Source organism: Xiphophorus maculatus, chromosome 16 (assembly GCF_002775205.1).
Source record: "Xiphophorus maculatus strain JP 163 A chromosome 16, X_maculatus-5.0-male, whole genome shotgun sequence".
Taxonomy (NCBI): domain Eukaryota; kingdom Metazoa; phylum Chordata; class Actinopteri; order Cyprinodontiformes; family Poeciliidae; genus Xiphophorus; species Xiphophorus maculatus.
In genome coordinates this window covers 5,200,156-5,261,103 of record NC_036458.1, presented here as the reverse complement: position 1 = coordinate 5,261,103, position 60,948 = coordinate 5,200,156, and the positions used below count along the sequence as shown (strand labels likewise).

Here is a 60,948-nt window from a genome sequence, read left to right as displayed (position 1 = left end):
ATATAGACAATAACAGAGCTTATCTGTAATCAGCCTTGAGACTCACGCTGAAAGTCTTTGTATTTTCATAAAACACTGGCTCCAAACAGAAGACGTTTAAATGTACAAACACCTTCCAACAAAGAGCATATACTGCAGACTAGACACATTTTGTCATCCACTTCCTCTCCCTCTTAAACATTAAATAGGACACTTAAGCTGCTTCTCCTTCCTTGGAACAACAAAGCAGCTGAGGATTAACCTGAATCTGCTACAGTGAGCCAGATGTAGTGCAGGACTCAGAGCGTGAGGAGGAAATCCCTCCACAAGAGCATGTTAGTCACAGTGAGGCTCCACCCTGATGCAGACAGAACTGGGTAAATGCCTCTCCATCAACGAACCCCTGGAAGGGACAGTCAGGGGACACATCGCTGCGTTACATGAGAAGAAAGAAAATACAAGAAATACCAGCAGGCAGGCAACAAAACGCCTTTAATGCTGCACAATTACCAGAACAATCTTCTGTCTGTCATATAAGCAAAGATGATGTAGTGAAATTTCTTGAAGTGAAGTCAAAAATCAGTGATACATAAGTCTATCCTGGAATGTTAACTAAATTAAATACAGGCGTTATTGTCTTACTAAAAAGAAAAAACGTAAACATAAAATATACATATTTAGTTTCAAGTTCTTTGAAAAGTGATTTTTAGGATTGCGATGTCAGAAAAACAGGAAAGTCGATGTCAAAAGCTGTAGGCGTCCTCCTGTATCTCTCCCAGCAGTTCGTCCAGGTCGTCATCTGCAAACAAACAGCAGACACAGCACTGCAACAATGTTTCCAGGAATTAAATAATTAGAGGAAAGGGGGAAAAAAAGTTTTTCATGTCTCCTCATATAGCGCAGCAACTGCTGTTAAAGATGAGCACTGATATTTTGGCTTGAAGGTTGTGACATTCAAAGGTTAGTGAATGTACAGTACCTTCTCACACAAATGCTGTTTTACAGGCAGCAACATATGAAGTGGTTGTGATGAAACGGCCACATGTGTGAGCCTGCAGGCATGAGCTGGAGGGCAGAAAAATACCTGACAACAGAACAAATTCTGTACACCTGAATCCACATCGAGACATCTATGAAACCTGCAGGCTGTGCATAGATGAGGAGAAGCAACCGGCCAATGGGAACATCCAGGTTTAGCTTAATTATTGGAGCAATGCAGGTAAATTAATCACCTTATACCTGGAAATCCAGCAAATTACTTAGGGCTGCACAATACATTTCCCATATATGATCAATATTGGATTAATGTTGCAAAGGTTTGAAGTATAAAAGCTGTTGCCCATTTATACCAAGCATCAATGTCTTTGCATACAGATGTAACACTCAGCATGATGGATGTTACATCTGTAACATCATGAAGTGTTGGTACCTTTTAGGAGCAGCACAAATATATTTCTTAGGGCTGGAACTGTAATGTGTTAATTTTGATGAATAGCATAGATTTTAACGTTTACAAAATGTTTAATGGAATTAATCACATTTTATGTTTTTCCTCAACAAAAATCCAGAGGAAGAAACTTTGTATTGTGTTTCTCACTAGCTGAGGTTATAACAGGAAATAAGATTAGCTAGCATAACTGCGTGGACGATACACAGCTCTACATTACGATGAATCCGTTCAATCACTGGACAGATGCTTAGAGCAGATAAATGTGTGGATGTAACTTTCTCCAACTGAACAGAAACAAAAGTGATGTTATTGTCTTTGGACCTAAAGAGGAATGACCTAGAGCAGGGGTCTCAAACTCCAGTCCTCGAGGGCCGCAGTCCTACAGTTTATAGATGTGCCACAGGTACAAAACACTGGAATGAAATGGCTTAATCACCTCCTCCTTGTGTAGATCAGTTCTCCCAGCCTTGCTAATGACTAGGCCTGTCACAATAGCAAATTTTGCTGAGCGATTAATTGTCTCAAAAATTATTGCGATAAACGATAATATTGTTTGAAGACCTTTTTACACTGATTTAATGGAAATGACATAATAATGCATGCAATTTCCTGCTGAAGACAGATACACCTTATTTTCAAAAGAACACTAAACACTGGAACTGATAAACAAAATAAACAAAACAACCAAAAACGAAAATAAAATGGTCTCCATTAACAAAAAACGCACTTGAAAAAAAAACCTAAACAACATAAAGTAAAAGTGGAAATAAATACTGCATTCAACCAAAAGACTGCAGATTATGAAGTCTGTATATTATGTTGCCCTTCAGTAATAATTAGATTTAAATAGAGAAGATGGGCACATCGACTACCTGATGCAATAATTCACACTACACGATTTTTTGCTCCTATTTTTCCCCTTATGACAATCTTAAAACGTTGGTCTTTCTAAGATTGTGTGGTGTGTTACGGTAGATCGTTGTTGCCGCTCCGATCTAAATCAGGGTTTTTCCCCGACTGGTATAGTTAACGCAGCCTGTTGAATGTGACAGGTAGCCAATCAGAAAGCGCGGATTCTCACCCGCGCTTTCTGAGGGGAAATTACTTCGGGGAATCCCAAACAGCTGACACGGAGCAACCCGAAGTCCAGCGGACATTGGAGATGATACGTGGAAACAATATTAATGTTTATTCAACATGCAAAGAATATAGAAATGACAAGGGGAGGAGTTGGAGCGAAATTGCTACTGCAGTTGATAAACCCGGTAACTTTTCAGCTGTTCTTCATTAACGTGACGTAAATAGATTATAATGATTTTCATTCAGTCAGGACTGACACTAGCCACATGCATTGCAGGTAGATTGTAGTAAAGCATTGATTAATGCCTGGTTTTAAAATTAGTTCACTGGACTTGTAGCCATTATTTTGTGCCCATTGTTGGACACCACACGGCAGGACCGAACTGATCGAACCGTTATACCTCTGATTTCTGTGGGGTAATGTGTGATCTGTCAGGTTTTGAAAATGGGCCGACAATCGGCTGACAGCTCTAAGATCGTGTCATGTGCGCTGGGCTTTACACTAAGGAAATGAGGAAGGGAGGGTCAGTGGAGAGCACCGGAGTTGAGCCATTTTTCATTCAGTGTCATTAACAGAAAGAGAAAAAGGACGGAAGAGACGATAATGCCGATAATTAAAATGACGTTGATAGTTTTAATTTATCGTACGATTAATCGATTTATCGTTTATCGCGACAGGCCTACTAATGACCTAATTATTCTATTCAGGTGTGGTGCAGCAGAGGCACATCTAAAAGTTGCAGGACTGCGGCCCTCGAGGACTGGAGTTTGAGACCCCTGACCTAGAGTCAAAGCACAGCTTCAGTTATTACAGCTGGAAACCAGCGATCAGGCCCGAAATCTGGATCTAAACACTCAGAGTCACATAAAGACAGTTACAAAGTTGGCCTTCTGACACCTGAAGAACATTTTCAGGATTGGAGGACAAAATCTCAGCAAGATCTCATCCGTCCGTTTATCTTTAGTTGCATTGATTACTGCAACAGTGTCTTTACAGGTCTGATTTTAAAAAATCAATCAGATCCAGAATGCTGCTGCTGGTTTTCTGACTAAAACCAGGAAGATAGAGCACATCACCCAGTACTGAAGTTCCTACACTGGCTTCCTGCAGCTCAGAGAAAAAACTTTAAAGTAGCACACCAAAGTAACTTTTTGTCTTTAGTTGTTGGTGACCTAGAGAATCATGTTTAGGCAGAAATTTCTGTTTTTCACCCATAACTCAGAGTTTTATAATCCGTGCCCAACCTTCGTCCCAGACTTGTTCCTGTTGTGCTGGATTCCTGCTGCCGTTAACCGATGTGTTCCCCTGACTGAGCCTTTGCACTTGAGGGGCCTCGCCTCCCTCTGCGCGTCCTTTGTCCTTTTTCCCTTCGTCATCCTCTTCGTCAAACTCCAGCTGCATCCGAGACACCGGGTCCCGAGAGACGCCTGGAGCCGGGGTCGGTGACGACACCGTTGGCTCCTGCAGGAGGCGGACAAACGGGGTTTGTGAGGAAGGTTTTAAAACAACATTTTATGGGTTTGCTGTGGTTCCCAACTCCAGCTTATGCTCACCAAGACAAACGGAGGGAGCTGAGTGGACAGACAGACCCCAGCAGGAGAGTAGATCCGCAGCAGGTTGTTGGGCGTCACATTCAGGTAGTGGTTGCGATGGGATGGAGAAAAAACACCCACCTGTTCACCAAAAGAAAGCCAAACTGATTATTAATAGCTGCGATCAGTTTCAGGTCAGGCATATGAAGCGTTTTCTAACGAGTCTCACCTGCTTGAGGAGCAGCACAGCTCCGGCTTTTAACTCCTCACATCTTTCTTCTAAGAGACGCCGATGCACCGTTCCCTGAATCTCCCCTTTAACCACAAATCATAAAAGATCAAAAGAAGTTTATGATCAAAAAAAAGAGGAAAATGTGCTGCCGTTGCTTTGATAGAGGCAGCAGCTTTAAATCAAACAAAGAAATTATTAAATAAATGGAGGAATTTCAAATGCAATCATCTCCAATTTGTAAAGCAAAGCTTACACTCAGATTTTTTCTTCAAACAAAATGCTGTTAGTTGAAGTGTTTACATTCACAACTAGTGACAATTTTGTCATAACTATCAAATTGGAGGGTGGAATCAGATTTGAACTAAATATATCAAAGATCAGAGCTGATCAAGAGAAAATTAGCTAAATCTGAACACTGAGGTCTTTTTTTAAATTCACCAATTAGTGCGTATGCAACAAACAAACATTACAAACTGGCAAAAAGCAAGAAGGGGTATTGATCTACAAAATAATTAACCAGATAACAGAATGAGTAGCAGCAATAAAACAAAAAAAAAACCCAGGAGGTATATTAAAATAAATACATTGAAAACAAAAACAAAACACAGATCATCATCAATTAGTGTCACAACAAAAATTTAATTGACAAACATGTGGATTAGAATACGCTTTTCTCTTTTAATCTTTTAACAATAATTTTCATTATTTTTCTGTTCTCTGATTTAAATAGCGTCAGAGATATATTTGGGAAGAAGTGGACAACAAATGGAGGAAAAGAAAGCAAACAAGTAGAAATAAAAGTATATGCCAGAATAAAGAATAAATAAAGTATAACTAAAAAAAAACACACACTAGTGGCATTAAAAGAGACAATTGAAATGCTTTTTATGTGTCCTTAAAGACCTATTCTATTAATTTAAAATGTACTTGTTGTTTAGCCAGACCTCAGCTTTTCTCTTTCCTGTGGTATTTGTTAAATGCCACAGTGATGAGAAACTTCTGGTTTCAACTGTAAAGATGAGATGAGACGTAAATCAGATGTAAAAAGATAAGAGAGCTGCAAGAAGAAAAAATAATATGCAAAATAAATCTATTCTACTGTTCTGATACTTATTCAGCCACATAAGCACAACACAAATATTAAACTTTAGAAATAGGGATGAATTTAGGGGGGATAAAAAGAAAATTTCATGCATTAAGACAAAAAAGTTCAGAAAAACAGTCTGACAAATTGTTTCTGGCCTTTACAATAAGTGCTGCTGACTGCTTTTCACAGCGGGGCATTTTCAATTGAACATTTGCTCTAAAATTAGGATTTTCTTAGAAAACAGACTTGTGGAAATACCTTTCTGAAACACTTCAGCTCCTCAATGACTGAGAATTACAGCCTAGATGCATAGATACAACATATCCAGCAGACTGAGGTGAGAGACGGGATCACAGTGTGGAGAACAGAAATAAGAAGGAGCAGCTGCTCTCCTGCTGGGAAAGCTCAGGAAGATTTGCTTTTTCACCAGCTGATCTCTCTCAGACTTTACTTTTCTTGGCTGCTGGGTGGAAAATCTCAGCAAAGATCCAGAGCAAGTGGGGTGGACATTTGGATTTCCTCTAGCCACCCTGAAGAAAGTGTTTTACAGCACTTCAGGAATGACAAAACTATACTTTAAATATCACCTTCTCTTATTTTAAAAGAAATTCATATGTTTATTCGCATTTTTAAATGTATTTCTAACATTGTTTAAAAGTGGCTTAGGTAGTTAAATAAAAGAATCTACAGAATGTGCCAATTTCTATCAGATTAATCGTCATTTGCAGCCCTACTCTAAATTTCTTTTAGCCTACTTCATGTCGTCATGCCGGTACTACCTGAGGATTTCTTGCTTTTATGGGTCTGGATGTAATCGGGCCTCAGTTAATCCATGAAGTAATAATTTCAAAATTGCATTTTGTTTTTACCTGGGTTAATTTGTCTGATATTAAAATATAAAAACAAAATGTAAGCGTGTCAAAACAAAGCAAAGATCTGAAAAAAAAAATACTTTCTCAACATTCCTTTTCTCATATTTTAACTTCATTGACCTACACAAGCTGTTACTTTCCACTTCCACAATGATACTTTGTGCAGCTGAAGGCGCCGAGATGTTATTTAGTTAAAAACTGAGAATTACAATCCTACTATTAGAAATCAGATTATAGGAGTGAGAAAATGTTGCGGCTCTTCTGGAAACAAGCTGCAGAGCTTCCAGTGGGCGGGAGGCTCATTACGGAGAGGAACAGTCACTCTTGGTGTCAGAAGCACCTAATACCCACCCACCACCGACGCCGGTCCACTATAACTGAATCACTAATAGGCACTTAAGTCTAGGGCTGAAAAACATCCACTCCTGCTGATAATCAGCTCCACCGTATGCGGCAGCGCTCAGGAGCCCATGGCAACAGACTCTGCGTTGGATCAGAGGAAGGAGTTGGACGGAGCAGGAGAGGGGACAAGTTCAGGACATTAGGAAGCTTCCTGCTCCAGACGTGGGACACATGTGGACTGGCCTGCATGTGCCCTGCATGCATGAGTGTGTGTGCAGCCAAGCTTGTTATAGCAGCTGAACTTTTGCTGCCAATGCCACGTGGAGCGAGGCCAATGCTCCAAGAGAAAATGTCAAAAGTGGGGGGAAAAAAGAAGAAAAAACATCTCGCTGCTCTCTCTGTGGGTTGAAATCTCTTCTCTCTTTCTTTTAAACCGGAATGAGTGTTTTTCAGTGTTTCTCCAGATTCAACAACACCCAAAATAACATGTTTCACATTTCATATAAACTCCTGATACGATTTATAATGTGTTTGGTAACACTTTATTTGAAGTAATGTTATAAGACTAACATTACAGACTTATACCTTACATAACGGTCATAAACATGAAGGAGTCTTCATGAATGCTTACGACTTTGTCATGAAGTGTCATTTGGAACATAATGACACATTTAATGTAACTTTGTATAAACATGTAATTATTTACAAAATAATGATAAGTTGACACTTAATAAACTTGTAATGAAATGTTTAATGCAAATTTTCATTAAAAGGCTCATTATTTACTAAATGACAGTCAGACACATTCATGAAAACTCCTTCATGTTTGTAACAGGTGTTCTATCATGTTTATGATATGATATATATTTCCGTGCGTTTTACCTGTTGGGTCTTTAAAAACAGCCTTAGCGTCGGCGTTCGTGTGGATGATGCTCTTCAGCAGGACGGCCATGTTGGGCACTTTGTTTCTGGGTAGCTGTTTTAGAGCAGCCTGATTGGACAAGAAGAAGATAAGTGTAGCATATCTGTAAAGGTTGCATAAGATTAAATGCAGTTTATAAAAAAATAAATAAAAGAAATCGCATTTCTTTGTGACTTGTGTCCAAAAGAAGCTTGTCAGAAACAAGAATGTTTTTACAGAGCAGTATTAGTGTTGGTGGGGCTATAATTGCTGTAAAACAGAGCCGCAGTCATGTAATTTCCATAATAAACAGTTAAAGCTTTCAACAACTGATTATGTAGGATTGGGGATTTATTGCATAGTTTATTATTTATTGTGGAAAATGTATAAGAATTTTAATTTATTGCAATCATGATAGATTTCAGTTACTGACAATAAATAAAAAATGATCAGAAATTTTATTTTTGCTGTTTTTCTCACAGTTTGCTCCAGGAGAGAATCAATAAATATCAATAAATTTGAAAATATGACAGTGTGCAGTTTAGAATAAAATAAATCACACTTTTTTCAGTAAACAGTGCAAATGGGAATATTTTTTGAGAGAAATATTTATGTTTTTGCGCTACGAATGCTGCGTCATGCAGTCACACACTAAAAAATAATGAATAGAGTTTTTTAGTACCACAAAATATTTCAACAGTCTACATTGCCCATAACTAACATTATATTTCTCATTATGCAACTATAATATCTTAATATCTGTTAGATTAAATGGCATCAAAGTTCATGCTATTTGTTAAGATATAAAAAGCGAGAGCAGATTTCTCACCATCTCATCTGCCGATTAATTAAAGTAGCTGAAATTATTTTGAGTCTGCGTTCTCGTAATTCCTTTCCTTGATCAGAGCTAAGACACATTTGTAAGTTCAGAAGCGTGTGATTGATTTGACTCAACATTTCCTCACGCTGCAGCTTTCAGGTGCTGCTGCGGCTTTATTTACTTCATATTTACGCTGAGAGGTTTTGTCAGTGTGACAAATTGTTTGCAAGGAAAACCGTCCCTTTAATTCCTCCTGCTTTCATCTCCTCAAGAGTGAGCATCTTAATCACCTCGGCCTTAAATATCACTGCTTTCACTGTTGATTCATTAACACAAACAGCAGCTATAAGGATGTCCTGATATAAATTCGCAGATCTGAGCAGGATTTACCGCTGGGATGATCCTCTCTTTCCACTTCATTAGATGAAACAAGCTCAAGCTGCGCGCTAATTTGCTCAGTGATGCAAACACAGATTTTGGGAAGCTGATATTATTGTGAGGAGCTTAACCTCATCAAGCTCAGCCGGCGTCCTCCCAGTGACTCTGTATTCGCATGCGAACGGCGCACGAAGGCTGCTGCAGAGGCCAACGTGTGCGCTCAGATTCACAGACGCAGCCTCCAGTGGTTTCTACCCACAGAGGGAACAGAGCCGCAGCAGAGTCCCTATTAGTGTGACTGATTAGTGATCATACTTTTTATAATCATAAAACACCTCAAGAGCCGCGCCGCCGTTTGTCTTGATTATGCCAATAGACCCCCAGCAGTCACACAGGCTGTTATTATAGATGATGAATCATTGTTAAAAAGCGCTTGACCTAAATACTCAGCAGCGCTGACAGGAAGCACAGGAGTCCGCTACCTTTCGGAGCACCATGACGACGCTGTAGGTGTGCAGGAAGCACGACGGATTCCTCTCATCCAGTCCCATCTCAGCCTTCATCGCCGCCCAGGCGCAGCCGCTGAACTCCTCTTCCTCAGACTGTGAGCTGGAACACTGAAACGACAGATGGGACGGCGTCCTTAATGCTCCTACACATTCAGTGCCTTTCAGAAGTATTTGTAAATCTGAAGGTTTTCCAACTTTCAGATGGTGTAGACCAACACAAAGAGGTGCAAAACTGTTAAAGGTGACCTATTATGCTATCATGAACAGGTTAGGATGGGTCTATGGGCAGCTTGGAACATGTTCATTACAGTTTCTTTTGCACAAAATCACTCTTAGATAATAACAGAATGAGCTACTTTAGGGCCTCCTGTCACTTTAAATCCAAATTAGCTGCTGCTGGCCACGCCCTCCAAGTATACAACAGTACATCCTTGAAAAGCAGAAGTGGAGCCTCCTGAACAACCACCAAGATTGCAGCAAGTGGTTTCTGGATGGTATGTTCCAGCAGACATTGTAAAGCACATGGAGCACAGCTCCAGCTGATCAAACCAGCTGATCAAATGTGCTTGGAGCTCAGTCTGGGTTGCTAGGTAACGGGTTATGCTTTGCTGGGGTTGCCAGGTGACGAGCAGTGCCTGCAGATTTGTGACTTTACATACCAAAGGATTTTGAAATGGCTCATTTTTCAGACACCAAACAACATTAACTTCTTGCCAAAAATCATTTTATTTTATTATTTTAAGTGCTTGGGCTGTTTCTTTAAGCAGTAAAAACACAAATTGAAGTATAAAAATGTGCAAAAGGTGAATTTTGCACAATATGTTCCCTTCAAAGTGTGGTATGGATTTGTATTTAGCCCAAAATATCAAATATCTCAGTGTGCAAAGGATGGTTAGAAGTTCCACTGTCACCAATTCATTTTATTTGCTAATAATATATTAATTCTTGTTGGCTGAATCTCACTACAGTAAACCCCCAACTGAGGCAGATATTTGTCGCAGATGCTAAAAGAGTTGGAAGCATCAAAATGATAGAAAGAGAGAGAGAAATAAATTGGATTTATCACAACTGATACAGTCAGAAAAAATTCACCAATCAGAATAACTAAAACTGCGATAAAGTTAATCAGTCAGAATCTTAAAACAGTTTCTGTTCAGAACCACTGGCCTGTGGGACTAAAAATAAATTAAGCAAGATTCTTTTTTTGTCTTATTATTATTCTCATTAAACCCTGAAAGCAATATAACTGAAAAATGTATCCCCTTGGTTTGAGTAAACACAGGACAGCCTTGAAGATAGAGAAAAATTTATATTATAAAAATGCGTAATGACTCAGCAGTGAAACACAAAGCAGCACTCTTAACTTCATTACAGCTAGAGGCCAAAACTGTACATGGAAATGAAATCTGACTAACCAAACAGCCCTGTTCTGCAAACCAGAACCAGGAACTGGACAAATAATCGGTTAGAAAAAAATAAATAAATAAATTTTAAAAATCAGTTTTGTTTACATCCTCTGTGTTGTAAAGAGGAAGAAAATGTTCTTAATCAGTCAGAGGGGAAGGCCGCCGTCGTGTCGTGCAGAGCGCGGACACAGGCTACCACTAATGATGGGGAAAAACAACAGACCAGCAGCTGTGACAGAGGAGAAAAACAACTTAAAAGCAGCAATTTCCCAGAATGCAATGAAAGCGTGCAGCAGTCATTCAGCGGTTGGCAATAAAGAAAGTTTGACAAACACCCTAAAGGAAAAAATATATATCCAAAGAGACACAGACTCTCTGAAGCAGATTTTAAATAATTTTGATGCTGAATGCATTTTTGTTGTGGTTATTAATCTATGAGGGAAAACAATAAATGATGCAGATCAAACCCAAGCATGGCAACCCTAAAAACCAAATTTAGAAACAAGTCTGCATTAGTCACCAGAACTCATTTGCTGATTTTGATCCAGGTTATAGCCTGACAGGTTTCCATAGTAAACATGAAACATGAGTTTTCATCCTTAACCACTTTTCCCATTTCTACAAACTCCAATCTTTTATGGTCAAAATTTGTAGCATTTAATATAAAACCAAGTCAAAACATAGAAGTTTATATTTGTAAGGATTCAAAATCTGTAAAAGCCTTATTAGTGCAGCTCTACTCTACAGATTTAAGCAATAAATTACAGCAAAGATTGAAAATCTGGTCATGCCCCATTGTAAACACTGACCAAATTATATCTGCTGAAATTACTTCTTTTATTTATAAGGCGCTAAAAAGAACATTAATCCAAAATCAACTTAATTAAATTTCTAAATGGTGTGAGATTTGGGTTTCCTCTAGTGGGAATATTTGCAAGCTGGAGAAAAATGTTTAATTCTGTTAGCTTGAGGGAATAGTTTTCATTTTCTGCAACACGAGTTATTTAAAAGTTGTTTGCTTTTTGTATTGATGTGTCCGGTGGGTTGCCTGTGGGGTTTTCTTTACCTGACTCGGCAGTCGAGCCACAGCCCCATGAGAAGGAGTGTTGGGAACGGAAACCACGATCTCGTCCAGATTCCGCCCCTGAGGCTGAGAGGAGTGACAAAATAAGTCTTTAAAAATACAAGTTATGAAAAACAAAAACAAAAAAATCAGAAAAGGATCCAACCTGCTGAGGCAGCAGTCCTGCAGGACCAGGGAAGCGTCTCGTTTGGGGCTGGTGCGCCTCGGAGCGCTGCCTCTTCCTGGGAAGCTTGCTGGACGCAGACACCAGCTGGACCAGGCGGTTGGTGAGGACCGGTGTGTGCAGAGGATGTGGACTCAAGGCAGAGGAGTTCACAGAGGCGGGAGGTCCCGGGGAGACCGTATTAAAGAGACTCCGAGCCTGAGAGGCGGCTTGTGGAGTCATCCACGGCTTCTGTAGCTGCTGAGGATGGCTGGGAGTCCTGGAAAAGCTGCTGGGTGCCAGGGAAACGGCAGGAGTCCTGGAAAAGTTGCTGGGTGCTGGGGAAACGGCAGGAATCCTGGAAAAGCTGCTGGGTGCCGGGGAAACGGCAGGAGTCCTGGAAAAGCTGCTGGGTGCCGGGGAAACGGCAGGAATCCTGGAAAAGCTGCTAGGAGTCTGTGGAGGAGCTGCAGGGAATGAAGTAAGACTGGTACTCGGAGGCTGCAGATGTGCAGAAGAAAGACTCTGTGGAGCTGCAATAGAACTACAGTAGCTAGAAGTGTCCCGCAGGCTCCGAGGAGGAGGCATTTGGATTGTGACATAAGTAGAAGGTCTCAGTGTTTTCACTGAAGACGGAGGCTCAGCTGCTGCAGCCGTAGGAAGTTGCCTTGTTTGGCTGTCACATTCATCCAGGTCTGCCAGGTCAACGTCCCAGTCATCAAAATCATCCTGAGCTGTGCAGGCTGTGTTAGAGGACATCTGCCTCAACCCCTGAGCAACAGTTTGTGCAGCACCACTGTGCATGGCGCTCCCTGACACCGCGCCATTGCACAGTTCAGCCAGTTTCTCTCCCGTTGGCTGATGGCACGTTTCCTCCTGGTCTCTGTGAGAAACAGAAGAAGCCCGCAGGCTGCAGGATGACAAGGCAGCTGCCGCTTTGGATGGCCCTGCCACCGAGCAGGGGCTCCAGTCTGTCCCCAGCACATCCTGGGACAACAGGAAGCAAACTGAGGTCAGCAGATCACCGAATGAAAAAAGGACACTGCGATAATCAGACATATGAATCAGGTGTTACCTCATCATCAAAGTCCTCGTCCAGGCTGAACAGGCCTCTCAGTTTGCAGGTCTGTAACAGAGAGTCCACCGATTTAACGTCTTCAAGCACAAGAAATAACAAGGGACGGGTTTAACAAACGTAAAATATCCACTAGCATTGTTGTTAACTCAGTTAGCTGCTCAGATTGATGGAGCATAACTCACCATGGCAGTCAAGGAATATCACGTTGAAAGCCGAGTCTGTTGAGTTCAGATAAATACACCAAACTGAAATCAAATGCCATTCAATAAAGGACAGATAATAAAAGAGTCGTTTTTCTCCCCAACACTTCTTTTTTTTTTACATTACTAAACAGGGTCGACCAGGAGGCAACTTTCCTTCAGTTTGCTGCTTCTTGGTACCCCGCCGATACGTTCGAACACGACGTGCTGACGTAACGATCACTCGCGCATTCAGTTGACGTCGGTCAAGAGCGTTCTCTGCTCCGTAAGGTAGCGTCGGTTAGCTATAAAAGCTTACCTAACATCTAGAGTACTTTCTGTTCATTTTTAAGCGCAAACTTTTAAGAGCACAGAACTTCTGTCAACAAATAATAAATCTGAAAAGCCCGTCGTTGGAGCGTAATTTTTTTTAATTGTTCGGTATTTCGGAATTTCTAATTATTAGGTGTTAGCTTTTTACTTGATGACAATCGTTATTACTGTCACGTCTTATTTTACTCTTCTTTTATTTATTTTTTCCAGCCCGAAGTAAACAAATGAATAAATAATAACGGTAAGCTGCTTTATGAATCACTCAGTCCAGCTCATCTAGTCCTCTGTGTGGTGTATTAGATGTCAACATCTGTGCTCTTTGCTTTTTACTGGAGATAAACGTAAGGCGGCTAATGCTGCCATCTAGTGGTCACATCAGATAGTGCGAGTATCAGTTTGCATTCTGATCTAAAAATATCCAGTGTAGAACTTATTTGAGCAGTTATCTTGTGACTGGGCACAAATGAAGGGCATTTGATTCAGAAGATTTTTTTTCTTATGAGTTTAACTTAAAACAGAAATGGGTTCAGTTGTTGTAAATTGCTTTATATTTGTTTGGATTCCATAGAAACTTGAGGCACTTCCATTAGAGGGTGAGTGAAAGCTCTTTGCTGACATTTCTATAAGCAATACTGCTCATTTCTTATACACAAGAGGTTTGAATAAAGTTAATGTCTTCTGTTTGCTTGCCATTATCTCATTGGTTTTACTTTATGGGATTGATTGTAGGGTGTTATGTCCAAGGACACATTTCCATTCTCCTCTACCTCACTACGCTCTCTCAGACTGGAGCAGGAGGTCCAGGACTGGGAGGATGAACGGCGAGCTTTGGCTCATAGGAGAGCCATGATCCGGCCTCCGCTGCCTCGGGCCCCCCGACTCCCTCCCAGGCAGCAGCGGCTCCAAGAGGTCAGAGCCCCTCCACCCCAGATCCGCTGCAGAGACACCAGCATCCACAACACCTTCATGTGCGGAGACATAAAGGGAGTCTACGCTGTGCTGAAAGACCCTGCAATGGTCAACGCCCTGATGGAGACGGTGCATGAGGAGATGGTGTGGGCTCCAGAAATGGGTATGCCCCAGAGATTTTAGTTTATATTGTTAATTTAAGTGCTAGCAGTGCCAGTAACGCTGCTGCTTTCATCAGGCATGTGGACGCTGAGCTCCAAGGTGAAACAAACATCGGCCTTACGCCTGGCTGCCAGCCGGGGTCACACGGCGTGTGTGGAGGAGCTGCTGTTTCGTGGTGCTGAGGTGAACGCCAACCCTGGAGGCAACACGGCACTCCACGACGCCTGCATAGGCGGCCACCCTGTCTGCGTCCAGCTGCTGCTCTCCCATGGAGCAGATCCTGAAGTGCTGGCAGCAGATGGCAGTGCTCCTCTTCACCTCTGTACCTCTGCCCAGTCATTCCAGTGAGTGGTCAAACCGTTTATACTGTAAATCACATGCATCAAACTCAAGGCCTAGGGACTAAATCTGGCCCACCGAAGCTGTTTATGTGGCCCTTTAGACTCCAAAGTACATCAATTAATCCCTTCAGCTTGTCACACAAAATCTACATATCCCCACATTTTCTTCTGAATTTTACTGCAAATATTGCTTAAAATTGGCCAAAAACGTTGGTCAGCCTTACTTGATGTCAAGTTTTAGTCTGTGACTGATACGGCAATTGGTAAAAAGTCACATTTAACATAATAGATTAGCGCAAATATCACAAATATTTTTAAATTAGCACTGCAAAATCTGTGATTTTTACTGCAAAAAACAAAACAAACATTTATAAAATCCTGGATGGACTGACCAGTGTGAAAAGATGTTCAATATGTAATTTTAAGAAACGCTTATTGAATACTGAAACAAACAGCTATTTATTGACATTTTAACAGCTTAGTGGGTTTTATTAATACATTCCTGCACAACCGCCCCTTTAAGAACGTTCAGATTTTTTATATGGCCCAGAATGAGTTTGATACCCCTGCTGTAAATCATTAGCTAACCTGTTTATGCTTAGAAATCAGTAAGGCACACAACCTTTTCAAAAGCTGTTTGATTGTATGTGATTATGTACTTACATAAAATGCACTTTATTTGATACTAGTGCCACTCTATAGACTGCCACCTAGTGGACAGCTAATGTAAATAAAAAGTAAAGCGACCTTTATAGTTTGAAATATATCGTCAACAACAGAACTGTGGGAAATTAATTATGCAAGGAAGTCTGGAAAAAAGTATGTTTTTGTGATTGGACTGTAAATTATAGTTTCCTTTTAACCTAAATATATACAGATGCTGTTAAATCTACACACCTGTAAAAAAAAAAAATTTTTTTTAGATAAAATCTGATACTTAAGTGAAAATCAAAATTATTCATATGTGAAGTATGTAAAGTTTAAAAGGTGCCGTAATCTGGTTTGCACACACTTAAACTAAACCTTTTTTGAAGCACCTTTGTGATTCAGTTTCAGCTTTTAGATTCTGAATCAGTCTGATCAACTTTGAAAAACATTAGGATTCGTTTTGTTTTGTTTTTGTGAAATTTTCTCATTTGTATCCTACAGCCACAGTTTGCTGACAATTTCCAAATTTACTCCACGGCACAGTGCAGATTGGAGCTTCAAACGTATTATTTCCTCCATACAGGGAGAAAGCATAGAGCTTTTTTCTGAGAAAAGCATCCAGACAAGACTAAAATCTTCCAGCATCGTTTGGGTTAATGACCAGTTACTGTTTGATGAGAACAAGGGTAAAAAAAACACTATACCAGTATCATGTTATGGGGTTACTTTTCAGTTTTTGTTAAAACATCCAGCTGTTTGCTCAAAAGCTGGAGGAACAGTTCATTTTTGTACAACAGAATCAGTTCGAACATCCAACCAAATCAATAACCTTTTTAATGAAGTAATGAAATTGATTCACATCTATCAAATTTTAGTTATGAATGTGAGGAAATTTGAGAATTTTTGGAAAGTTTTGACTTCATAACTTTTTATCAAATCAAGATGTGGGATACTGACCCCAAGAAGATTGAACGCCAAAATTGAATCAAAGAAAATATGTTTACTGTTGTGCAGATTTCTTTTTTACTTTCCCCTAACATATTTGATTGTTTTTAAGTTGAATTGCACAGGATGTGTGTCAGTTATGCAGGGGGAAGTTTTAAAGTGATTTATGGTCTCATATTTTTATACCATATAAAAACAGGAGCATGTAAACATGTATGTCCAAATATGGCATCACTTTTGTGTCTGATGTTAAGAAAAACTCTAATGCATAGATAATCAGGATTTGACTGTTTCCCAGCTGTGCTGAGCTGCTTTTAGAAGGAGGCGCAGACATCAACGTGCGGAGCCGGGAGTCGAGGCTCACCCCTCTGCATGTGGCTGCTCAGCGAGGCCTGGAGGAGCACGTCCAGCTCTTCCTCAGCCACGGCGCCGATGTTTTAGCCACCAATCGAGAGGGGGAGACCCCCCTGAATGCTGCTTGCTCTGGAGCCGAGAGGCCGTCCGAAGCTGGGAGATACCTCCGTGTGAGCCAGAAGCTGCTGGATGCAGGAGCTAATCCCCAAACTGCAGGCAGGAAGCAACACACCCCGCTGCATAACGCCTGCGCAAACTGCTGCTGCAGGATTGTAGACGTCCTCCTGCAGCATGGAGCGAAGGCTGATGTTGAGAACTGTGCAGGATACACACCAATGGACTGTCTGCTGCAGGTACCAGACTGTTTGCGTAACAGCAGGGATGAGATAGATACTAATTTTAAGGCAGAAAGCAGTATAAGCACTGTTTTTGTTGTTGTTTTTTAAGGTTGTGGAAGATTACCCAACTCAGCAATCTGAAGCTATAGCACGATCCCTTCTGAACTATGGAGCAAAACCTGTTTCACCAAAGGTTTAACCGACACTGAGCTGATATACACACAAATATGCATGTCTGCTTTTTATTTTCATGAAAAACTGAATAAAAATTTAGATCTCTGCTTCTGATTCTTAAAAACTCTCAAATCATCTTTTATTGAAGACTGACAGTTCTCCAAACTCCAAACTTTCTGAGTCTACTGCTTCATCAGTTTCCTTTTTTTGGATTATATTATGAAACTCTAAAACCAGTTTTGTGTCCATATATTACAGATAAATTAACAAATAACTTATTTTAAGTTGTTAAAACTTTACTGGCAACCCTGCTTTTTTAAAACACCAAAGCAAAAACCACATTATGATCCAACTGGTGCTAATTGTTGGAGGCTGTGTGGCATTCAGGGGTGGACCATTGGTATGTTTTTGGGAATGCATAAAGTTTCTGCCTCTGAGAGCAACCCTTCCCAAGCATCTCCCCATCTCAGCTCCTTCAGACTATCCAGCCGCAACTGCGCATCTGCTTATTATACCAGCTACTTCTTTCTGCAACGCTGGTTAAAACATTGTTTAAGGGTTAATAGAGGAGCCATGTTGTGATGACTTCCTAAAGGCAGAGTTTCAGAAAGAGCAGGAGATTCTTAAAGAGACAGATTCCCAGTTTCAAGGCGATAAATTATTAAATCAAATTTCCTTTAAGTCATATTTGATATCTACAGTATTTCTATAGCATCTCAAGGTAACATAGTTACTTGATTGTGCTGTAAAATGACAATGTGACTGGAAAATATGTAATTCTGCCCCTTTAAGTTGTAAATTTATTTCTGAAAAAATAAGGAATTAAAAAAGCTTTACAAAGAAACAGATTGTTCCCCTTATTTGGCTGACTAAAAAAAATTCCATATTTACAGAAATAAATAGGGTTTATTTACCTCCTCTGGTGCTGTGTCAGGTTTATGAATTCACTGAACTTTGATCCGTTCCAGATGCTGAAACAGCTGGCCTTGTATCCTGATGTTCTGGGCGTGATGCTGAACTCGTATACATCCATCCCGCCCTGTGATTGGTCAGACTCCCTGCCTCCTGACACGGTGAGCTCTCTGAGGTATTAAATCCGCTCTCTTGTCGTTTGCTCTCATGTCTCTGTTTCTGCCTGCAGCTTTCCCAGGAGCACCTGTTGTTTCTCCGCTCGCTGCGTCAGAGGAGCACTCAGCCTCGATCCTTGCAGCATCTCTGCCGTTGTGCTGTGCGTCAGCATTTAGGAGCCCGCTGTCACTCAGCTGTATGTGAGCTGAACCTTCCTGGCTCTGTGAGGGAATATCTGCTACTGTGTGACAACAAGACACTCCAATAAATATTGATGTTGTCATATCATCTTAAAACTTATTACTATTGATTCTAAATCCAAATTGTCACACGCAGGCTGCTTGGTAGTGCAGTGGATAACACTGATTCCTCAAAATGTAAATTATTCTTTAGTTCTTATAAGAGATGCTGCCTGAAAAGTTGGAGTTGGTCACACTAGGTCACGTGTCAAACTCAAGGCCACAGCTTTTTTTTTTGTGGCCCTTTAGATTCTAGATTAAACACTAAATCTGCTTAAATATCATGTTATCAATCAAATCAGTGCAGTTTTTATCTGTTTACTGCCAAATTATATCAATCAGTCCCTCCAGTTTCTTGAGAATTATCGTGGAAATTCACGCAAAATCAACAAATCCCTGCACTTTTTTGCGCCAATTCATAATTGGGAGTTTATTGCACATTTTTCTCAGAAATTGTCAAAAACTTTCTTACTTGTGCTAAATGGCTGCCTCAGCCTTAATTGATGTCAGATTATAGTCCATGACCTATACAGCGAGTAATAAAAAGTTGCACTTACCGTCATAAATAAGTGCAAATATTTCCAAACTAGTAGCACAAACACGTTGATTTTTATTAATTTGTGCACAGGTTTTATCAATACATTCTGGCACAACCGGCCCTTTAAGAGCATTCATGATCTTCATTTGGCAAAAAAAAAAAAAGTGAGTTTGACACCTCTGCACTAGGTGGTGTTTAGAGCTACCAGAATAAACCTGGGTCAATACAAATGCATGCCACACGTTTCAGATTTTTGCTTGAGAAACAAAAAGAAAAATGGAAACTTTTCCTCTGGCTGTATTTTTAAAGACTATTTTTCTTTGGGTTAATGTATTGAAAACCACAAATTACATTGAAGTTTGTGGTTGTAAAAGGACAAAATATGAAAAGATTCAAGTGGTGTGCATTTGCAAATACTACAGGATAACTTCTGCAGGGTTCTCACTGCATTTTATTATCAATTATTTGTTTGGCAGCAATATTTTTGTGCCATAGGCTATTTTGTTTTGCATTGTTTGCTTTGCAGATTCTCATTTCCTACATTGCAAGTTTTCTTTTAAAGATTATGTCACAATAAAGTACTCAGATGTTATATGCTTTTTTTAAAAAATGACAATAAAATATTAAGCATTGATTGTTCTTGTTGCTGGTGCACGTTTTCCTTCCACTTAACTTTCTATAAATATGCTTGGAAACTGGCCTCTGAGGAGCCAGGGTCTTTTGTGAACTAATTCATGTAAAAGGATTAAGTATTAGTAGGATAGAAATTAATATTTTAGTATTCTGAAATTTGTTTCGAAATATTTGTTTTTCATAATTTTTTTTGTCCTAATTTTCTGACATGTTGAATTTTTATTATCTGCAAACCATAATAATCAAATGACAAGAAATACATTTTCAAATGTTTCACTCTGCAAGGAGCAAAAAATATAAAAATTTCATGTTACTTAGGATTTTTTTAAATTTTATTTTAGATCTTCCTTTATTTATCCCGAACATAAGTTTCCTCCTCAATTGAAGAGGCGTAAATACTTACTTTCTGATACTCTGCCTACAGGATGTCATCACAAAAACATTTCTCCATTAAGCCGTTAACAACATGGGAGATTAACAAATTTCCGAAACATTCATGAAAGAGTCAAAGTAATACTCCAGGTACATATTTGATGAAGGAATACCATTATAATATGATGTAAAGCTCAAAAAAGTCGCTTTTACATAATACTGAGTAGGGTTACTTTTAAATAGTATTACTCAAGTAATGTAGTTATTATCAGAAGTGGGTAGAGTACCTGAAAATTGTACCCAGCTAAACCCAGCACAACCTCAATATATTTTTCACTTAAGCAAAAGTAACCATTCCAATGGTAGAAATAGTTTTTTAAAAATGGTTAAAATGACAACTCCAGTACTGAGTAATCAATCATAACATCTGATTTAATATTTAAAAGAAAGTTTTTTTCCAAAACAGTTAGTCATGTAAATGCAACTAGCTACTGCCCACTTCTGTTCAAAACAAAACAGAAAAGCAACAATTTACACTAATCGAAGTTTGACTGGTTAGTAAGAATAGTTTCCTTGAAGCTACATACTTTAGTTTAGTATATCTTTACTTGTTGCTCTGCTGTAATGTAAATGTAAGAGTAGGAGGAGCAACAGGCGGGCCCCGTTTCCATAACAACCGCTCCCACCTCCGGCTGGTGACGTAACCGAGCCTGCACTGTTATTATTCTGTGGTTTCTGAGCCGTAGCTGCTAACTAAAACCGAGCCTGGTCTTTCAACATGCTTTGACTTTACAGCTGTCTGGTAAGGCCACCCAAAATACAGTTTATCAAGGACTTTTATATGTTTTCTCGAAGACTGCATTCAATGTGAAAACTGTTGCGACAGAAGGAAGCTAGCTGTGCGGCACGTAAACAGCGGAAGGTCGTTTTTCATCAAGCTAGGAAAGCTAGCTGGTAAGCTAAGGAGCTAATAAGAGCAGAGTGACAGTCTGACAAGTAAGCAGAACAAAAGCATAGTTTCCTTATGCTTGGAATAAAAGATGGATATGGAGGAGAATATAAACGGCTCGACAAATGATGTTGACAGTCACTGAATGTAGCTTAAAAAACAGCTGCTGCGGAGCTTTGAAAGGGAACCAGTCTGTTCTTCCTGACTTTTTAATCTGTAAAGTGGTCTTAAAATAAATTACGTCTGCTTGAATACATTTATATCACAGTCTTTGAGCGTGTGTTTGGAGTATTCTAAATACGGAAGGTTTTAAAAATGTCAGCTGGTTCCTCCAGTTTTCCCCCACTTCTCCGTCCCCTGTTTTTTGTTTTTTTTAAACATGGATCCCTATTTTTTCATTTATTAAATGGTCTTAAATTGTATATGCAGTCATTATCCTCTAAATACATTTGCTCTTAGTCCACATTTGGGTCCTGTCAAAAAGTGAGAATGAAGTAATAATAAGCTATCAAAACGTCGTAATAGTGTATTTGCAGAAAATAAACATGAAGACGCATTAATGCAAATGGGGACAATTTGTCTGAATTTGTGTTGCTACTTTTAGTTTTTCTAATTATATATTGCCATATATTGTCAAATATTGCCCTAACATGTCTTGCATGTGTTAGGGTTGTGGTTTGGGCCGCTATAACCGTATAATAACCTTGAGTTAAATTATCCTAGTGTCTTTGCTTTAAAAAAAAAAAGACCTAAGAAGTGATTTGATTTTGATTTAAATATATTATTCTTATCCAGACCCCAGAAATGTATTACTACTGCAGCTAACTTATAACAGTTATTACAATTCTAATATTTTGATGTACATTTGTTTTGATTGGCCTAAACAAAACAACAAAATATTTGCTAAATATGCTCGTTTTCAACGTTTTTAGCAGCCTTATTTCAGACGTCTGACTGTCAGTGCACAGCAACAGATGCATACTTCATCTCTCTTATACCTCATTTAAAAAGACTTTAAATCATGATGAAAACAGATTTAAATTTTTAAAATGGTCTTAAACCTTTAGTTTAATTTGATACTAGTTAATGTCAAGTCGTTGTTTTTTTTTCTTAGTTTAAAAGCAACAATCAATTAATTCTTGAGTGAGTAGAAATAATTTTCAATTTTAGGGAAAAAAACAACAAGAAAGTTACAAAAAAGAACTAAAATTAGTTAAGCCTGTCACAATGCACATTTAATCGCATGATAAAATGAGCTCAATAATTTAAATTCTGATTTAAATTTTCAAGGAAAATTTTATTTCTGATTTTGGTTGTAAGTGGCTTTTCCCCATTTTATTTATTGTTTTTGGGTGTGGCATTTCATTTTGGAAGAAGTGTTTTTACAAAATAAAGTTACAGCATATTGCAAATATATCACTTGAAAATGATATTATCATTTATCGCAAAAATTATTGGGACAATATAACATCTAGCAAAATTAGCTATCGTGACAGGTCTCAATTTTTGAGTATTTTCCTGTTAAATATAAACATTACAATAAAAAAAAATAACTTGAGCCTTACCTGTCCATCTTCTTCTTCAGGTTCAGAGAACAGAGATGGCGGTGTGTGCACTGACCATGCTGGAGGGGGTGGAGGAGGAGGTGGTGGCCACGGGCGGCGCTCTGCTCCTCGCCCTGGCCCTCATCTTAGCCTGGCTTTCGACTCACGTCACAGATCGGGGAGACCACATCCTGGGCACCATCCTCACCGTGGGCGCTCATGCCTCACTAATAGGACTGGGAGCCCACGATAACTACAGCGGGGGGCCCAACGGCGCCGACGCCCCCGAGCAGCAGGCCGCCCAACCTGCACAGGAGAACAAGCCGGACGACGGGGAGCCTGCGAACGAGAGGGGAGAGGGTGATGCGGAGGCAGCCGAGGACGTCTGGACGGACCTGCGGCTGGACATACGGAGCAAACAGCCTCAGGCCGGAGCGCTGCACTCCTCTGACGGAGAGGAGGACGAAGCTGACGAGAATGACGATGAGGAAGAGGAGTTAAAAGGGGTAGACAGACATCCAGTGAAGGCCCTTCTGAGTCTGAGAACCACCGTCCCGTGTGCTTCCACCACCACTTCTATCTCCGTCCGACTCAAATTTTTAAACGACACAGAGGAGGTTGCCGTTGTAGAACCAGAAGATACAGTGGGAATACTGAAAAGGTTTGTTGATTAAAAATACCCTGCCCTGAGACAGACTGGTGACCTGTCCAGGGTGACCCCGCCTCTCACCCGAAACGTTCGCTGGAGATAGGAACCAGCATCCCTCCCGACCCCATTAGGGACAAGGGTGTACAGACAATGGATGGATGGACTAAAAATACCCAACGGAAAATAATAAACATACATTTTATTTGTATAGCGCTTTTCTAAACACACTTTAAAATAATCAAATAAAATTACAAACAGAACAGCAAGTACGTCAGACAAAATCATAAACACATAAATACGTGGCACATTAAAAAAAACACAGGATAAACATCAAGCTTAGATGTCGAAATGCTCTAACATTTTGGTAAACCAAGATCGACTGCAGGTTTTGCTTCATTAACACAAAAATGTGAAAGCTGAGCTTGTTTTCTGCAGGGAGAGACAAGTATACTTTTTTTTTTAATCATGACGATTTCATTTATTCAACATTTTATGTTTGTCATGTACAAAAACAAACTCATTCTTTGTTGTTTTACCTCGAGTCTGTCTGCCAAAAAACATTTAAAAGGGCCGTACTATGCAAAATTAACATTATCCACGTTTCGTAATTCCAATTGAATCTCTACTGCTTCTAAAAACAGATCAAGTGCTTAATAAAAACACCAGGCTGTTTTTGGGAATAAGCTAACTAATGTTTTTTGGTGTTGGCCCATTTTAAAAACCTCTCAATGTAACATAACGAATCAGCAGGCACTACCCCTCACGTAACAAACCCAGCCCGTTACTTAGCAACCCAAGCTGAGCTCCAGCACTTTTGGTCAGCTGATTTTTACCGCCGTATGTACTGTACAATGGCTGCTGGAAAATAAAAAATGCTTTGTTGTTGACTTACCATCCAGAAACCAATTGCTGCATTGTTGTTGGTTGTGCAGGAGGCTCCACTTCTGCTTTTCAAAGATGTACAGTTGTGTAATTGCACTGCCGTTTACAGCGATTTTCACATGCCAATGTAAACGTTGAGCTTGGGGGGATGGGGGGGGCGTGGCCAGCAGCAGCTTATTTGGATTTAAAGTGACAAGACATCTTAAAACAGTTCACTCTGAAAGAAGCTCAAAATATTACAGATCTCATTATCCATGAATGATTTTGTGCAAAAAATGTAATAAACATATTTTGAAAAGCATATAGATCTTTCATAACATATTCAAGGAAGCATAATAGGTCACCTTTAAGGTTTCCCAAATATGCATTAATTCCTCTAATGCATCTTTTATCCATTTTCTCTCCTTTTCCAGCAAATGTTTTTCAGGACGGGAGCATCAGGTGAAACTAATCTACCGAGGCCAGTTGCTGCAGGATCCCAAGAAGACACTGTTCTCCTTAAACATCACCGACAACAGCGTGATCCACTGCCACATCTCCCAGGCCGTGCAAGGACCGAACCCGGAGGAAGGGTCCCAGCCTGGGGCGGGGGCCGGCCCCGTGGCGTCTGGAGGATTCAGGTCAGCCAGCGTGGCCATCAGCACCAGCAGCCTGGTGGTGCCCGTATTCGTGGTGATCCTGGCTGTGGTCTGGTACTTCCGCATCAACTACAGGCAGTTCTTCACAGCCCCGGCGACCATCTCCCTGGTGGGAGTCACTGTGTTTTTTAGCTTTCTGATATTCGGAATGCACAGCCGCTGAGAAGACACGATGTGGCTCGAGGCTGCAGCACATTACGAAGTTTGGAAAACAAGAAATAACTGCAGCAAAGAGATGGACTAAATAAAAAACAGAGGCTTGAGTACAAAAACAAGGCTGCAGCTGCTTAAATGTGTGTGTGTGTTTGGCAGGGGGCAAAGTGAGCCTGTTTGAGCACATACCAAGAAAAATAAAAAGTACGGTCTAAGCGCAGAGGATTTAACTGGAGCATTATTTAGCAACACTCTGGCTTCATCTCGTCTTTTGTTGGTAGGTTTATCAATCTCTCGTGTGTTACTCTTCATTTTGGAAAAACAAATTATGCTTCAAGAAAAAAAAGTAACATCTAAAAACACTATTGCCCTTTACTAGTTTGACTCCTATGTTATGATATTAGAATAAAAGCTTTCTGTGGATGAAAACAAACTGTCCAGCCGTCTCCGATTGAGGCGAAGACATTTCTTTTTGCTGCTTTGCATCGGTACCTTAAACATCTGCTAGACATGACATGAGAGAGACTGTAAATATGTTGTATTTTCTGTAAATAAAATAGAGTACATCTGATGAAACTACATCTGGCACTTAACAGACTTGCAGTGGGATATTCTTCCTGATCAATACTGGACTTGTCTTGTTTCAGCTGTGTCTAGAATTAAAGAATTTCCAGCCAAGTCAGTTTCATTCGCCTGAATCTGTTGGTGCACTAAATGTTTATTTAGAAACGTAGCATTGAAGGGGGGAAAAAACAGTCACATTTAGATACATGGCACTCATCTGTGCTTGATAAATATCAGTCAATATTGCATTATCATTTTAATGCACATCAGCTGTTGGTTTCATTCACAAAAGCGCCAGAAGCAAAAATTTCAAACGTCTGTGTAATAGTGCACATCACGAGCCTCATCTGATTGTCGCCTTCACATACGAAACAGATACAGTTCTGATCATTCTGACATGCTCTCGGTCCTTTTTGCATTTGAAACGGAAACATAATTTTTCAAAGCGAGAACGAGGCACTCAGGCTGAAACAATTGTGATTAATCGATAATTGAAATAATTGCCAACTAATTTAGTGATTGTTAAATTTAGCACACAGATGCTAAAACGTGCTATTTGCTGAAAAAACAGCACCTTCAGAGCAAATAAAAGACAAAAAAAACATCAAGCACCTTTTGCAATTATTAATCAGTTAATGTAAATAATCCAAATTAAGCTTTAGCTGCAGATGGATTATTTGTGTTCGCTACAAAAAAGCTATGCTATTGGATTTTAGTCAGAAAGTGTGTCCTTATTTAAAAGTAACGGAATTATATGCACTCCTGTGCATTTCTAATATTGTATCAAACAAATGTGAATTACATAAAAATTAAAGTTAAGTGTTGAGAATATTGTTCAATCTCAAAAAACAGCAACATGGTAGAAATAAAAATCAACACAATTGGATGTTTCAACAGCACACATTTCCAAACAGGTTTAGGAATAGCTATAACGAGAATCTTCGAGAAATCATTAAAAGTCCATAATTAATTACCCAGTTACTCCGATAATGATGGGATGCAAGTCTCTGATCAGAACTGTAACTGAAAACGATATGGACCTTATTTGTGAAGCCAGCTCCACCATAACTGACTTTTTGGTCAAACTGTATCATAATATCAATGCAGCAACTAACCAAAGTCTTTCAAGGTTGGTTAAAAACTACAGCATGTTTACTAATAATAAAAAAACAGCATAAGCATATATATATAATCACAGAACACAGACCCGCCGCACTTACTGCAGCACCCATATATTTTCTGACATTCATAAACAGTGCCTGAAAAAATATAAACATAAAAAATACACTGAATTCCTGGTTCAGTTATGCTACTAAATGTTTTTACATGTGCCATAAAAGCCCCTCAGAAATACATGAACATCACTATAAAGGCACTCACAAAACCACATTCATGTAAATGCAGGTAAATATCTAAAATAGCCAAAGTCCTTCCATAAAATGTCACATTTCATGATTTTGTGAAAAGACCACACACACACACACACATATCCAAGTGACATTCACACTGAATGCAAATCAGCCCACAGACACACACAATTGTGCAATACAAGGCCAGTATTAAGCCACCGATGAGTAGAGAATGCTTCCTCAGTACTTTTGTTTAAATGGAGCAGAAAAAAGAGCAGAATAAAAGCAGGAAGTCACAAAGAACTGAAGATATCAGAAAGCAAAGTAAAAAACAGTTTTTCATGAATTCACTAAAAATATTAGATTTTTTTTCAATTTTTACACAAATTATAAATTATTTATGTTCTACATAGTATATTTAGGAAACATGATGTTATAAATTATAAGTGCACAAAGGCTTTTCTCCTTAAATGTGACATTTATCCTGCATTCAACTGATAAAAACTTCAATTAAACAGCTACTTTGTACACAAACACCAAACATAACCAAAAACCATCACAAAACAGTGGTGGCAGCATCATGATCTGGGATTAGCTTTTGTTATTGAATAATAATTATTTTTTGCTCAAACATAGAAAGCCGAAAAGGGATTACAGCAGAACTAAGTCCTGCAGTAATCCTGATGGATTTAGAGAACCTTTGCAAGGCGTCGCACTTACTGCAGCACCCATATATTTTTTTCTATCCATATTTTCTGAGAAATGTGGCATGCTGAAAGTTAACCAAAAGGTGCTTTAAAAAAAATAAAAAAAACAAGTAAAATTTTGGGTGCATGCATACTGTTTTAACTTCTTTACTTTTTATATTCCCCCCAAAAAACAGTGCTTCTCAAGCAAGGATCCGGATTGATAATGACTTCTACTAAAGATTTGTTACATTTCTAATTATACAAGATATGTGTCGCATTAAAGGTGAAAAGAAGTTTGAAATCCAGATTTATTGCATAGATGTCAAAATGGGTTTGACAACTCTGACAAGGAGCTACATAATATATTTTTTCCTATGTAATAAATCATAATTATTTGATCCAGGTCTCTTTTTTTCTTCTTTTAAGAAATATGGAAAACTTATCAGCAAAGTTGTTTTTGGGTTGAAATTGATTGTGAAACCCCCTGATTTTCTAGTCCTATTAATTTAAAAATAAATCTGAAGCTTCTTGTATATAACTGGAAATTTGCAATTCAATGTAACTGGCCCGTAGAAGTAGATGAGTGAGAGTTTTGATGAAGAAGGAGGAGCCCTACATTCAAAGATAAGTCATATCCTAAACCTGTGCATGAAAAGCAGGTCCATGCTAGTTTAATTCATCATAGATGCTGGAAACAGAAGGTGCTGCTGTTTTGGGCTTCTTTTTTTTGGTTGATAAGCTGATATTACTCTGACAGCTGCTGCTGCTGACTCCAGTCATATTTACTCCTCCTCCTCCACTGTTCAAGCTCAGATCCAACCTCTTCTTCTTTTTGGGCCTCTTGGAATCTGAATGATTGGTGCCTGTGAGAGAAACGGATGCATTTATTTATAAAACCTAAATCCTCAGGTTTAGGTTTGATTGATGGCGTTGACATTTCCTTACTGGCTTTTGATGAGGCCGAGTCTGTGGGGGAGACGTCAGGGAAGTCCTCCCACTGCAGGCGGCTCAGTAAGGCCTGACCATTGGGAATGTCAAAGCTGTCGCCTTCCACATCAGCATCAGGAAGCGTCGGCCTGTACACACACAAAAACAGTGAAAATACACACAGTAAAAATAAATTATTTAATATTTTTTATGCCCAAAAAACTATTATTTCTTTTAGAAACTAAACAGGTCACGAACACAAATACAGGTGTTTATTAACACTCAAGTTATTGCGTTGAAAATGTCAAAAAAATACTATGGATGCACCAATCTACTTTTTTCACTTCCGATGCCGATACAGGGATTTAAGTTCTAGTATCGGCTGATACCGATCCAATGTAGAAAAACAGTGATTAAGGCAGGGGTGTCAAACCCAAATCAAGACCATGAATGATCTTCAAAGGCCGCTTGTGCCAGAATGTATTGATAAAACCTGTTCGCAAACTGTTAAATGATCAATTAATTCTTAAAATTAAATATTATTGAACATTTTTTTTAGTCCCTCCAGGATTTTGTGATACTTTTTGCAATTTTGTTTGCAATAAAAATCTAAATGTTTGTGCTACTAATTTGGAAATATTTGCGCTCATTTATGATGGTAAATGCAACTTTTCATATAGATCATGGACTATAATCTGACATCAATTAAGGATGAGGCAGCTGTTTAGTCCAAGTAAGAAAGTTTTTGACAATTTTTGAGAAAAACCTACAACAAACTCCCAATTACTGTATGTATCAGTGCAAAAAAGTGCAGGGATTTTTTTTTTTTTTACCCCTCCAGGGGGTCTCTTTGTGGGCTCTAGTGTCCCTTATATGACAGTAGGCTGACAGGAAACGGGGAAGGAGAGGGGGGAAGACATGCGGCAAATGTCGTCGGGTCCGGGAGTCGAACCCGCGACGGCCACGTCGAGGACTGAAGGCCTCCAAATACGGGTCGCGCCAACCGCTACGCCACCACGGCAAGCCCGGATTTGTTGATTTTGCGTGAATTTCCACGATAATTCTCAAGATACTGGATCGACTGATAAAATTTGGCAGTAAATGGATAAAAACTGCCTTGATTTGACTGATAACATAATATTTGAGCACACTTAGTGAATCCAGAGGGCCACATAAAAAGATATGGCGGACAGGATTTGGTCCATGGGCCTCAAGTTTGACACAGCTGGATTGAGACTTTTTCTTTTTTTAAACACAGACATAAATGTACTAAATTACATATGCATTTGATAACTCTGCACCAGAACAGCACACTTAAATACACCGATAGCTTCATAAGCTGGTCATACATGTAAAAACAACTTTAATTAGTAAGTAGGACTATAAGAGATAATGTAAAATAAATAATAAAGAAACTGAAACTGTCAAAAAATACTGTGGTCAAACATGTAAACATAAACTGCAACAAACCTTCTTTCATATAATTCAGAAAGTGAAATTAGGAATTCTAAATACAATGCAAAAATAAATAACGCATAGAATTAGACTGGGTAGATCTGCATTTATGGATTGGGCAAAATGTCACAATTTTCTTTTTCCAATATTGGGACAGATACACCGATATTTGTAGAGATTGGTGCATTTCTAAAAAAAAATACATAGACACAATTTTTCCCCTATTCTTTAATAATAAATTAGGCAAACATGTTTAATCATTAAGCCAAACAAACCTGTTTTAAAAGTATGGAGTACTTCCGGTGACATTTTGCCTTTTTTTTTTGTATAAAACAAAATGCTATTCAATTAAAACATACTTTAAATGGTTTTAAGTAAAACTTTGTCAGCTTATACTTTTATGAATCCCCAAAATCGTCACTTGGGGAATAAAAACAGAATATTTTTGAGGAAGGAGGCAGACAGACTCACACGGATGGCCCCAGGAGGAACAACCTGATGGCCCTCCTCTGATCATCTGTGTGCTGTGGACATCGATGAGACCTGAAGGGACACAAGGCGGCATTATCAATCAATCCAAGTGCTTTTCTTTTCGCCAACATGTCCCCTCATGTTCATCTTTTCTAGGGCTGCAACTAACAATTATTTTAGTAAATGAATAATCGATTATTCTGATGATTAATCTGCAGATTTTTCATTTAACGATTTACGCTTACTTATTAGAAATGCATTAAAAAAATACAGACATCAATAATTCCATTACTTTTTTTAAGTATGAAACATGTTGTTGTCTACAATCCAATAACGGCATTCCTTTAGAGAATCCTTTGCATCAAAAAATGCATCGGTTAAACAAATACTGCCCCACACAGTGACTACCTTGTGCACATCCTCTTGGTATGCTCAGAGATCACCCCACATTGCTGCAGAAACACATCACTTTAATTAACAATTAAAGTTAACAGTGACCAGAAACATTAATGCAAGGTGCCATGAAAGATGCTCACTGTTGTTAATAAAGATCTGATTTCATTTGGTCCCAAGCTTTCATAGCTGATGCCAGCGTTGTAGTTGTACTGCTGAGAAAGACAAAACCATCTGAAATCAGGACGGAAAAATATAGAATAAAAGTCACAAATGTCTGAAGATGTGTTACCTTGTAGGGATCCGAACTAAGGCTAGTCCCAAGCTCGCCTAAATGACACAAGAAATACATCTTAATGTACTATAATTTTAAAAAATGTGTTCAATGACGTTTAATTTGTAAAAGTAGCTCTCCATTTTCACTTTACAAAGATGTAACTTTTTCATGGTCCCTTGTTTTAAAACTCTGACTCTTAAATTTGTGACAGAAATTTTACGGTATTTAATAAGCAAAGTTGAAAGTCAAATTAAACAAATATGTGTAAACGGGGTTTAAACAATTAGCAAAATAAAAACTTATTCATGCTTAATCAGCATTTAAAATAAAAACAAACAAAAACATTTTCAACACTCTAAAAAATTTTTTTTTTAATTCGCAAGCATTATAAACTAGTTTGCTTTTTTTTTTTAAAAAGCAAAACCTTTTCTGTTCTCTTTCATATCATCTTGACTGTAAGATAGGTTACAGATTATTAACTGAGATTAATCTTTTCCACTAAAACAGAATCTACTCTTCTGAGCCACTCACCATTTTTATGTTTCAGAGATTTGGATCTTCTTGGAGAGTTCTGATTCTGCAAAAGGAAGATATTATAATTATACTTCTACCTGCAATCAGAAAACGTTTACTCTGTGCCTAAACACTACAACTAATTTACCTTATCTGGCCTTCTCTTCTTGGCTGCAAAAGATGCATGATAAATGTGCTTAGTACGTATCAGCATTAACAGAGTTATCTATGACGATTTTTAGGTTCTCACCTTTCTTTTCCGCTCCGTACGACCAATCATTGTCGTTAAGGTCGTCGTTATCTTCCTGATCACTCTCAGATTTGCTGATGTTGTTATTGGTGGCTAATCTTTTAAAACCAAACAATTAATGAGATAACATAAAAGTTCAGAATTTAAAATGAGACACAAATCAGTTCCAATCATTCCTGACTGACCTGCGGTTAGCGATGCGGCTGCTGTTGCGTCCCATGCCCAGACATTTTTCCAGATGAGGAGCAAAGCGAGAAGCTGCTATTAACCTTTTACAGTTGGGACATTCACACTCTTTATTCTTCCACTGATTAAACACCTGACCAAATATGTCCACTCCTGGCTGATCCACTATTTCTGAAGGAATAAACAGATACATATATGGTAAAAGAACCTGGTGACAGAGTGGAATTTTTTTTTACCAGAAAACACTAGAAGGACTGGCCACCAACCAAACTCCTTTATGCTGTCTTGGTCCGTTTCATCCAAGAAGAAATAGCCCTGTTTAACGGCGCGATGCACCTCAAAACACAGGCCCAAACACGCATCTTCCACCAGCTCAGAGTACACGTCTTGGATCAGGGCCTGCAAAATAAACAATACAAAGTGCAAAATAGGGATTAAATATTCAAAAACAAACACAAAGAAATCTGTTTGAGGAAGAATCACCTCCAGCCTGGTGTTGTCTGGGCCAGAGAGGGGCTTTTCCTCCATTTTCATTTGAAAATCTGTGATGGACCTCTGGACTTTAAGATGCTGACCTGGGAACATAAAGTCAGACTTAAAGATACTTTGCAGTCATGTATTTTTTTCCAATAATAAATCCACACTGACCCCATAAAAAAAAAACATCTGAGCATTGGAGCTTTACTTTTGACAAAGCAGGACTTTTTTTAAATACAATATTTTCAAAACACCATCAAAGCTGCTTTAGGATTTATTTTATTGATGAAATCACCAGAGGCTGAATCGAGCTGTTTGCAGAGTGAAAGTCTTTCTTGTTACAACATTGTCAACTTTATGTGTTTGACTCAGATTATGTTCAAACCATTATTGTTGCCAACATACATGGCGAACCTAAAGATAATTAAAGCCTTCAGAACTTTAAATGGCACAAATTGATATTCTTGTTTGACGTTTTCCATTTAACTCCCAAGATCATTAAAGAACTCATTAAAAAAAAGGAAAACAGGTCATTTCAAAAGAATGCTACCTGTGATGTCACCAGAGACATGTGTGCTTTAAAGAGTGTTTATTAGATGACAGATTTCTTTGAATAAATCACAACTTACATTAGATATTGACATTAATGTAATATTATTCCACATGTGTCAAACTATACCTTAAGTCAGTTTGATTTATTCAACAGATATGTCTGATAAGTAGCTTACAGAGTCCTAAATTTACTGTGAAATCACAGATTAAGTCAAACTGACATCAGGATATCTAGATTTAAAGTAAAAAGATGGATAAATTGCTTCATTTTGTCAAACATAAGAGATGGTTTAATCATATATATGGCATTATGTCGATTAACATACAATAAAACCCTGCCATTCATTTAAATAAAACGCAAAACTCACCTAAAATAATAAATACGGCAGTTATCTCATCAAAATCAATAACAACAATCATATAAACGTTTCTAAAAATAAAATAGATGCATTTTTAACAGTCACTTACCTGTCGTTTATGGTTTTTAAACGCTTGTCATCACCGTTTATTGGCTAAAATGAGCGTTACTATCTTCCAGTCCTGTTAGTTTGATACATTAGGATTTAATTTTGACAGGGTTTAAGCGACGCAAGCGAGAAGAATTAATGAAGCAGCTGAGACCGAATTACAAATTAAACAGAAGGTGTTTCCTCTTACCCCGTCATACCAGAAACTCAGCCCGAATCTGGCAGTTTTCCCGAGGTAGCCAACATAACCGGTTCCGTCCACATAAACTGTACGACGAGCAAATAAAAAATAACTGCTCCTAGGCTGCCGCCATCTTTAATGCTGCAGGTAAAACAGTTTCCGCGTTTAAAGGGGAAACCGTCGCAGGTGTCAGCTAGCTAAACTCAGACGTTAAGAAACCAGTTTCACCGAAGAGGCCAACAGAAAAAAAAAACCCCGCTGACAAACAGGAAGAGGATAAAAACATTAGCAACCCACTAACTTCCGGTTTCGATTTCACAAATAAAAGTTTCTTCTTTATGAAACTGACATGCTTTTCAATAGACTTTGAGAGAGTTTCTTGTCAGCAATATTTAAAATGTGCTCCTATTTAATGTTTAGGATTTAAATGTTTAGATTTATAGTCCTAACTACCGTAATCTCAGCAAGAAGTGCTGACCAGCCAATATATGGTTTCTACTCAGTCTGTCAATTTATTGTATATGTGCAGCAACCATATTGGATTTTGCAGCTGGGATTGGTGGAGAAGCTCCGACTTTTATTAGCTTCAGGGTGTATTCGAGCTGAATTTTTCAGCTTATATCTGAGCAATTTTTCTTTTTCATTATCTTATTTCTTAGCAACACACTTCTCACAACTCAGGAATTAATGTAGTTAGTATTGGTATTATTTTGTAGGCCTGAAGCAGAAAAGTTTCAAATGTTACTTATATAAAGAAATAAATTTTAAAATGTTGTATTTGTACATTTGTTTACATCCAATCCAATGTTTTACTCTGACAATCCACATCCAGTTGACAGTCACACTGGCATAGAGGAGATTTGACCCTCACCCTGCCAATGTGAGATGCTTACATTTTTCATGATCTTTCATTTTATGTAGCAGTTTTCGAAACATATTTTGGACATCTAAAAAGCAGTTAAAACAATAAAATTATAAAAATGTACCAGAAAAAAAAGTGAAAATCTAGAGATTTGATCCCTTGAAATCATATAAAATCAATTTGTTATGATTTATTAAAAACAATCATTGCGAACACTGACGTTGCTTAAGTACTGCCCTAAAAGCAGTACTTAAGCATCATCTTAAGTACTGCTTAAGTACTTTAATCATTTAACTAAATGATTAAATGATTGTATTAAAAACAATCATTGTGAACACTGAAGTTGCTTAAGTACTGCCCTAAAAGATTCTTGTAATTTATTTAAAAATATATATAAAGTATATATTTGAAATAATAATAAAAAAGATCTTTAAGAATCTTGGCTAAGAAAAACACATGGATGCTTTTTGTATCACATTTTGTACTGTTCAGGTGAAAATTGCTGGCTCTCTTATTCATACATTACCAGAATTACATTGGATTCCCATTTCATCTGGACTTGTTGCTGTAATTTGAAAGCTCAGCTTATCTGCTTCCTCTTTAAGCTAACAAGAGTGACTTTTACATTAGACTTCAATAGTTGATAGTCTACAATAGATAGCTGCTCCTTATCCACAATCGGTTAGCTGAGTCTGAGCACCTCAATTACAAGCTAACGCTAAAATAATAACCATGGTTTCAGGACATAGGAAGTATTTTAAAACTAGTTAAAGAAATGTTCATCAGTTTTCTATGTAGAAACTCAGAAGGATTAGACTTATGAATAAAAAAAGAGAAAGAACAAGACGTAGCGTATGCACCTGCCCATTCACTCACTCTTAAAGAAAATAGACATACTTTTAAGGATAATCTTTTTATTTGCCCAAATACTTAAACTACAAGGACATAAGAACATCCTCCGCTATATAAAACATCAAATCCTGTCAAATGATCAGCAGTACAAACTTGTAAAGCTTTGCTGTCATACATATCTCTACAAACCAACATAGGGGAAGAGAAGAAACAAGTAAAACAGGTGACCTTGAACTAAAAACTCTCCTCCCGTGAGTGGAAGACTCACTGGCCCTGGAAGTCACAGAAGAGGGATTGCGAAGTTAACGTACTAACAAAACAAAATCCACTCAATAAAAAAAACAAAAACAGTATTTACAGAAAAATTACATTTTTTTAACCCCAAATTTTCAGGTAACTCAGCTCCACCCAGCAACTCCCTTTGTGTCAGTCACTTGTTCCCCTCCTCAAGTTACTTAAATAGCCCACGCTGGTTTTTGTTGCAGTCTGTGATACAGTCAAAATATTCCATCACATACAGATCAATAACAGAGTAATCAATCAAAATAAAAATGATGGAAGTTTTGTCCATTATTACGGAAATAATGACACAAATTAGGGAAGGTTGAGATCCAAAAACTGAACAATATGTACATTCATGGTGTTGGTATGATGCCCCCACACAGGCACGAAGATGCACGCTGTAGTCACATCTCGGTTTGCAAGAAAACAGCAACAACAGCAAACATTAAAGCAAAAAAGAGAAATACACACGCACACATCGTCGTATATACACAGTAATGTGAATGCGTGCACACAAACTCAGAAGGACAGATTTACATTAAGTGCACACTTTTTAGGAGGGGGGCGTTAGACAAAACCCAAAGTCATGACAGCCACTGAAATAAACAAAACTCAATTTAAAAAAATTAAACCATTCAGGTCCTCAGCAGAAGATTAATGCTCACAAAAACCTGGAAGCATATAAACAAAATAATCAAAAAAATTCCAAAGGTATATTGTTTAAAAAAAAATACTAAAAATTAAATGTAGACCACTGCAAAAATGGCTCCCTTTGAGGTCCAGACAAACTGCTGAAACAACCAGAATTGTTTGAAGACTGATAAATGAATTCTATGAGACATGTTGTTTTGGAGACAGACCTGGGTGCTGTGATGATACCAAATATTTACACCTGGAAATAAATGTATTTTAAACCTTCTGATTAAACTTCAACATATGACTGTGAATTCCAACACAGAAAACACATTTTGCAACACAGAAAATCTGTGTTGCAAAATGTGCAAAAAAATAAAGAAATTACTAAATATTTACAGATGTTTTTACATTTTATGGATCATGTTAGATTATTTTGTAAAAACTGATTGTTGCAGCGATAATTTCCAATGTTTTGTGGATTGAGCTAAATGCGTTTACCAAAACTTACAGCAATTATTGTATTTTCACTAATGTGGAGTAAAGGTTATGCCAAATAAATTATTCATACCCTTGTCAGATTTACATTTAATGCACAAAGTCAGTCAGCAATTGTTGGAGGGGTTTGTTTTCTGTAATGCCAAAACATTACATTTGTCCACTGGCTATTAAAAAAGGATATAAATAATTTTCAGCGTGCTATGTCTTGTTAAAACGGAAATAAAGATCTTTATCCCCCCTCGCCCAAATGTGACAAAACATTATCCTCATTACATAACGAGAGATGCCTGCATCAGTTCAAATCAAAGCCAAACGTCTCGACTGAATGAAAATGCCTTTAATTTGTAAATCTGCCAGCGGTATAAATGAGTTGGAGCCCATCCACTCTGACGGAAAACATGCTAAATCTACTGAGAAGACAAGCAACTTCCAGTGACAGAAAAACATTCTTAATGGCTTGACTTCTAAACAAAATACCACCGTTATAAGAACCAAATCACAAAATCTACATCAAATGAAAACATGGGGGGGAAAAAAGAAGTAAAAATTAAAAGAAACATTCTAAAGAGTGCAATTATTCAGTGCCCTGCACATGCTCCCTGCCCCCCTCTTCATAAAGTGATCCACCGAACTGTTCTTTGGCTCTGAAGCCTGTTCTGTCCACAACCTCCTTGTCAGGAAAAAAAATACTGGAGGGAAACTGATTACCTGATACATTTAACTCTAACTTTTACTATAGAGCCTGCAAATAAAATAACCAAACTCGGAGAAGAAATGTTCATGACATCACCAAACCAGTGGGATGCTGTTTTTGGTATAACGTCAGCTGTGACCGTCACACCCGGGAGGGAATCGGACTGACTTCAGGGCCGGGCTTCCTTCTGGAGCAGCAACGTAAACGGGGTGTAGGATAGATGAAGCGATGCGGAGGGGAAGGAGAGCTCCCTCTAGTGGGAGGAGAGCAGGGTTGGCACAGTGGCAGAGCTCCCTGGACTCTTGGCTCAGCTCAGTGCTGCTTTAGTTCGTCTCTGGGCGGCGGCCATGTTTCAGTCCGAATCCGACTCTGACAACTCGGCGGAGTTAGAGTCGCTGCTGCTGTCATCGTCCGATTTGTTTTCTTTGTCATCCACCTCATCATCATCATCATCGTCATCGTCGTCATCATCATCATCGTCATCTTCATCGTTCTTTAAACAGAAAAAAATATGCATTCATGGTTTTTTTTTTTTAACTCGATACTTTTAAGTGATTAAAGATTTCGCTCACATCATCGTCGTCTTCATCTTCATCATCCTCCTCACTGGAGGAGTCTGCTTCAGACGAAGCCTTCTCCCGCTCTTCATCATCGTCATCCTCCTCTTCCTCAGTGTCCTATCAGAAAGCACAGTTTTAGGCTAGGGAAAACGAGCTTCATGACTTTGGGCGAACAAACAAACTCAAAGACTCACAGATTTCTTAATCTTTGCTTTGGCGCCTCCTGGTTTTGCTGGAGCTCTTCTTTTCTGTGAATCAAATGCAAACAAATTAAGATTTCAGCTGTTCAAAATGACAAAGAACTTAAAAGAAAGCACTTTAAAAGCAAACTGCTGATGCGAGAGGTAAAGACTTACTTGGGAATTGTATTCTCTGTACGTATTTCGCTCTTGTGAAGACAAGCTCTGTTGGCAGATGAGATGTAGGTAAAGCAAAAATCTGTAACGCTAACTTAAAACGTTTTATGTTTAATTTAGAACAGTTCTTACAGCGAGCCACTGTTCCAGGAGGACTTTGTACTGCTTCTGCTTCTCCTCGGCGATCTTCTTGTAGCGGTCCTTGTCCTTCAGCGGCAGCCTTTGCCACCGGCTGCCGATCTCGGTCATTCGCTCCTTCATCGGGAGGTGGTTCAGCTCGCCGTTAGACAGCATCTCCTGGGAGAACTTTTGGTATCCGTTTCTAACAAGATGAGATTTTATCAAAGTTTTACATCCCTTTATAGTCATTTAAAACAGAAAACTGTCACGTTGCAAACTTACGACGGCGGTTTTTTGGGTTCTCCTTCGAACTTCATCTTCTTCAAAGGTGTGACGACGTTAGCAGGAGATCGCATCTCACACAGATCTCTCTGTTAAACACAGATGAGTCAGTTTAGTTCCTACTGGTCCATTTGCAGATGTTCTCACTAAAAGTTCACAAATTTCAATGTATTTTACATGATAAATGAGTATAATTTGAATATTTGATTTCAAAATTTAGACTTTCTATCTTGTCATCAACTCTGAAATGCTTCAGTGTATCGGCCCAGCACTTCAGAATTATGCACCATTTTGTTTCCTACCAAATAAAATGCATTTACTTTGTGTTGGAAATAAAATTACATCTTACTTCATATCTTTTCTGGTCTTCTGCAGCTTTTTTGATCCACATGATCTTCTCCTTTTTCTCCATGGTGCTCCACACCGTTTCCATGGCTTTATGTGCCTTTGGTCGATCATTCTGCAATGAAAAGGGCTCGTTTAAATTTCACTGGTGGAAAAAGTAACGAGAGAAACTAGAAGGTTGTGTCTCTGAAGTCATTCGGACCTTAAATCTGGCAACGTAGTCCCCTATGACACTCTGCTGCCAGATTTCCTGAGCCGTTTTGGGCGGATCCGGCAGGCGACTTCTGTCCTCCCTCTCTTTCTTCTCAGACTCGGCTTTCAGAAGTGCCTCCACTCGTTTATACTTCTCCTGAATCACAAAGAGAAAGAAAAATAGCAGAAAATGTTATAACAATGATTTGTCGAGATGTTTATTTTAATAATTTTATGCAGAAGACACGCTACCTTCTTCTTATCAGGCAGCTCGTTCCACATGCGGGCCAGGAGTCTGGTGAGCTCGCTGTCAGGAATGTCGGGTCGCTCCTGCTGCAGCTTGGATCGCTTCTCCTCAGCAAATATGAACATGGCAGAGATGGGCCTCTTGGGTTTCTCTGTAGTTGCCTACAAATTCAATGCAAATGAGTAAAGAAAAAGAAAAAAGAGACAAAAGAAAGAATGCTAGGTTTACCTTCGTTTTAGCATTTTTCTTTTTAGAGGCAGGGCTGCTGGCTGCACTGTTCTTTTTAAGACCAATCTTATCCTCCCCCAGAACTCGCTGCTGCTCCTTCTCTGACAAGGTCTGAAACAATAAAAGCAATACTTAGTTTCCAGTTAAAAATGAAATGCTTACCGAGAAAATAACAGAAAAAAAACACACTGGGAACTCACACTGAGGAATCTGTTCATCTCTATTTCATACTCCTTCTTCCTCTGGATGAAAAAAGCAAAAGGAATCAAATAAAAACCCGTGAAGAGATTCGGACGGGGATTTTTCATGATTTGCTGTCGGACTGACCTGTTCGCAGCGTTTCTGGAACGCATCCTTATCGTTCTGCTTCAGGAGCTTCCACCGCTGGCTGCACATAACCATGCGCTCCGTGCTCGGAACGTCCTTCATGTTGGACATCAGCTCGGCGCAGAACATCGAGTAACCGTTTCTAAAACATTCATACGGGATTTCTGAGTAAGTCTGTCACAGCAGCTGGATGGAGAGCTTCGTACGGTCGGAGCTTACGGAGGTGGTTTGTCGGGCCGGCCATCGGACTTGTCTTTGAGGTGCCGCTCCGCCTTGGTCAGGGTGGACTTCACAAAGTCTCCCTGGCTCATGTTCAGCTCCGGGTGCTGCTGGATGTATTCCCGCATCGCTTCCTAGAAAAACAAAACGTAAAACCATTAATAAAAACCAACCTAAACTATTGTGCAGACCCACCATGTTGGAGTTAACCAAATCCTCGCACCTCGTACAACTTTTGCTGCTCCAGGGACTTGCTAATCCATTTGAGCCTCTTTTTGTCAGACAGCTGCGTCCACTGCTTACCAAGACTGTCCTTGATGTCTTTGGTGGTCGCCTGGTTGTGAGACACAAACGGTCAACATCTTTCAGAAAGCACATTTCCAATAATCAAACTGGATTGTGGGAGTTTCAGACTCTCTGGCTTACATCAGGGTGCGACTTGAGGAACGCCTTTTTTTCATGGTTGTACCACAGCTGTTGGGGCGTCTTGGGCTTTTCTGGGACATTTGAACCTTTCTTAGTCATGCTCTCCATGAGGTCTGGATGGTCTTCCCTGTTTGCACACATTATCAATTTAAGCATTTAATAACTAAAGGCCCAAAACTACACACAACAACAACAAAAAAAGCCTCATATTAAATATATTAGAAATAAACATGCAAAAACTATTGCAATTTTGTATTAAATAAAAGATTTAATAAATATTAAAGGCCAGCATATTTTATATTCCTCATTGGTTATTTATACTTTATTGGTCTTATTGCTCATAAATCTGGGGAAATGCAAGTTAAACAACCACTGATATGTTAGTTAATTGAAAAAAAATAGCTATAGGCTTACCAAGAAAGTGGGATATCATGAAGCAACTAATAAATTATTTTTAAAAAACTACATTAGTAATTCTTACCTGAATTTCATCATGCTTTGCACAAATGTTTCCTTATCACGCAAGAAGTCTTCTACATACTTTTTCTGTTGAAACAAAAAGGAAACAAGTTTTGGTTAAAGTGAATTCACAGGTTTAAATGTAAAAATGAAACTTTAACTTTAGACAAAAAAAAACAACAACACTTAACTGACCTTCTTTTTGTCAGGGAGCTCCCTGTACTTCTTGGAGAGGATCTTAGTGAGGTCCAAGTTGCTCATTTCAGGATGCAACTTTGCATACTTGGCCCTCTTTTCCATGAAGAAACGGAAATACGGAGTCAAAGGCTTCTTGGGAAAATCTGGGTGTTTCTGTGTAAAGACAAGATAAAAAAAAAAAAAGTCTGAATTTTGAGCTTCACTTGCATAGCTTTGTAGTTAAAAGTATTGAGTGCAACTCACCTTTAATTTCTTGCCTTTGTAAGGGTTCTTGATGTAGTCCTGGGCATCAAATATCAGCTCTGTTAGAGTTCTGAATTTCCGGATCTTTATGAAATGAAAACACATAGGTTGGTTCTAAATGCGGTCTCCTCTGAACATTTAGTCTGAGATTGAAGTCATTTAATGTGGCTCACCTCTTTTGAGACTTCCTGCCATTTCTGCTTGCACATCTCTGCTGTGTAGGAGTTGAAGGCTACCTTCTGCCAGTCCAGGTGGGACTCGGAGGTTTTGTATTTTGTCAGATCCTTCTGAGGCAGAGCCACTTTCATGGAGTCCAGCAATTTTAGGAGGTCATCCTGCGCCCACACTATGATCACATTACAAAAGAAGAACAGAAATGTTATTAAAGATATGGATGGGCAAAAACAATGGTATGAAAAGGTTTGAAATCAACAGAGCTGTTGGAGAATCATACCTTGGTCCTGGGCCACCACCTCCATGTCTCCATTCATTTGTGATTATAGTCTCGAATCTGCAAATAAAGACAAACTTTTTGACAAACTAACCTCAAGGTTCTAGTGAATATTTATTTCTGGGATGTATTTAGTTCACTTTTAATGCTCAACTACCAATATTTACTGTATCTTTGCTTTAAACTTATGTATAAAATCAAAAGTACTCTAAATACGGCAATTAATCACTTAAGTAACAATGAGAATCGAAGATTTAATAGGCTGTTTACATAGTATTTTTTACAGACATTTCCAGAATTCGCATCTTATGTGTAGCTTTTTTTTAAAAGCATATATGCTCATTTTTTAATGAATTTACTGCAATTTATGTCCATTTTAAATACCAAACCTGATTTTTTTTTTTTACTAAACTACAATCAGAAGGATCAATGGGTGGATAGAAAGATCATGGACAAACTCAACAGTCCGGAAATCAAAATATTTTTCCAAACTTACCCAGACCTGGTAAATGTTTAAATAAATGTCCAGGCAGTTAGTGTAAGAAAATTAATTTGCATCAAACTTTTGTTTAAGGAGATCCAATTTGCTTCAAATTGAAGAAATGCTTGGAATACAAAAGGGGTTTCAACCAACTAATGTGATTTTATATGAGTATAAATTATTAATTAAAAAATAAACTGTTTTTATTCATTCGTGTATTGGCTCCGTGGGATCTCAAAAACGAACAAACTGAAAAAAAATTCAGAGCCCTTAAAAAAAAAAAAGTGGTCAAATAAGTTGTTTTTTTCTAATCATTGTTTAAAAAGTAGATTGCGAGTTATCAATTTGCGGATTAAAAATAAATGCATTTCTTTGTGAATGTAAATCTGCCTCTGCATGATGTTTTATGTTCATTACACCGCCCCTAAAACGTTTACGCTACATGGTGAGACATAGGCTATTGCTTGTGACGGCTTCAAATCTCAAATAACACTGCGGAGGGCTTCAAACTAGCACAACTAGCTACGACAACAGGAGTCTCAGACGATCCTTTTTTTCCGTAACCGGAATTTGGCGAATTAGCTCTGTCCTTATTCCACAACAAAAGTATCGTGGACAGACAGCAGCGACCATTTTCTCCCTCGGTCTGCTCGGTAATGGAGGATTTTTCTGTCGGAGCGGAGTTTTTGGGGAGGATCTACGGAAGGAGGAAGCGAATAGACGTGGACAGACAGGCAGCTGTAGGCGACCAGCTGACCACGGACTGGGGGATCTGCTTTCGGTCTCCGAGAGGCAGGAATGGTGGCTTGGAAGCACTGCAGCCAAATGCGCCACTCGGAAGAGGCGCCTCCTCACCTTGGATGCGGCTCTAGCTCCTTCATGCGAACCTTTTAATCGTTTTTTGTTCTCTGTAAACCTCCAAAAACACACAGGGAGGTCGAAGTAATATTTGTTTGAGGTAAAAATGAGCGCTTTTACGTATTTTGAGAACACTTTAGTCGTGTTTTAAACGTAACATGGCGGATCTGTGGAGCAAAACCGAGAGCATTCTCCAGCGAGGCGTAGCCGAGCTGTGCTTCCATGATGGCGGATGCTCGTTGTTCGTCTTGTCCTTGATGGCCCCAGCTCAAACGCGTGACCTAGCTCGATTAAAACCACTTATATTAACATGTATGTTAATCCAGAAACTAAATTATATAAAACCTGCCATCGAGTTTCGTCAATTTCAACCAAAAGTACAACATATGGATGTCTTAAAAATGAACTACAACGGTACTAACTACACAACCAGACAGCTTACCATGTGGAAAAATAAATGTACATTCAGTTGACTTGTAAAGTCAGATTTTTATGTTATAAATTTCATTTAATTAGATTTTTCTGTTCTCCGTGTATGATTTGGATTACATTAGTTGGTATTTACAAAATTATCAATTTTATTTCAGTGATATCTCGCAGAATTATAGGCAAACAAGACCAAGATTGGGTAACCTTTTTCAGTTGAAATGACCTGCGAAGCCGCAGAAAGAGATACAAAAAAAAATCTAAATATTAAACGGAAAAACACCACGTTAACCTAATTTTTTGTTCGTTAATTTTAGTTGTATCATCAGCAAACGGACCAGAACATAACTGCCGAGAAAACGCGGATCCTAAATGCTCGGTTACATCCCAGAAAGGACGCTAAGATCGGAGTATGAGCAGCTTCTCTGGCGCGGCAAAAACAGCTCCAGGTCCGCCATGCTTCAGCCCCGCTCTGCTGTGTGAGGAAACCTACCGTGACAAGGTCCAATGGCGCACTGCAAACACTGACAACGGAGCTTAGAGCTAAAGCCGGGGCGTTGCAGCCTCCCTTCCCCTACACCCGAAAAGCGCATAAGCAAGGACGAGAAGGCGGGTTCTTCGAGCTCGGTCGTCGCTGGTGGTTCTGGGCTACGGTCGGTGAGAGAGAGTGAGGGGGAGAGGGAGGGCGAGTCTCTGTACGGTGAGATATTAAACCGAGATCCCTGATGGCTGGCCGAGAGCGGCGGCTAGCTGTTCCGCCAACAGCCGCATGGAGGTCTCGGCGCGGAAACCACGGCTCGTTCCCCACGCAAACCCCACAGTTACATCACAAATGTCTCAGTTTCGATGAAAGTGTTTTTGCTTAAAGTAGTCGTCGGGTGCCCTTTTTTTCAGTAAAAATGAAACATACCTTCGGGTCTTACAACGCGGTTCTTCCCCACTGTTCGGGATAAGTAATTCGGGTATGGCCGACCTCGTCTGTACCCTTCCACAACGGTCGGTCTGTTTCGGTGCTACAAAGAAACTGCCGTGCGAGGGGCTTTAAATGACAACCGGCCCCACAACTAAATGCTCAACTGCAAACTTTTCAACGGTTTTTGTACGAGCTTCTCGGTAGTATATCTGTGAAACCGACCGAGTTTTGTGGTGCCTTACCTGTTTCGTTGTGAGCCAGTGTCGCTGTGGAGGAAGAAGGGGAGGGTTGAACTATAGCCAGCACTGCGCCGTCGATGCTGGGCTCCAGTCCCCGCAGAGACGGTCCTTCCCCCCGCCTCCATCTCACTCGCAGTCTCCCTCCACTCAACGCGCAGCAGCTCGCCCCTCTCCATCCAACCATTTCGCTGCGCCGGCTCAACACCATTTTTTTTTTTGTTGCGGTGGCGCACCGTTGATTTTTTTTTTTAATAAAACCGAGCACGATTACTGTTTCTCCCCGAGGCCGACCCTGTTACATCTCCGAGGCGAAATTTTTTGCACCGCGGGGGTTTTAGCAGGCAACTCCGGGTCCCAGGAAAGCCAAAGTTGCAGCTCTCTGGTTCTCGTATTTAATGTTGTTGCTATTTAAAATCAAATAAAAATCAAATGCAATTTGTTGTTTGTCAGCATTTATTTCTCTTTTCCTGTGCTCAGGCGGTTTCCACCAGCTCCAAACCTCTTTTACTGAATTGTAAGCGGCTGTTTGACAGCTTCATTTTGGCCCAGTGTGTTTTTTTTCTTTTCAACTCCACCTTGTGTGTTTGTGGGCGGAACCCCCGGCTGTCCAATCCAGTCCGCCTGATTCATCGAAAACAAATGACTTTCAGGCACTCAGCCTTGTTAAACTTTGCTGTGTTCACTTGCTGTCGGAAAAATTGGAATCACATTATTTAAAAAAACAAAACACCTCTTTGAGGTGCGATTTTCTTAAATAAGTAATTTTGTAAAACTTTTAGTACATTTAGAACATCTAACCGCATAAAATATATTTATTATCCGGTTTTTATTTCTCACTTTTTAATTTAAAAGGTCGTCTTTGTGGTCACGAAATATTATTAAAGTATTAGCTAAATTCAACTAAATGTTTTTACCGTTTTCTGTTACATTTTGTAAAATAATAATAAAAAAAGATGGTATTATTAGAAATAAGTGCAGCTTAATCAATTGATTTTAAAAATTGTGAATACGCAGTGTGAGCTGTTTAATTGTGAGTGAAACGTTCATGCTTTTTGGATTTGGAGGTCACTATTTTTAAAAGTTTCAAAATAGAGGATTTGATATATGCATGATGTCCGTGAAAGCAGCATCCATCCTTAAATCCTTTCCTGTCTACTAACGGGATAAAAACTGAAAATAAATCGATAAATTTGTTTTATGCTGTTTCCAAGTTTCACTTATGAAGTCAAGCATTTTAAACACTGATTTTATTTGTATTAAAAATAACAATCCAAAGCAATGTACAGTTTAAGCACACACACGTTTGATGAACAATGTATTTTAGGTCATTTACAAGAATACTTTCCTGATGCTATGCTCCAGCATTTGATTATTTGACTAAAAATACATCTCTTTATTAGCTTCCCTTTATTGTTCATTGATTTTGATTAATTTTTTAAAGTAATTATACTCTAAAATCTCATATAGGCAACTCACATCTTTTTTTATACACATTTCAAACAAGAACAGAAAATACTATGACACACAAGAAATCAAATGGAGCAAACTTAATAAAAACAACTTAAAACATATTGTGAAAAATACTCCAGGCTGTGGGAAAAGGCACTAGTGAAAGTCACAGAAATTCCTATTTGTGATTATTTCAAAAACTTAGAAGAATAAATTAGCGTGAGCAAGAAAATCCTGTTAGAACAAAGGCAAATGCGACAAGCCATATATTAAATATGTACTGGAACGAAAAGGGACAAATGTTTTTATAGGGAAAAGTGCCTCATTTTTAAAACAAAAATGTCTCCAGTTAAAATACTGTTTTCTATATAAGCCTTTGCCTGGTTCATCAACAGAAACATTGCATGAATGCTGGATATGAAAAGTGATATTATAAAAATAAAAATGACAACAGTTTGTAATTACAATTAATGAGTGGTTTTTCTTATTGGCATATTGGTTTTTAAGCCAATCCATCTTCCATGTCTTCGTCATCGAATTTCACTTTGGCGTCATCTGCATCCAGCTGCAAGACAAACCCATCCATTAACAATAACACCAACAAAACAACTTCAAGATAACTTATGAATGAGTCTTGTTGGGAGGTTTTGGAGATGCAGCCCAGAACTTACGCATTTCATCTCCAGAGGAGTGAAGATCCGGCCGGTCATGAACATCCGCAGTGGGATGGTGAGAATGAGGAAGAAAGGCAGTGCCAATGAGAAGGGGCTCTGCTTGACAATCCAAAGGACGCCCAAACACACAATCTGGATCAGAGTGAAGATATGCATCCGCATTGTTTTCACCTGCAAAGATAAACAGACAGGATGAAGTTACTAAAGCTGACAAATCTCCCTCGTAGATTTTAATAAATCAACAAAAACGAAAGCCAACAGTCCTGAAAGCTTAAACTTGAATTAAAACAGTATTAGTACTTATAGTTGGGAACAACAACATGCAAAAGATACAAAATACACTTTAGAAATACGTAGCTTTTTCTGAAAAATGTGTCACAGGGTAAGATAAACCGTATTAAGGACTAGGAGTGATACCCTGGTAGCATAGGCGTCAGATGGATGGTATTTCTTGGGTGTAATGAGAAGCAGAATCCTGTCCCACATCTGGACACCATTTAGAGAGGTGATACCCATGTACAAGAAGATACCAAACAAGGCAGTCATTGGAATCATCCGCAGGATCGGTTCCATGAAAATCGAAACTCCTGAACAGTAAGAAAGAGAGTTGGTTATAAGAGGAGGAAACAGTTCTTCCATTCAAGCATGTTGAGAATGCATTAGCACTCTAGATGGCAGCACCTACCAACCATAAGGGCCACGATCAGACCACTGATCCTCTGCTCAATCACCTTCTCAATCACCGGTTTGGGGCCCTTAGACATGACAGTCAGAGCGTTGGCATGGGTGACAGACCGCACAGTGGCAGCACTCAGCCAGGGGACGCCAAAGATGGAGAAAATGCCGCCCATGGTGACCAGGAGGAGCAGGTCAAAATGAAAACCAGAGCCTTTCACCATCTTCCTCTCAGGTTTGCTCACAATCAACCTGTGAGCAAACAATAAAGAATTCTTTCACATTGTTCAAGTAGTTTATAATGGTAATGTATAGTGTATCCAACTTTACTCACGTAGTAATCTGGGACTCCATGAAAATGAGGATGAAGACAAGCACAGCAGGAACACAGCAGGCACCCATCATCCAAATAGGGAAAGGTTTTTTTTCTCCCATGGGGTTGATGACCCAGCCTCTGGATTTGGGGTTGGTCACTTCAATACCTTTTGGCACAACCAGTTTCTACAAAATAATGTAAATATTGGTTGATAAATACAAAAAGAAAGTAAAGATAAGGTTATTTTTGCAAAGTTTGAAAATTAATTTGTTTGTTTTATATTCTGCCATTTTTGAAGAAAAAAAAAATCAGGCTTCTTCATTCTAGCCAACAGTGGATTTATAAATATAGAGTTTGTGAAATTTTCTTAAATAAAAAACATCTAATCTGAGAAAACATGTCTAGGAAAGAAAATCAGAGATATACTCTCTCCAATAATACTCTGGGGAATTCTAAAACGTGCCTCAACACGTTTGTTGTGAATTGGCGCTATATATATACATATATAGCGCCTTATATATAGAACTGATCTGAACTGAATCCATACTTTAGGGCCACATGTAAAGGTTGATAAACAAGCTAACTAGTAAATGGAGACACTTTCTTTTTTGCCAAGCTTCTTCTTTCCCAGTGCAGACCAGTGATGTACACAACTGAACTTCAATTTGAGTCCAAGACTTATTCCTTAGTTTTTAAACAAATAGAGTTAGACAAAATCAAACAGTAATGCTTACTGCGGTTCATTTCAGATTTTTTTTTAGACATTTGCACATAACATACCTGAGTGTAAGCATCCTCAATGCTAATATCCACTGCGATCATGAAGAAGATGGCAATAGGGACTCCAAAATCTCCAATCAAGCGACGAATCTGGAGAGAAAATTAAAACATAGCCCTCCATCAAACCCAGGTCACTATGTAGAGGTGATTTTTAGAGTTTGTTCAGAACTTCTTCTTACCGGGCCTGGGAGGAAGGTACCATTTTTGAACTGACGAAGGAAGTATGCAATGAAGAAACAGCCGAACATAAGGCACATAGACAGCAGGGCAGTGTTGGGGTATGGCCTTTCAACCTCCAGCTCTTTAATGGTCACATTGCCATCTGAATGAATCTCCACGTGCTCCTTGACGACTGGATGGAAGGGGTTATCCAGTGTGTCATTAAGATGTTCGTAGTTCAGAATCAAAGGATGAGTTCTGAAGATCTGAACAAGAAAAGGGATTATAAGTCAGTTAGAGTTGATGAAAAAGAGAAATGATTGTTGGTGAGAAAGGGTGGAGGAATGAACTGTGGTAACCTTGATGAGCTTGGAAAAGGTCTCGTAGATGAAGATGAGTGAAATGAGGATTGAGAAGATTTCTTGGGTGAAGCGTGAAATGAATCGGACCAAGAAGCTGCCTTCCACGGCCACAACTACAACCACGATCACTACCAGCCACATACCCACCCAGATACGGCCCACAATGTATTCGATGCCTTGGGCTGTGCAGAACTAGTCCAGACAAAGAAAAGAAGACTTCAATGAGGACATTAGCGCTTTGAAAACATTTTCAGAAATCTTATTGTCTGATTGTTTATACATACGACAAAAAAAGCTTCTTCAAAAAGGAGCAGAGGTCCAGAAAATCCGATGATAAGGACAGGTTGGGCAGCAATGATGCAGAAGATCATACCCTGAACGCTGGTAGAGATCATAAGCTCTGAGACTCCCATCATTTTGTCTGTTTTGTCCGCTAAAGTGGATTTAAAGAGACCAACAAAAGCTTCAATCAGAGCCAGAGACTATTTTCAGCAACTACTATGGTCTTCAAACGCAACATAAGACATTTTTCCACTGTGGACTTTTTCTATTTACCTAGAAGCCCTCCGAAGGTGATGGCAGGTGACAGGGCAGCAAAGTAGATGAAAATGATGGCAGCAAGCACCTGAGGGTTCAGAGCGTCTATGTAGTCGCTGAGGTAGTGGCGGTAACGGCGCTTGATGTCTTTCACCATGCCACCAAAAGGATAGCCTGTACGGGCCAGAGGGTCTTCCTTTGGCCCTTCAGGAGCCGCATCTAAATGTAAACAAGAAGACATTCAGATGTTTACTTCATTTGGTCTGATTCTAAGTTCTCAATCATGGTCTACATTTTTCAATTTGCTACTTTTTACCTCAAAATTACAATTGTGAAGCACTAAAGGTGACCTACAATGCTTCCTTTAGCAGGTTAAGCTAGGTCTATGAGCTACACAAAACATGTTAATTAAATTTTTTGCACAAAATCATTGTTAGATAACAAGATCTCAGTGTGGTCAGTTCTGCCTATTCTTCAAAATTAGTTGAATTTTGACGTCTAAATCTAAGAGGGTTAAAATGTCTATATTCTTGTTGCAGTTCTGGTCAAAGATGCTAACCTGCGGCTTCTCCAAACATAAGGCGGGTGTCAGTGGGACGGAGTCTTTCACGCAGCATCTTCTTCTGGAAGTCAACTATTGACTCCAACATTGCCTTGTCCTGGATCTCAGTGGGAGGGATCACGATGCTGCAGTCCATGAAGTCAGCAATCGCTGTGTTCAACTCTTTCTCAGTTTGGGCAAGGTGAGCTTCCAGACTGAACACCTATCAGATGGGAGGGACAGATCATTTTAATCTGAGTTTGTTTTGACAGTCAGAGCCTATGATTTTCACTGTAGTTTTCTCCTACCCAGTCGGCCAGCAGAGCACCCATGGCACGCCCAATTTGAGTGTAGTTCAGTTCACTGCTGGAAGGGCCAACCATCATGAAGACAAAACGAATGGGGACCGAAGACTCGAGGATAGACTCCATCACCACAGTGTCACTCAGCCTGACAAAAGCCACCACGGGTTTCTGCAGGAGGTCGAGTACACCTGCAAGAAAACCTCTTTACGTCAGACATGGACCAAAAACATATACAACATACAGGGATAAAGCTGCATTTAAACAAACATACCTGTGAGGACAACTGAAGCCTCCATGTTGTCTGAGCTGTCTCTCTGCAAAATAAAGTAGATGAAGTATGTTAAAATATTCTATATGTTATACAAAGATGGACTAAAAGGTAAAATAATTACCTTCTTTACGACTGAAAATGTTTGCATTTGAATGTCTCCAGCTGGAGTGACCATAGGTCCCTCATTCTGACTGAAAGGACAAATTAAAACATGTTTAGAATGGCCTTGAGAGTTTATGCAATGGCAGGAAAAACAAAAACAAAAACATTCATACCTGCGTCTCAGTAGGAGAGCTCTCAGCAGGGAGTCTCGATCACTGGGACGGATTTCGCTTTTGCTGACCAGCTCGTCCGCTATTTTCTCAGCCACAGAGGCCAGGGTGCTGGCGTTCATGTCGAAGATGATGGCTCCTAAGATCCAAGGCTTGTGGTTACTACAGCTTCAAATAGTCCAACCAGACACAAGAAGTGTTTGGATGCTATTTTCTAGCTCTGTCACAGCTCTGAAATCACCTGAGTTCATCGCTCGTCGAACTTGGAGTAAGCTCTTAAAGGTGAGGTAGGAGACATGAGATGGACCCCATTGTCTGGTGTTGGGGTCAAGGTTTTCCTCATAGCCCACCCAACGGCTGGTTTCCTGCCAGATGTTGCCCTGGAGCTCATTTAACTCCACATAGGCCTGTTGAAAGAAACAGTAGGTCAAGCACTTTCCAACAAATTAGTGTTAAATCAGTGAAAAGAGTACTTTCCCCAGTAAAAATATCAGGTTTGTGTGATTAAAAAAACAGCACAAATCATCTCAAACGTAACACTGAAGTTTAATTTGCACAATTCATTTGAAAAACAAACATATCTGTTTGCATGTAGAGTAAAATACATAAAATGATGCAATGAACTGTCAAAAGGCATGTGATTAATCTTTCAGCTTTTAGTCTTCTTTACCATTCTCTACCATTAGTTATATTGGGTTTGGTTTCAAAGCAAATAAAGTCAAGCTGTACACATTTAATGAAAACTGTCATTGTTCCTACAATATACTTTTATTTTGTAAAAGGTTTATTGAATATATGAAAAAAGCTTTTCAATTATTTACCTTGTTTCATCTTTTTACATCACAAAACCTGACTTTTAACTGAAGTAAGTCCACTTTGGAGAACCTCTTTATACCAATTTTTTCTCCAGAAGAGTACACTTACCTGAGCATCCCCCCTGGTGGTGGCATTGGTATTCACGTTCAGAAACGCTAAAAATAAAGAGGCACAAGAGTGGTTCAAATGTGGGAAAATTCAATCAAATTTGCTGAAAATGAAAGCATACCATCTGAATCACTGGGAATAACAATGGCTTCCGGAGGAGGCTCAGTCTCTTTCTCTTTCTCCTCATCATTCCTTTCGACATCAAAGTTGTCGTTCAGGCCTTCTGAAGTTCTGATGGGTTTGGAGGTACAGAAACATGAGCTACATCCCCCACTTTGTACTCAGATGTTGCAAAACAACTGAAAAATGTTACTGTTGTCATTTCACAAAGATGCAAATCCATTCTTCATCATAGGAATGATTCAATTAAATTTCTAAACCTAATATACATATTTAAAAAAAATCCAGAATTGGTGCAATGCTTTTCATCAGCACAAGATGGCAGCACAAAGAGACTTGTTTATCAGCTACATTCTTATCTCTGATTGGCCCAGAAGACCATCTGAGTTCAAATGTCTGGGGATGTTTTCGAGCAGAATATAAAAAGCTGCTTACATTCTGAAAACAGGAAGTTATTTATTTTTGTTTACATAGTGTTTATTAAAAAACAGCAGAAGATTTTGTTAAATTCTCCATTCAGTTTCATAAAATATATTTCAGTCTATAAATGAGTAATTTCAAAGTCTAATTAAGAATTATATGCATATATATTTTATGCCTTTATTTTTGCATCTGTTTAGATAATCTATGTTTTTACTCAACAAAACAAATTCAAACAAATCAATGGTAAAAATTTTTTAAAAATTTATGAATCAAATGGTGCATAAATGCATCATAAACTACACACTCTTACAACCCAAAGGGCTTGAACTCAATAATTTAAAAATTGGGCCTTGGACTAGAATGATAATCTTATCAGAAACAGTGTGCAGAAGTTCTGTTGGGGCGCAGTGCTGAAGAAGGAGGCCTAAAGAACAAGCACTTACAGTTTTAAAGGAGAAGGGAAGGCTGGATCATTGTCTTCATATGACATGTCGCTGCCCTGGATAAGTTAGAAAATAATTAATTACTTTAAAAATTCTTGATAACAACTTCAAGTGTTTGAATCAGTAAAAATAAATACAAACCTCCTCAAAAGTGAAGTTGTTCTCCATGGATGTTGAATCGCCTCAGCTTCCAGCTACTTAATGCATTCCCTAAAGCAGAAAACAAATGAATTGACTCACAGAAGTTCTCTCTGGTAACTCAGAGTCAACAAATTCTCATTAAAGACCAGCTGTGTTAAACCTGGGACTTGATTTGATGAACTTATAATGGAAAGAACACATGATAACCCAAATTTACAGAGTTTTGCAATAATTATATCAAAAAAATCTTTTTTCTCTAATAATATTTGAGTATCATTACCAATGACACCAATTTTATTCAAAAACAAATGATCCGCCACCATATTTTTCATTCACAGTCTGTCTGTAAAGATGCCACACAGGTCAGATAATAAACTGGCCGTTGACAATTTGAAGCGCGATATAGTTTAAATAGGAGACTACAGAGTCTTATCTTTGGGTTACGCCCTTCAACCAGCCTCATATGTTCTCTTCAGTGGCAAGACAGTAAAAAAAATTACTTTTAGCTTCTGCAACTTTGCACAGAATTATACAATTAAACACAAAAACATTATATTTTTGTGTATTTTTGGACAAACAGAAAAAGGACAGGTTTTGATTGGCAAAATTAAAAATTTCTGTTGCGCATGGAGATTTTGAACCTGCTAACATTAACAGAAAAGGACTTTATCACTTTTAAAATCCACACACAAATATGCTTTTGCTTAAAAGTAATTTGATGTTTGCAACAATTTAAATTTATGGCATCAAACGCAAGTTATTTGCATATTTTAAAACAGCAAATCTTAAGGTGTTTGTCTTAAGTGCACTCTGTTGAAATTCTCGTTAAAAATAAAGCAAAGTAAACATTACTTATGACTAGTCTATAACCGTTGGTTGAAGTTTGCAAAAGATAATTTAAACTCAGACTTCTTGGTTCTTGTCCCCATTCTACTTTAAGACAGTCATCTTGTTTAAGATTTGCCTCCTTCACCAGTAATGCTATAAAAAACCATGTCTAAACCCCTGGCCAGAGGAGGCCACACCCCTACCTGAGTGCAGGTAATCCCACCTGGTCTCCAGCACTGGAAACAGGATGATCAGCGCCCTGTCTGCCTCGTTGAACCCGGAGACAAACTGACCTGGGATAGACGAAAAGACAAGTTCACTGAGGGGCCCGACGTGAGCGGGAACACCCACCTGAAAGTACGTCGGCGCTAAAGTGCAGGACCCCACAACCCCTGTGGTCGCTCAGCAGGGTGTATGACACACAAACATCTCTATCTGCCCCGGACACCTTGAGACAGGGATATCCCAGCCCTAATTTGCCTGCACCGCCCTTTCAGTGAGGACCAAATCTGAGGCCAGAGAGGCTCTGGACCTCATCATGTCCCAGGGGTCGAGAAAGGGGCAAAGTGTGGTTAGGAGAATATCTCTTTGCGTCATCTTGTTTACGAACTGGGGATTCCCTCATGATATCGATAAGAGATTGAAGGGGGTAGTTCCTGGTGATGTGATATGAAAACATTAATCTAAACTTAAATACATTACATAGCAACAGTCCAGCTCACTTGGTTCTTTCGGGTGCATGTGGGACAGGAGCAACAAGGCGAGACCTCCTCTGCTGGCTGGAGGTGTAGCTGGTTGCTAGGGACACACACAGGCGCATGATGATCCATGGACTGGAGAAAACAGAAATATATAATTAATTATGCTGAGAATTATTCACAAAACAAGCTAAAGCTGTTTCTGTAAAGTATAAAGTATGGAAAGCAGCTTAATTAATATAAAAAATTAACAAACATGCTTTTTTTCCAGGAGTAAAATTATCCATGTAGACAGAATGTGCAATAATTTATTTCATTTATATACATTGGTGCTCACATTTTTTGTGGATTCAGGAGAATATGCAGTAGAAAAAGATTCATACACCATACACCTAATTTGTACAAATAATAGTGCATTTGATTAGGATTTTATGTGATAGAAATAAAGCACAATTAAAAAGCCAAATGAAAAGAAGATATTAAAACACGTGTGTCAAACTCCAGGCCCCTGGGCCAAATCCGCCCCGCCATAGCTTTTCATGTGGCCCTCTAGATTCTAGACTAAACACTAAGTGTGCTTAAATATCATGTTATCAATCAAATCAATGCAGTTTTTATCTGTTTACTGCCAAATTATATCAATCAGTCCCTCCAGTTCCTTGAGAATTATTGTGGAAATTCACATAAAATCAACAAATCCCTGCAAGTTTTTGTACTAATACATAATTGGGAGTTTATTGCAGATTTTTCACAAAAATGGTCAAAAACTAAACAGCTGCCTCAGCCTTAACTGATGTCAGATTATAGTCTATATAAAAAGTCACATATCACTAATTAGTACCACAAAACACTTTGATTTTTATTACAAAAACTCACAAAATTCTGGAGGAACTAAAAAGATGTTCAATAATATTATTTAATTTTAAGAATTCATTGATATTTTAACAGTATGTGAACAGGTTTTATCAAAACATTGTGGCACAACCGGCCCTTTAAGAGCATTCAGGGTCTTGATTTGGCCCAAAACAAAAATGAGTTTGATCTAGTTATTGGATTTCCCCTTACAAACTTTTAGATTTTGCTTTCTTTGCTCAAAGAACATCTAGCTTCTCAAGTCTCCAGGAAGGTTTATCTATGACCACCTTAAAATACCTCTAAATTATCTGGAACTTAAAGAACTTCGTTCAAGATTTCTGCACATAATTGGTGAAGATTTGCTCATTTGTGACAGGATGCCACTGTGTTTGGAGTCATTATGTTGACTTAACTTGCTGAAGCAGAGGTCGTACCATCACTAACTTGTTCCTAATTTAATCGCTACAGGAAGGAAGTTTTCCAATAAATTGTCACCATTCAGAAATAATCACATTGGGATTAAACAAAGAAATTTTATCTCCAGTAAAAAGTGATTAGCAGGACTGACAAATCCACAACAGAGAGAACTTCTGATTTTGTTACACATCATTTAACCTTTTTTACATTCTGATCATTTCTTCACCGGCCCTCGAAGAAACCTCAAAAACTCTTGGCTCTTAAAATCTCAAAGATTTTCTGCAATGCCAACGCTACGTTTTGATTTTTGTGAGAAGCAGTTGGATGATATCTAAGGATAAGTACTGGAATATATATTCAGTATTATTGTTACTTATTTGTGGTGTAAAATTGCATACCTGTGAATTATTTCATTGTTTGAAGCTTTCAGTTGGAGAAAAAACAGAAACCTATAAGGATAAACCAAGAAAATCAGGTAGAAAAACTCATTTGCACCGAGTCAGCTGCTGAGTAACAATACTTAACCAGCCACTCACTGTTACTGTTGTTTTATCAAGTAGAATAAAAGCAAACTTCCTCAACTTAACTTGTTAAACAATTGCTTTCCTTATGCTTGTTGTGTTTTTGCAGTTTGACAGCTACAATTACAACTGTTGTTTGACATTAGCTTGCTGTTTGAGAACGTACCTCCTGAAGGTTTGGTCGTGAAGAACTCAGCTCTGTATTCCTGCATTTCTGTTGACACACGGCTCGATCCAAAGGACTTGAAACACCAGTTAAATGCCTCCGTTCTGCAATGGCTTTGATTTAAACAGGGAAAAGAAAAGAATCTGTGAAAAACACAAGTAGTTTCATAATTAGCACGTGTTTGGACTCCTTTTGCTCCAAAAACTGCAGCTGCATGGAGTCTAGAGGAGCTGAAAAGGCGCTATCCCAGCATTACCTGACCATGTCACAAGGGCTTCTCATGTCGTCAGGATTGATTGGCTTTGTTTAGAAGAGTTCAGATTGTGAGACTGTGGAGGAAAGTCCATTTTTAGGAAATTTCAGTTGACCTCTGCTGATTTTATCTTGCAAAGCTTTGATTCGTTTCTTTGCGTTCAGTAAATTCAGAATTAATTGTGGTCCTAAACAAAAATTTTACCTGTATTTAAGATTTTGAAATGAGATTTCCTGCAATGTTACATAAACTGTTTCTGTACAAACACTTTATTTTCAACCATGAAAATAATTCCAGCCTTTCGGGCATGCATTTTTATTCTATGTGTATTAATTTGAGGTTTAATGATTTATTTATTTAACTGCATTAAGCTAAAATATCAATTCCTTTTGCGATGACATGTTTTCTTTTAGAATATCCACATTACAGAAGAACTATTATATGGGTATCTAGGGTACAATCTAATACAGTCAACCAAGTTTAATAATGTTATCCATGCTGAGGAAACACAGTGGGGCCCAATTTTAGACTCTCTGTGGTAGAAGCGTGTTATCGCGTCTCGTACAAGCTATCTGTGGTGGCCATGTGGCTTCACCTTCACAGCACAGACACTCCCAGTTTTCACACATCTTCATATTTAAAATGGTTTCACTGCTGCACAGTTCTAAAGTAAATAAAATTAAATGCCATTTATGTGGACAGAGTGTAAACTGACCTTCAAGTCTTTTTAAAAAGCTCAAAAACAAAGATGGGAATGACCCAACAGCTCAAATCAAAGAAGACTTTTTGAACTTCACTTCATAAACTTTATGAATTTCCTGCAGTCGCATAACTTCGAATAAGAATGAAATCTGTAGCTTAACAAACATAGATCTTAGTAGTATATAAAGGTACTTTTTCAAAATGTGTCAAACTCGAGGTCTGTGGACCAAATCCGGCCCGCCGTAGCTTTTTATGTGGCCCTGTAGATTCTAGACTAAACACTAAGTGGGCTTAAATATTGTGTTATCAATCAAATCAATGCAGATTTTAACTGTTTACTGCCAAATTATGTCAGTCAGTTCCTCCAGTTTCTTGAGAATTATCGTGAAAATTCACATAAAATCAACAAACCCCCACACTTTTTTGTGCTAATAATTGGGAGTTTATTGTAGATTTTTCTCAAACATTGTCAAAAACTTTCTTGCTTGAACTAAACGGCTGCTTCAGCCTTAAATGATGTCAGATTATAGTCCAGGATCTATGCAAAAATTTGCAAATAAGTGCAAATATTTCCAAACTAATACCACAAACACTATTATTTTTATTGCAAAAAAATCACAAAAACTCACAAAATTCTGGAGGAACTAAAAAGATGTTCAATAATATTATTTAATTTTAAGAATTTATTGATATCTTAACAGTTTGTGAACAGGTTTTATAATACATTCTGGCACAACCGGCCCTTTAAGAGCATTCAGGATCTGGATTTGGCCCAAAATAAAAATGAGTTTGACACCGCTGGTTTAAAACATTCGGTTATTTTATGGGGAAAGATGCAAATATGAGCTCTATCAGCTCCTCAACAAGCAGACTGGTGTGAGTTATCATTAAGAGCCAGAATCAAAGACCCACCTACAGCAAAAAGTCAACGCAGCGAGGGCCGCCATTCATTCATTTTAATCCAGCAAAACTTTTATTACATTGATATTAAATTAAATCTTTTTTTTTTACCTTGAAAATGATAATTTACACATTTCAATTTGTTTATTTTATAAAATTTTTTATCATGAGCATCAACACAAAACACTCCTGAAAATAAAGTAACAATTTTAATTTCTTAGGAGTGAAAGCTACAATTTACTTTTATTTTTTTAAATAAACAGAAATAAAGTTTTCATGCTTACATTCTTTTAGCTGTATTATTATTATTATTATTACTATTTTTATTGTATTTTATTTTATTTTAATATAAATTTATTTTTTATTTGCAGCAAGGTGGAGATGAATGGGAAGAGGGAGGAAACGCCACATTTGCTGTTATTCCTATAATAAATGTTCTGTTCTTGCTGGATAATTAAAAACAGAAATAAAATAAAAAATAAACTGAAATAAAAAAACATCCTAGGAATCACAAACTAAAAAAAAAAGACATTTAAAATCTCTTTCACTTACACATATGGTATAAGTGTTAGCTTTTCCTGATGTTAAAATGTATTTGATCATTAACACTAAATTGAAAGGATGAACCAATTTATTTTTATTTCCACGTGGAATCAGAGTAAATATGTACATAATTTGATGAAAATGTAATGTCAACAATTTATCATTCAGTTTAACGTTGCATTGATAATGCAACAAGAAGGCTCAGCACTGAAAAATCGACTTAATCATCAGTAAACCTGCTGTTTGGTAAAATCCCAACAGTTTGACGCCTATCAGTTAACAGGGTAGAAGTAAATACTGCCATCTTCTGGCGATCTGTTTGATCTGCAAATATAAAACAAAAATACATATATAAATGCATATTTATGCATATATAAGTGCATCTTTATTTTCTTTTCTTTATTTATCTTTTCACTTTGTGTACATACTTTGTCATGTTCAGTTATGTAAGAAAAAATCACATCGGAGGTGGACCGCATGCCTTTTATATTATTATAAAGGCATGTCTTATACACTTTTATATTTTAAATAAACAAATAAAAACCATCAATTTCAAAATTGGAAAACCAAAACTTAATTTAATTAATTAGGAATTAAATTAAATACATTTCTAATTAGACCTTCCAGTGTGACAGAATATGAAATCTATCACCTTAAAGCTCAGTTTATTGAAGTTTGCAAAGAGATTAGAAACATTCACTGTGTAAAACTACAATGATTACAAACTATAGTAAACTTTTTAGCTTCAGTTCTTCCACCTGTGATTTCAGATGCAAAAGAAAAAACATTTAAATGATCTTGGCTTGAAAGAGTAGAAAACTCAAGGGAATATCAAGATCGATGCTTCAAATAGTTTCATTCCTCAGCATTTTACCTGCCCTTCCCATAAAATATAAATGTCTTCTCTCCACTTGTAACCAGAGGGAAGGTGGCAGTGATGCACCAACTCCTCTTTGATTTTGGCGCCCCTTACTGTAAACACACAGCAGTGTGTAAATTAGTAAAATTTACTAATAAAAGTAATTTTACTAATAACTTTTATTAGATGATCAATATAAATATGCACACCAACATTTTGCTCTGGTTTCAGAAGATTTCCTTTTCAGAATGAACGCACTTCAAGATGGTAGCATTGTAGATGTTTAACAGGTAAAACCACAAACAGATTCAATCATAACATTTAAAGGTGTGTCCGACACGGAAGTTTCAAAATAAAAGATTATCAGTAGCCGTCGTCAAGTGGTCTGTTTATGCAAAACAAAACCTGTTGCACAGGAACGAACTGCACTACCAGAACATTGGAAGTCGAGGGATTAAGACAGGAAGACACCCAAAGGAGCATCACGAGCAACTAACATGTCGAGGTGGGAGTGCTGAGAAAAACTGGTGTGGGTCTAGAGAAGAAGAGATGACAACTACTGTATATAACAAAGTTTTGCTTTATTAAAATTCTGTAGTTTCAACTGAAGTGGAAAATGAGAAATCTTATTACAGCAACGAATGATGGTTCTCATATAAGCAGCTGAATATTTGTTCAGTATGTAGGGGTTTAAATTAAATAATGTGTTTTAGAACAGATGAAAAATG

The 60,948-nt window shown here is 38.5% G+C and overlaps 7 protein-coding genes across 14 annotated transcripts in view; 2 read left to right on the top strand and 5 right to left on the bottom strand.

Moving 5' to 3' along the window:
• Positions 1-455: 455 nt before the first annotated feature.
• On the bottom strand, positions 456-13,257 carry c16h17orf53 (chromosome 16 C17orf53 homolog). Its single transcript, XM_023348565.1, has 10 exons — positions 13,076-13,257; positions 12,891-12,941; positions 11,819-12,802; positions 11,656-11,739; positions 9,157-9,291; positions 7,458-7,566; positions 4,272-4,357; positions 4,064-4,183; positions 3,755-3,971; positions 456-778 (listed from the first exon to the last, which is right to left on the bottom strand). The coding sequence occupies exons 1-10, from the start codon at positions 13,076-13,078 to the stop codon at positions 723-725; spliced, it is 1,845 nt and encodes a 614-aa protein (XP_023204333.1). The 5' UTR covers positions 13,079-13,257; the 3' UTR covers positions 456-722.
• A 61-nt stretch (positions 13,258-13,318) lies between these two features.
• LOC102236388 (ankyrin repeat and SOCS box protein 16-like) lies at positions 13,319-18,932 on the top strand. Of its 3 annotated transcripts, none has more exons than XM_023348566.1 (8): positions 13,319-13,646; positions 13,974-13,998; positions 14,135-14,477; positions 14,553-14,820; positions 16,709-17,117; positions 17,212-17,295; positions 18,245-18,349; positions 18,418-18,932. In XM_023348566.1, the coding sequence occupies exons 3-8, from the start codon at positions 14,141-14,143 to the stop codon at positions 18,610-18,612; spliced, it is 1,398 nt and encodes a 465-aa protein (XP_023204334.1). In that variant the 5' UTR covers positions 13,319-13,646; positions 13,974-13,998; positions 14,135-14,140; the 3' UTR covers positions 18,613-18,932. The 3 variants fall into 3 exon arrangements, with proteins under 3 accessions (XP_023204334.1, XP_023204336.1, XP_005796797.2); XM_023348568.1 differs by having other exon boundaries at positions 13,320-13,646; positions 14,191-14,477; XM_005796740.2 differs by lacking the exon at positions 13,319-13,646 and having other exon boundaries at positions 13,841-13,998; positions 14,191-14,477.
• A 1,877-nt stretch (positions 18,933-20,809) lies between these two features.
• Positions 20,810-25,619, top strand: tmub2 (transmembrane and ubiquitin like domain containing 2). 2 transcript variants are annotated; one of them, XM_005796662.2, is made up of 3 exons: positions 20,810-20,928; positions 22,661-23,280; positions 24,564-25,619. In XM_005796662.2, the coding sequence occupies exons 2-3, from the start codon at positions 22,676-22,678 to the stop codon at positions 24,949-24,951; spliced, it is 993 nt and encodes a 330-aa protein (XP_005796719.1). In that variant the 5' UTR covers positions 20,810-20,928; positions 22,661-22,675; the 3' UTR covers positions 24,952-25,619. The 2 variants fall into 2 exon arrangements, with proteins under 2 accessions (XP_005796719.1, XP_005796720.1); XM_005796663.2 differs by lacking the exon at positions 20,810-20,928 and adding an exon at positions 20,949-21,080.
• atxn7l3 (ataxin 7 like 3) lies at positions 25,247-33,953 on the bottom strand. 3 transcript variants are annotated; one of them, XM_023349009.1, is made up of 14 exons: positions 33,702-33,953; positions 33,513-33,584; positions 32,499-32,590; positions 32,282-32,414; positions 32,015-32,186; positions 31,830-31,927; positions 31,728-31,750; positions 31,598-31,643; positions 31,082-31,119; positions 30,933-31,004; positions 30,805-30,848; positions 30,397-30,468; positions 28,489-28,619; positions 25,247-28,406 (listed from the first exon to the last, which is right to left on the bottom strand). In XM_023349009.1, exons 3-14 carry the CDS (start codon positions 32,547-32,549, stop codon positions 28,210-28,212), a joined length of 1,077 nt encoding a protein of 358 aa, XP_023204777.1. In that variant the 5' UTR covers positions 32,550-32,590; positions 33,513-33,584; positions 33,702-33,953; the 3' UTR covers positions 25,247-28,209. The 3 variants fall into 3 exon arrangements, with proteins under 3 accessions (XP_023204777.1, XP_014330661.1, XP_023204779.1); XM_014475175.2 differs by lacking the exon at positions 33,513-33,584; XM_023349011.1 differs by lacking the exon at positions 33,513-33,584 and having other exon boundaries at positions 30,933-31,001.
• Positions 33,954-35,451: 1,498 nt separating this feature from the next.
• On the bottom strand, positions 35,452-45,588 carry ubtf (upstream binding transcription factor, RNA polymerase I). Of its 2 annotated transcripts, none has more exons than XM_023348455.1 (21): positions 44,428-45,588; positions 42,173-42,229; positions 41,892-42,064; positions 41,719-41,802; positions 41,473-41,628; positions 41,300-41,364; positions 40,819-40,945; positions 40,616-40,726; positions 40,393-40,526; positions 40,174-40,315; positions 40,047-40,088; positions 39,847-39,957; positions 39,624-39,779; positions 39,382-39,528; positions 39,184-39,294; positions 38,835-38,923; positions 38,565-38,754; positions 38,433-38,480; positions 38,271-38,324; positions 38,089-38,193; positions 35,452-38,009 (listed from the first exon to the last, which is right to left on the bottom strand). In XM_023348455.1, exons 2-21 carry the CDS (start codon positions 42,207-42,209, stop codon positions 37,869-37,871), a joined length of 2,223 nt encoding a protein of 740 aa, XP_023204223.1. In that variant the 5' UTR covers positions 42,210-42,229; positions 44,428-45,588; the 3' UTR covers positions 35,452-37,868. The 2 variants fall into 2 exon arrangements, with proteins under 2 accessions (XP_023204223.1, XP_023204224.1); XM_023348456.1 differs by having other exon boundaries at positions 45,090-45,588.
• A 728-nt stretch (positions 45,589-46,316) lies between these two features.
• LOC102216384 (band 3 anion exchange protein) lies at positions 46,317-54,693 on the bottom strand. 2 transcript variants are annotated; one of them, XM_005796661.3, is made up of 21 exons: positions 54,510-54,693; positions 53,479-53,547; positions 53,338-53,393; positions 52,473-52,582; positions 52,352-52,398; positions 51,669-51,834; positions 51,431-51,566; positions 51,277-51,346; positions 51,156-51,198; positions 50,888-51,072; positions 50,598-50,802; positions 50,057-50,257; positions 49,786-49,934; positions 49,499-49,693; positions 49,160-49,405; positions 48,981-49,070; positions 48,219-48,385; positions 47,895-48,136; positions 47,627-47,796; positions 47,207-47,380; positions 46,317-47,100 (listed from the first exon to the last, which is right to left on the bottom strand). In XM_005796661.3, the coding sequence occupies exons 2-21, from the start codon at positions 53,503-53,505 to the stop codon at positions 47,038-47,040; spliced, it is 2,742 nt and encodes a 913-aa protein (XP_005796718.1). In that variant the 5' UTR covers positions 53,506-53,547; positions 54,510-54,693; the 3' UTR covers positions 46,317-47,037. The 2 variants fall into 2 exon arrangements, with proteins under 2 accessions (XP_005796718.1, XP_023204221.1); XM_023348453.1 differs by having other exon boundaries at positions 54,530-54,693.
• A 6,087-nt stretch (positions 54,694-60,780) lies between these two features.
• Positions 60,781-60,948, bottom strand: part of LOC102238188 (migration and invasion enhancer 1-like) — a 1,454-nt gene continuing 1,286 nt past the window's right edge. The window contains exon 4 of the mRNA XM_014475477.2: positions 60,781-60,948. This exon is cut by the window's right edge and continues 599 nt beyond it. The gene's annotated coding sequence lies outside the window, so the exon portion shown is untranslated.

What these genes read in the sequence shown, in the direction of transcription:
- c16h17orf53 (XM_023348565.1), bottom strand. An exon ending in CAGGACTGCTGCCTCAGCAG is followed by an intron (nt 11,740 to 11,818) that starts GTTGGATCCTTT and finishes CACTCCTCTCAG; the next exon opens with CCTCAGGGGCGGAATCTGGA. An exon ending in TGTTTTTAAAGACCCAACAG is followed by an intron (nt 4,358 to 7,457) that starts GTAAAACGCACG and finishes TTGTGGTTAAAG; the next exon opens with GGGAGATTCAGGGAACGGTG.
- ubtf (XM_023348455.1), bottom strand. Translation starts at nt 42,209, where the DNA reads ATGAATGGAGACATGGAGGTGGTGGCCCAGGACCAAG. An exon ending in AGCTCCCTGACAAAAAGAAG is followed by an intron (nt 41,365 to 41,472) that starts GTCAGTTAAGTG and finishes TTGTTTCAACAG; the next exon opens with AAAAAGTATGTAGAAGACTT. An exon ending in AGAAAAATGCTAAAACGAAG is followed by an intron (nt 39,780 to 39,846) that starts GTAAACCTAGCA and finishes TTGAATTTGTAG; the next exon opens with GCAACTACAGAGAAACCCAA.
- tmub2 (XM_005796662.2), top strand. Translation starts at nt 22,676, where the DNA reads ATGGCGGTGTGTGCACTGACCATGCTGGAGGGGGTGGAGGAGGAGGTG. An exon ending in ACAGTGGGAATACTGAAAAG is followed by an intron (nt 23,281 to 24,563) that starts GTTTGTTGATTA and finishes CTCCTTTTCCAG; the next exon opens with CAAATGTTTTTCAGGACGGG.
- LOC102216384 (XM_005796661.3), bottom strand. Translation starts at nt 53,505, where the DNA reads ATGGAGAACAACTTCACTTTTGAGGAG. An exon ending in TATTCCCAGTGATTCAGATG is followed by an intron (nt 52,399 to 52,472) that starts GTATGCTTTCAT and finishes CTTTATTTTTAG; the next exon opens with CGTTTCTGAACGTGAATACC. An exon ending in TTGAAGAAGCTTTTTTTGTC is followed by an intron (nt 49,694 to 49,785) that starts GTATGTATAAAC and finishes TGTCTGGACTAG; the next exon opens with TTCTGCACAGCCCAAGGCAT.
- atxn7l3 (XM_023349009.1), bottom strand. Translation starts at nt 32,549, where the DNA reads ATGAAAATGGAGGAAAAGCCCCTCTCTGGCCCAGACAACACCAGGCTG. An exon ending in TCAGATCTTTATTAACAACA is followed by an intron (nt 30,849 to 30,932) that starts GTGAGCATCTTT and finishes GTGTTTCTGCAG; the next exon opens with CAATGTGGGGTGATCTCTGA. An exon ending in TTCCTCCTGGGGCCATCCGT is followed by an intron (nt 28,620 to 30,396) that starts GTGAGTCTGTCT and finishes GTGTGTGTACAG; the next exon opens with GCCGACGCTTCCTGATGCTG.
- LOC102236388 (XM_023348566.1), top strand. Translation starts at nt 14,141, where the DNA reads ATGTCCAAGGACACATTTCCATTCTCCTCTACCTCACTACGCTCTCTC. An exon ending in ACCTCTGCCCAGTCATTCCA is followed by an intron (nt 14,821 to 16,708) that starts GTGAGTGGTCAA and finishes ACTGTTTCCCAG; the next exon opens with CTGTGCTGAGCTGCTTTTAG. An exon ending in ACTCCCTGCCTCCTGACACG is followed by an intron (nt 18,350 to 18,417) that starts GTGAGCTCTCTG and finishes TTCTGCCTGCAG; the next exon opens with CTTTCCCAGGAGCACCTGTT.